This window comes from Tetrao urogallus, assembly GCF_951394365.1.
Source record: "Tetrao urogallus genome assembly, chromosome: 13".
Lineage (NCBI taxonomy): Eukaryota > Metazoa > Chordata > Aves > Galliformes > Phasianidae > Tetrao > Tetrao urogallus.
In genome coordinates, this window is record NC_136826.1 from 7,106,798 (window position 1) to 7,166,704 (window position 59,907).

The 59,907-nt window shown below is 45.5% G+C and overlaps 2 protein-coding genes across 2 annotated transcripts; one reads left to right on the top strand and one right to left on the bottom strand.

Annotated features, from left to right (window-relative positions):
- Nucleotides 1-12,535: 12,535 nt before the first annotated feature.
- LOC306951298 (ligand of Numb protein X 2-like) lies at nucleotides 12,536-28,338 on the top strand (the record flags this gene model as incomplete). The annotated part of the gene is made up of 9 exons (XM_079541778.1): nucleotides 12,536-12,927; nucleotides 15,427-15,671; nucleotides 17,028-17,224; nucleotides 18,554-18,922; nucleotides 20,939-21,118; nucleotides 22,414-22,588; nucleotides 22,754-22,964; nucleotides 26,962-27,120; nucleotides 28,203-28,338. Exons 1-9 carry the CDS (start codon nucleotides 12,539-12,541, stop codon nucleotides 28,336-28,338), a joined length of 2,061 nt encoding a protein of 686 aa, XP_079397904.1. The 5' UTR covers nucleotides 12,536-12,538.
- A 4,954-nt stretch (nucleotides 28,339-33,292) lies between these two features.
- Nucleotides 33,293-56,595, bottom strand: LOC306951500 (uncharacterized protein; the record flags this gene model as incomplete). The annotated part of the gene is made up of 16 exons (XM_079542005.1): nucleotides 33,293-33,425; nucleotides 35,321-35,479; nucleotides 37,077-37,263; nucleotides 38,387-38,442; nucleotides 39,019-39,076; nucleotides 41,486-41,512; nucleotides 42,152-42,350; nucleotides 43,695-43,800; nucleotides 45,801-45,925; nucleotides 47,268-47,398; nucleotides 49,802-49,912; nucleotides 50,702-50,760; nucleotides 51,791-51,897; nucleotides 53,166-53,250; nucleotides 55,956-55,995; nucleotides 56,502-56,595. The coding sequence occupies 16 exons, from the start codon at nucleotides 56,593-56,595 to the stop codon at nucleotides 33,293-33,295; spliced, it is 1,677 nt and encodes a 558-aa protein (XP_079398131.1).
- Nucleotides 56,596-59,907: the final 3,312 nt, after the last annotated feature.

Sequence of the window (59,907 nt, forward strand, 5' to 3'; positions counted from 1 at the left end):
TTTTCATTTTTGGTGAGTCTTTTACAATCTCACCTCTGCAAAAAGAAAATCCTCTCACGTGGTAATGCTGCTCAGCCCCTCACTGAAACACCACAAGAAGAGACAACGGATTTACTGAGTTACAAAATGAAAAAGGTAACAAATTTAACATGGAATTAGGAAATGGAGCCCAGTAAGTCCATGTTTAAAATAAAGAGCCATCTTCTTCCTCTGGACCAGTACTGAACAGGCTGCCCAGAGAGCTGTGAGTGCCCCCTCCCTGGAGGTGCCTGAGGCCAGGCAGGACAGGGCAGCCAGCTCACAGCAGGGCTTAGGACTGGGTGGGCTTCAACTCCCTTCCAACCCTTCTATTACTCTGTGATTTCATGATTACTCAGACAGTTTTGCCTAAATGCCACAAAACTCCAGCCCCTACAGAAACAGAGATGCGTTCAGGGCCCTGAAAGCGCTCACTCTTTTTATTCAGGTTTACTTAGCTGTGGGGCATGCCGGAACGATTGAACGGAGACTGGCATGCACCGCTTCCACCTGCGCTGCCCATTGCGTTTGTTGATGTACAAAGGTTTCCTCGCTAATAAAACCTCCAGTAAGGCGACAGTTTGGTGTTCTTTACCGGCTGAGTGCCTGTGGAAGCAGCTCTCTTGCTGCGTTACCGCACTGCCCTCTGCTACGCACTACACCGCTCCCAGGGCCGCGCACCTGTCCGCCTCAGGGCGGGGGGAGCCGCCGCCGCCCGCCGAGGTGAGGCGGGAAAGCGGCGCGGAGAGCGGGCGGCGGGGGCAGGGCTGTGGGCGGCCCGGCCCGGCAGGAGGAGGGCAGCACGGCGGAGGGAGGGAAGGGCCGCGCCGGGCCGCACCGCGCCGGGCGGGAGCACCTGGGCGGGCTGGGTTGCCTCCTCCTCGCGTACGTTTCGACTTTCTTCCCCGCCCGGAAACTTGGTTCGGCAGCCGCGCCGGCCGCCGCCGCAGGCCGAGTCGGCGCCGGCTTCCCTGTCCTCTTCCCGCCCTGTCCCTTCTTCTCCAGGTGAGCGGCGGACGGGAACGGGGTTGGGTCGGGCGGAGGTCCGGGCCGGCGGGGGCGGCGTTTCCCGGGGACGCGGCGGCCGCGAGGGGCTGAGGGAGGGCGCTGCGGCCGGGGCTCCCGCGGGCGGTGTGGGGACGGCGCCCGCCACGAGGAGCCCTCGCTGGGCCCGGCCGTGCTGGGCGGCGCTGGGAGCGGCCCCCGGTCCGGCTGTGCGAGGAAGAAGTGCGCTGGCGGGGCCCGGTGCGAAGGGAGGCTGCGGGGCTGCGTTCCTCCGAGCGATGCGCTAAGTCGACACGTTCCTGATGCTGCGCTGGTAAGTAATGCAGAAAAGTCTAACAAATAGCAATGGTGATAAAGGGCAGAGGAGAGCAACGTGACGGCGTGGACGTTTTGGAAATGCCTTGGAGGTAATAAATACATGAAGTGCTGCAGATGAGGTAATGCTTTGGAAGGGTTTTGGGAGGCTCGCTGTGTGAGGGGTACGGTAGGACTGGAATGCTTTTATTTCAGCTGATGGTACCAAGTTTTTCATGAGGATTTTCAGACTGAGTGTCAAAACAAGGGGCAGTCCCAGGGTGCTCCATAGAATCGTTTGAGTTGGAAGGGAGCCTTGAAGGTCATCTAGTCCAGCTTTCTGCAGTGAGCAGGGACACCTACAGCTCCATCAGGTGCTAAGAGCCCCGTCCGGCCTCACCTTGGCTGTCTCCAGGGATGGGGCTTTGTGAAACTTGCTCCAGTGCCTTGCTGCTCTTATTGTAGAAAACAGCTTCTTTTATTTTGAAACCATTTCCCTATGTCCTGTCACAGCAGACCCTGCTAAAGAATGTCTTCTTTTCTATAGCCCCCCCCAGATACTGAAAGGCTACTTCAGGATTGTCCTGTGGGTGTACTGGGGGCTATCTGCTGGGCCTGGAAGCACACTGTCATCCCATCTGCTAGTTTGTGGTCCCACTTACCACTTGGGATGCAAAATGAGTGCTTTTCTGTTGCTACCAAACCTTCAAATGAGTAATGCTGTAATTTCATTTTCTGATCCTATTTTACAGCCAAGGACCAGAACTGTGTAAAGGCTCCTCAGGAAACGCTATTCCAGCCCAAGGCAGATAGAAGTGTTGTGAGAGGTCTCTGCTGTGTCAACTGTATGTTGGTGCAGGGTGACGGCATACAAGTCAGCCCAGGGAGATTCATGTCACTGTCACAAGGCCCCAGAGGTGTCTAGTCCAGTCCTTTGGCTTCTGGAGACTCCGGAGGAGCCCTGGGTTTGAGTAGTACAATGCGGTGTACAGGACAGTAGTTACCCTGTAGCAGCAGTGCCAGCTGTGTGCTGCGCCTCTAAGGGACAGTGCTGACGTTTGTCCTTGGTGCTTGAAGGCCAGAGTTCTTTGGCAGTTCTCCAATAAAAGAAAGCAGATTGTGCACATGGCTCCTCCAAAACAAAACTTTTAAGTTGCAAGCTGAAACTTCTAATGCTTGAACTGTTACAATACAGCTAAGCAGATGTAGAATGTCTTCTGCTGGAAGGGGGTGTCAGTGTTCACATTTATTGCCTTCTCCAATGAAGTCTGCTGCCTAAAGAAGTTCATGAAGTCACGACAGCACTAATGCTCGTGTAGAGGAAAAACGAAGGGGTTCTTTGGCTGAGGATGGAGCAAGGAAATACCAGATGATCTTTTTGTGGAGTTAGCTGTTGGAATACAGCTCTGCTGGAAAACCTTACCTCCCTCACTGTGTCTATGCTTGTATGCAAGCATGATGCATATGTAACTCATTTAAATAACGGAGATTCACTGGCATAAAACCTTAGTGAAATGGAATGGAGAGAGGGACCACTGGTTGCAGCAAAGAGGAAGTTTCTCTGTTGAAAAACAGACTTCTTTTGAAGTTTCTTACCAAAAGAATGAGGAAAGTGAGAGCTCAGTAACAAATCCTCCAGTAACTCCAACCTCCTGTGTGAGGAATGAGAGCTGTAAAAGGTGAAAGAAACAGTTCCAGAAGGAATCCAGTGGCTCAATGACCTTCTGCTCTAGAAAACCTAGAGGGTCAGAGATGCCAGATGGAACAAGTTGAGGATTGTTCTGCATAACATGAGTGCCAGCTGAATGGAGATCCCAGTAACATCAGTTAGCACTTGTAATTAATGGTTTCATAAGCAATGATAGTTCTGTACTTCCCAAAGCATAGTGACTGGATGAATTTACCTGTTAGTGAAATTGTAGAGTCCTAGGCATAATGGTAGGTGACCAGAATAAAGTACCTGTTGCTCACGAGGCATCCCCTGCTGTACTTTTAACTCTTCAGTGTGCATTGCCATATCATTTTTTTTTTTTTTTTTTTTTTTAATTCTCATTTAAAGCAAAGCAGAGGTAAAAAATCTGCTGAAATTGCGATACCAACTTCATTTAGAAAATTGAGCTGTATCATCTCATTCCAACTGTATTTCTTGCAAGAGTGGTTGCAGCTGTTGTCTGATGGGCTGGAGTATGTTTTGCTGATACGTTACAAACCCCTCTTGTTTGGCTTTTCCTTCTCAGCTTACTTTAGTGGTGCTGCTCATACAGTTGTTAGGAATCATGTTTGACAGTCTCTCACCGGTTTATATGCCCTGATTTATAGCACGCAAAGTGTTGCCGTAGGCTGAAACTTGCCTTGGAAGTTTCTTGAATGAATTGAGTTTTAAACCTTTGGATACTTTGGATGAGAAATTGTCCACGAGCCAGTATGCTGTGCACCATTGGAAGTGTCCGAGGGGGATTTAGATGACCACAAGTAGTGGGAATTACTGCACTGCTCCAGGAAAAAACTGCAGGCTGAAAGGAGGGAAATGCAGTCAAGCTGGAGGAATTTGGAGAGACAATCAGCAGCTTGCACATGGGGTTGGTTTTATGTATAGGGCTGCTCCAGGGGTCTTGTGCAGCAGACTTTTTTGATGACTATACTGTTCCTTATTTGGAATTGTCTGTGGAAGGGAAGTACTGGAATGGACTTGTTTAAAAAAAGTGTTGTCTACCATTGTCTGCTCTTTGCCTGGGCCTTAAATTGTGCAAGCTTTGCAAACAGCTGCAGCAGGCTTTCTCATTAAGAGCTGACCACGTGGCAGATAAGACAGGTTGAGTTGAAACGTAACCTTCTTCTTTGAGAACTTTTGCTCGTCTCTGCCATCGTTCCTTTTGTGATTGGTGGAAGTCAAGTACCTCTTGATCAGCCCTATTTGTAAAGTCCTCAGACTTATTAACCTCCGCCCCAGACTAATAAATAACAGATACGTTCTTCTCATCTAATAAGCCCTTCTACAGTCTGTAAATAGAAGGGGAAAAAGAAAAAAGTCAGCCACCAACCACTGCCTTGGGTCTGTGTGATATCCTTTGTTAAACGATCTCGTTTGAAGTGGACAAGAACTGCTGTATGATTATTTCAAGTAGGATGCGTAAAAGTAAATAATGGTCTTCTGGGCCTTTTTGTATTTATGACTTAGGAAAAGAGTTCTCCTGTGAGGTTAGCACCTGGCTGAGCAGGGGAGGCTGTCCCCCATTCCTGCCCAGTGCTCCACCTGAGGTCGTGCTGGGCGGCTGCCTGCTGACGAAGAAGGGATGGCTGCTTTCCTTGTGGGTAGTGGGAGGACTTTGGTCAGCAGGGCTGTTCCAGCTCTTGCAACTGCTGAGAAGGCCACGCCAATTTTTTTACATTATTTTTAGAGCAATGGAACATAGATAACGATTTACTCATACTGTAAATATGTACCTTAAAAAGTTAAGATAACAATGGTTCTTAAAGACCTATTTCTGGTACCAGCTTACTGGCAGCTTAGAATCAGGTTAAGACTTGAAAAGAAAAAAGTCTCTTTCTGGTTTATTCCCCCCCAAGCTGTGAGGGGTGTTTGTTTTAAGTCTGAAGGCAACTAGATATACCAAGAGAAATTATATGGTGAGAATGCATCTTAAATTACACGTGCAACCATGCTTAAGCTTGTGAACCCATAAGACAGAAATCCTAAGCAATAGAATGTGTGCTTAAAATGAGCCATAAAGTTGTTCTTTAAGTCTTTAGGAGAAAGTAGTCCTTAATGGAAAGAGGCTTTATTTTTTTTTCCCCACTTTCCTGTAGTGCTTTTGTGCCGTATGTGGGGAAGGCTGTTTGGGTACTGGTTGCATCCTGCCTGCCCGTGGGCTGGCGGGAGTTTAAACTGCTTTCAAACCTCCCTGCACACCCTGAGGAACTGCAGTGAGATCTTGTGGTCTGGGGAATTAGTTAGCTTTTTTTTTTTTTTTTTTTTTTTTTTTTTTTTTTTTTTTTAGATGAAGATAACTTGTTTTCTTTCCCCTTTAGCATGATCTGATGGGATGTAAAGGGAGCTACAAACTTAATTATCTTTTAATTCAGCTTTTTAGTCAGTTGGAACATGCTTGGGCTAGATGGTACTTTGCACTCCTTTTGATGAAATGCCCTGTTACCTTGTGAAGGGAAGTCTGCACTGTTGTGTGCTGGGCAGGGTGAAACACCCTGCTGGTATCAAGGGATGCTTTCATTGACTGTGTCATACTTCTAAGTGTACTGTAAAAAAAAAAAAAAAAAAAATAAAAACCAACGCAACACAAAAGCGCTGGTGTAACTGAGACCCAAATTTGCCTTGGTGCAGGTAGCTAAAAGTTCTGTTCTTTTATCCTGCAATAAAGCCCTACTCAGATGTTTCCAATGGTAACAACTGCAAGTGTGACAGGATGAATGCTTTGCTTTCTCGCAAGACAGGTGAGGCCTAGAACTACAGAAATGCCGTATGTCTACCCAAGGCAATCTCACTCCTCACACTGTTTATGATCATATACGCTAATGGCTGCCCTAGTAAGGATATTTAAACACAGACTTAAAAAGCACGCAGTTATATAATGCATGGTCTGCTTCTTCCCTTATGGACTTTATCATAGAAAACATCCACTCCTTTTCTGACCTGTATTCTATGACACCCAGACACAAGTAGACAATAACATACAGCGTGCCGTTGGGTGACTGCAAGAGCAGTAGCTATCAGGGTTGGCTGCTTACCGAGGCTTGTACCTGAGACAAGCTTCTGCATGTTACGTACTTATTTCATATTCTGTAAACCCTGGTGCTGTTTTCTTTCCATAAACAAGGATGTGTCAGGTAGACACAATGGTGTGTGATGGCATAGGGGTGCCTGTGTTTGTATGACGTAGGATCTTTACCTCTTGTCCTCAGAACCCAGCTCTTAGGAAAGTGTGTGTTGCACCAGATATTTAGATGAACCTAAATCTCAACATCAAATCTGCTCCTTTGATTTGGCTTGTGGCTTTTTGCTTCAAGTGCAGGAGAGGTTTTGGTTATTGCAGGTTAGGTCCCTTATCCTTAAATCATAGTAATGGATTCCCCCTTTCTTAGTGGAAAACCTTATTCACAAATGTCTAACTGATCTTTAGGGATGGAGTTGCAGGTAGTTGCCCAATTCAAAGTGTAGGTGAGATGGGGGCGGAGGTAGGGGTATTTAACTTCCTAGAGAGAGATTATTAGATGCAATAAGAAAAACGAAGCGTACAAAGAAAATATGCGTATGCTGCCGGCAATGAAGATCTCACAGAAGTCTGTGTGTTGTATTCTGCAAAGAAGCAAATTGATTGAACTGGTAAAACAGAACAATCTGCATAAGCTTTATGTTCCTGTGCCCATAAAGCAGGCAGATTGCATGTTTGTGGGGAAGAATGGGTGTGGAAAGGAGGATGGATGCAGCGGAAGCATTTAGCAAAGGTGAGAAAGCATCAGAAATGTAAATAAAACAGCTTCTTCTGCAGCATTTATCTTCACTTCCGTGGGTTGGCATTGAAGTTATCCATTTTTCAGAGCAGCGTGTTAAAATAGTAATTGTTCAATCTCCTTGGAGGAACAGTGCAGGTGGAAAACATTTTATACCTCTCTGTTTAATCCCTCGTTAAAAACAGAGGAGAGGGGAAATTTACAGGTGCTTATTACCCAGGTGTTATTAACTGAATAACACCAGAATCTCCTGCTCTGTACAGAGGATTGTTGGGATCACACTGTGCTGTCCTGCTGCTCTAGAGCCAGCTGGGTTCCTGGTGAGATGGTTACAGTTCTGTGGCCTTGCTGTGGCACTGCTAATTGAGTTGAGAAACAAATGTATGGTACTGAGAGAAGTGGAGCAGAGGAATTTTTGTGTAGCTTTCTCATAAAATCAGGTACATGTTTGCAATTCGCGCTATTCATTTCTAGCAAGATTTTAAAAATCAGTAATACAAATCAAAAAACTTCTCTTCATATTTTCCAATATTACTGAAACCACCTGAAAATGAAAACCCGTGAGCCGTACTGAGAGCTGATGCTGCAGCAGCTGCTCAGGAGAAAATTCCTTGGGACAGGCTCACTGACATCAAGCAGACCTTGGAGCACATCCCTCCGAATCGGGTTTTCTAGACCAGCATGTATTTTCTAGTGACAGCGATTCTGTTCCAGGAAAATACAGTTGAGAAAACAGATGCTTGCCCAGAAATTCAAGTGAGTTAAATACCAAGTTGTCCAATAAGCACAAAAATGCAAGGCTTCAGAATAAAACTTGTTTTCAGGTTTATGGTTAAGGAATGAGCAGAAATGATGGGGACAATGGGAGCTTTTAAACTGGCAGTCTCTGTTGAGATGGAGTGCGGCAAAGCAGCCTGGATGTGCAGCTCCTCAATTGAAGCATTCAGGTAAGTGCTGAGCAGTTCCTCCCTGAGTGCCTCATTAGGAACTCTTGGCTTGAAGGCAAGGTTAATCACTGAAGGGGTTACTTCTTGTACAGCCAGACAAACCTCTTGTTTACAGAAGCCTTGGCTTCATACTTTTACTTTCAGTGGCCTAATCTTCAGCAGTATCAGAAAGTGAAAAGGAAAGGCAGTAGGGCTCTGTGTTATCACCTGTAAAGTATTCTGGTGTTTGGTACTGTGCCTTTTGGAAAAAGCAGCCTGCTGTAAGTATTGCCTACGAAGATCTGGTGGTTCAACACTATTTTCTGGTGACTAATATAAACTAAGGATGGCTTGTTCATAGTTGTGAAAGACTGTAGCAGCAGTTGGAAGTGTTTGGGCAGGATGCTGGTGTCATGGAAAACCTGCTGCTTTTCATGCTGGTGAAATCCTCCTTCAAGTGGAGCTGAGATTCAGCTAAAGAAAAACAAGCCCAACAGTTACAGAACACTTTGCAACCTCTTTCTCACTTAGGGGGGAAAAAAATAAATATATATATTCCTATTTAGAGAAGCGCAAGGCTTGTGAGCCAGTTGAAAACTGAAGAAAGTTTTGCAGTTTTTGGGGTCCGTTTTTCTTATGGCTTATTGTTAGAGCACTGGGTTTGCTGTGTTAGGATCCATCATGAATTTGCTGCCTTGTTTTATGTGATTAAACTGCCTTTGGTTGGTGCCCTCCTGGTGTGTGCCCTCAGTTGTCTTAATCCAGGATGTGCTGCCTTTGTTTTGTCCACCCCTTGAAATTAATTGTGTTGCCTTTACGTGGAATGTTGTATTTCCAGTCTCCCAGGGGAATGCAGTCATAAATATAATAGCTGGTGCAATTATCACAGACAGCTGTCACACGGCCGTGTACGTGGGGATGCGCCCTGTCGTCCCAAAGCCAGCTCTTATAGCCGGGCTGTTGGTAACGCCTGCAGCATCAACATGTGTTAACATGGAACACCTTTGTGTTTCCAGCATGCCTTCCATGCCACAAATGTATTTTTTTAATATTAAGAATTAGATTTTTTAATGGTTAATTTTTTAGCGGAGATGTTCCTCCTGTCATCCTGATCTGTGAGGAGGAACCTTTACGCTTCTGCCGCGTCCTCGCCTTGCTGTCTGTAGGCTGACTGCATCCTTCTTTGTTTGGCAATGAGAAATGTGCTCCTCAGGGCCACTCAGAGAGGGGGTGGAATAGCATTTTTGGTTCACAGGTTTGGGTTGGTATTCTTTCCTTGGATTTTCCTGTGTGATGGCTGTAAGTTGCTTACAGTCAGATTCAGAGTCGCATAAGAGTATTACATTCCTGCATGTAGTGGCTCTGGGTCTGTAGTTGAGCATCTTGTGATGTGAGCTCAGTCTGTCAATGGGAATGGCAGTGAAGTCATACCCCAAGGAGGTGGCACTGGGGTGTTGGTGACTGAAAGCAACCTGTATCGAGGCTGCAGCTGTGTGAGCAGGCAGGCTGGGACAGAATTGTGTCTGTGCCCCACAGTAAAGTAGGGAAGAGAGAAGTTCCTTACAGAGTGAGAGTGGTGCCTAGCAGTGCTGAGAGCTGAAGTGTTGAGGTTGGCAGCAGGGATGTTGCTTTTCAGTGGTGCTCGACCCAACTTTCTTCTTCAGTTATTTTAGTACAGGTGGAGGCAAAACAGTGGGAAGGTTTCCTGGAGTACTTGCTCGCTCTGAAACAACTTTCTAAGCAGCCACAGAAGCAGCCTGTCAGTTCTGCTCTGAGTTGGGGTGCTCTGGAGGCCAGCCCTGAGCCAGGCGCTGACTGGGGGCTCCCAATGCTTGGAGGCAGAGGGGCTGTGCCCACAGAGTGAGAACAGGAGGCACGGAGCTGCTGCTGCCAGGAGCAAGCTTGCTTTGGTGGGGGAAAAGATCAGACAACCTGATAAGCCTTCCTTCAAAAAAATTCTGTTCTTTGAGTCGAGGTTACAGCACAAGGAATCCTGCTTTTTAAAAAAAATCCACCACCGCTGCTTTTGTTCTTCTTATGCAGTGAAGATAAAGGTGAGCCCAGAGAAATCTTTTCTCTCGCCCACACAGGGTAAGAAACAAGAGGACTGTGCAGGTTTATTTTCTTCAGTTCTTTGTCACGTATGGGAGGGCTGTGTTACTCCTGGGGTCACTCAGACTCAGATGTTTTTGTTGTGTTTTTAAAACAGCATTAGATGAGCACTATATACACGTGTCAGGCTTTGACATTTTCATAAACAACAAAAAGCAGCACGAGAATGGCAGGGGTTGCTGGGGTGCTCTGGCCTTCAGAGGCCGGAATGTGCAGCAGAAACTGCAACAGATGGAGTGGGTTTTCAGCTTCACTAAACAGCTGCAGCCCTGGGAGCTGGCTGCAGGACACTGGAGCTGGGCTCCACCTGAGCAGCCGGCAGCTGTGCCTGTTGTGTTCAAACACTGCATTTTCTAGACACCTAAGGTCTGTCTTGTTGCACAGTAGTCATCTTTGCTGAATAAGATGTTAGCAATTTTCCTCATGCTGAACATCTGCTTTCTGGCTGAATCACTGAGCAGGCGGCAGGCTTGTTTGAGCCTGCTGCCCTCCCAAAGCTGCTGGTTGCCTCTGCCTCGCCGAAGGCTGTGTGGGATGGGTTTGCTTCGTGGCTGAGGTGCCAGGCCCTGGTTCCTTGGTGGCTGCAGGAGGGTCCTTCTCATGGAAAGGATGGTGGGACAAAAGGAAAAGGTTCTTTGGCACTTTGGAATGAACCTTCACACCTGGCTTTCAAGGGTCTGGGCTTGCAAGAACAAAACGGAGAAGAAAAATGCAGTAAGGCTGTGGTGATGCTTTTATCTTCCACGAGTTTTGAAGTGACTCATAAATGAGATCATCACACAACTTTAGGCACAGAAGGCAGAGTGTGAATTTGGTAAATAATGTGGTGCCCCCTTCCCCCCCATTAAGAAGTTGTTTATCAGCAAAATTACCATAGAGTTTGTTTTCACTGAGACAGGAGAGCTGTTTAATCACTTGCCAAAATCTTATGCAAATACTACAACCCGAAGCACAAGTATTTTGTGTTGGTAGATGTTAGCCTTGGAAGCTTCCTTAACTGATCTGAACGGATTGATCAGCATTGGTAGGTGATTGATGCTGAAATGTTTTCTTTTCACGTGCGGGATGCCTTCAGATCAAATGCGAGCTTTCAGTCAGAAAAACAGCAGAGGTGTCTGAGTCTGGTTCAGACAGGTAAGTAGCGAAGATCAGTGGCATTTCTGGAAGGGCAGAGCACATCTACTCCTGTTTGTGGGTAAGAGCTAAGGAGTGAGTGCACGAAAAGAGCAGGGGCTGTACGCCCTGTGTAAGCCCCTTCCTGCAGGGGAAGAAGCTTTCTGGTGCTGCAGCAGAGCAGCTTGGTGTTTGCTTCCCCCCCTACAGCTGCCACCACCTCTGCAGCTACGTAAAAATTTGCCCGGGAAGTCACTTGATTGTGCCGGTGATATATTATCCCTTTAATTAAATAGATGACTTATGCTTGACAATTAGTTGAGGTGGAATGATGTATGCTTTTTATTAGAAACCCATGACTAATTTTTTCTGGCTGTTCTTGCTATCTTATTGTTCTTGCCTACCCTCCTGCAGTGTCGCTGCTGCGTGCCAGCAGTGTCCTCCAGGCACTGGTGCAGACCGGTGTTCACTCTTGCTCAGGCTATTACCTGTTCCAGACAAAGCAACTATTTTCAAATGTTTTCCATGTCGTCACTGTTGTGCTTTTATTTTTAAACTGGGATTTTTAAAGTGGTCTTAAAAAAACCCGGTCGTATGACTTCATCTAGTACCGCATCCCCAGGTTAGGAGTAAGCCTTCCTGCAGCAGTGATCTGCATGTGATCTGCAGCAAACTCAGGTGAATGTTGTATTTAATTACAGTGGGCAAGGTTCAAAAGGGGTGTGACTGGAGACAGTGTTACTAACATCAGTACAGCAGCAGCTGCAAAGAGCTCAGTTTGTCCCTTACCTCCTGTCCTGTAAGAAGGTGAAGCTCAAGCCTTTGTCTTACAGTACAGCCATCTATGACATGTGCTGTACTTATGGCTTTTCCCTCCCTTAGAAAACTTGAGTCTTTTCATAGAAAATATGTTTCCGCGGATAAATTTAGGCATGGATGAGAAGGGAACAATGCATTCTTTGTTAACACTAATGTTTTGTGGTGGGAGTGAGCTTAAGAGGAAGGAAATATGGCTCAGATTTTTTTTGTTTCTTTTGAAATTTCTTCCTCTTCTTCTTCCTCATCCTCAGACTATTCTCCCAAAAAAAGACCAAAAATCCAGACAAGTAGAAATCCTCAAACTGATCTTTCACCATACGTGTCTTATAAATGGATAACATTCAGTATCCTTGGAAAGCTCTAGAGAAAAATGGTCCATGTGAAAATTATTCTCTCAAGAATGTGCAGTGTTTGTCTGAGCTCTTCCAATTTGTACACTTAGTGGGGTTTTACACACCCTATGTCACCGTGGCATGTAAAGTAATTTCAGCTTCAGTTCATCCACTTAAAAATTTTGCTGGATTGTGTGCTTTTGATCTCTCATCCTTGGGTTGATCATTCACAGGATCTCTCTGGAAGGAAGAACTCTTAAGGGGTTGGTAGGGTTGAGAATGCCAGGGGAAACTAAAGGTGGGAATGCAATTTAATTTTTAATTGGCTACGTTGTGAGCTGGCACTTAGCTGGAAATTACTCTTTCTCTTCTTTTCAGCAGAGGACTCTGTCAGACAGCTGCTACCGGACACATTTCCTTCCTGCTGCCCTGGGAGTGCACTTCCTGGCCACCATGGCTGATCCTGCAGCAGAAGAGCAGGCACACCACGGTGGTGAGCTGTGCTGTGAATGCGGTCAGTTCCACCTCTTGCCGGACAATCATCTCTACAACTTCCAGAATGAAGTGGACGATGAACTCATTTGCCACATCTGCCTTCAGCCTCTGCTCCAGCCTATGGACACCCCCTGTGGGCATACGTACTGTTTCAAGTGCCTTGAAAACTTCATGCAGGAGTATAACTTCTGTCCTATGGATCGGAAGAAGCTCTCTCTCCAGCAGTGCCACAAGTCCAGCCTTCTAGTCCGAAACCTGTTGGATAAGCTGGTTGTCATCTGTCCATTCAAGGCAGAGTGTCAGCAGACAATGCAGCGGTGTGAACTAGAAGCTCACCTGCAGAACAGGTGCTTTCCCGTTTACCTTGCGTTATCGCGCTGCATGTAGTGCCATCTGTCTCTTGTGCTTCTGAGCAGAAAGCTTTTTAGATTGGGACAAAATGGGACAGCAGAGGTGAGGTGACAGCAGGTGAGGCCAGAAAGGTGGGTGTGTGAAGACAGCATAATTGTGAGTTAGGGAAGTGAGCTCCCATGTGCTGCAGGGCAAAGGTTGAAGTCTTTCCTTGCCTTCTTGCAGGCAAGTTGTCTGTGGACACAACCACTCAAATGTATATAAATCGTGTGCCCTGATCTGGGGAGTCTGTCTCTTTGTAAACAATTCCAAAGATGTATATTCCTTCTTTCACTTGTGTGGAAAAGAAAGACAGACACTAAGTCAATACTCTGGAGGCAAGGGATCGTGCAGTGTTACCAGTTTAATTGGTCCAATTAAGATGTGCAATATATGTCTTTGATCCAAATAGTGTAAGTCCCTCCAAGCTGTGCATTATGCAGTTGCTGAATCACCTACTTATAATTCCATTATCCTCTCTCATTCTTCTGCTGAGAAAACGAAGCACATGAAATATATGTTTTTCCTTTTGTGTAGAGGAAGAGCTTTTTTTTTTTTCCTTGCACTTCAGCAGAGATGTGTTTAGGTACTTCCGTTGTTGGCTAAGCTGGTAGCAGGCAAAGTTCTGAAGTGCCAGTGACAGAGGTCTCAGCGTGGTATGGAATGACATCTGTTCCTAGTTAATGATTGCAGGAAAGGGAGCTAAGTGCAGGCTGCTTGCTAAGTGCAGGCAGAAGCAGGCCTTCGTTGGTGAGGTGTACTTTTCTCAGTTGGTATTGAGAAGCGCAGCTTGTTTCCCTTCAGCTGTGTTGTAGCTTTTTGAGTCAGAGCCATGTGTTATAAATAGGTCACCCAGCACTTGGGATACTCTCACAGTTCCAGCCAAGCTCATACCCTTGCTGTTTAGCCTGTCTTTGTTACCACAAGCTGAGAGCTCCTGTTAGAGTCGGGGCAGTGGTGGAAGATGCCCTGAGAAAGCTTACAGCATCCTTGAACTGACTCTGTACTGTTTTCTCATTGCCATCAGGACTGAATGCTGGTGCTGCAGAAAGGACTGCCCACGTAGCTGTGGTGCTGCACGGGCATGGCCAGAGTGGGGCTGGGTACAGAGCTGAGGGGTCAGAACCTTCCTCTGAGCTTCTTAAGTCTGCCTTGGTACCAGTACACTTCTGTCACTTGCTAATCCCTCTGATGCATGAGTTACACTTCAGAGAGGGAGGCATTCTTCAATGTTGATGACACTGACCTGAGTGGAAACTATATCCTTCCCATACAGTTCTGAGCATCTCCAGTGGGGATGGAGTATTCTAAAAATCACGACTTTGGGTTGTGAGCGTTTTAAGATTGAAAAGTGGAAAAAAGGAGGAAAAAAAAGAAGTTACACTGGGGTTTGGGTGTGTGGTTTTTTTTTTTTTTAACTGTAAGCGAGATTAAATTATAGTAGGATACCTAAGGGAATAAGTAGCAACTAGCAGCTTGTTTCTTGGGGGATTCTGTTGCCCTTAGCAGAATTCATTTATTTCTCCACGTCTTAAGAGGGTTGTGCCCAAGTGGGTCAGCTAGCTTCTGCCTGTAACTTCTAGGGTCATTCTGTTGGCTCCAAGCGAAAGATGACCAGGGATACACCAGATAATACCTGGGTAAGGCTTGTTTATCCAGAATGTAAATAGAGTTTAATTTGAAAAGTGACTCTGGTAAACACCCAGTTCTACTCATGTCTCTGAAAGTGACGCTTTTGCATTCATCACTCTCCTTACCTGCTACTTTTCTGTAAGTGCTTTTGATAAAAGACCTTGTTTTTCCTCGCTCGTTTTTGCTGAGATAGCTACGGTGTAACTGCATACAGAGCACATTTTTTGAATGCAGAGTTACTCCTGGAACCTCCAGGTGGGGAGTGGTCAGTGGGAGTAAAGCTTCTGTGAATTGCTCCCATTCATCTTCAGCACGGATTGGAGGCCAGGAGCTGCCCGAGGGTCAGGCCGCGTTCAGGGGAAAGAGAATCAAGCTCTGCTCACTGCTCTCCCATGTTACCAGCTCGTTAAAAACAAAGCTTGATTCAGAGCTGAGCTTGAAATTCGAGTCACTTCCTTTGCATAAAGTTACAGTTCATCATCAGCTCTAAAAGCACAGAGCTAAGTGTTTGCTTATGTTTTAAAAGAGGTATTGTCTTCACTGAGAGTTTGCCATGTAAATATTTAGCAAGTGTAAGTCCTCTTCCCATTCCATTTTCCTTTTAAAAGTATTGAGCTTAATAATTTTGAAAGTAAGAGAGTAAGTAGTCCGCTCTTCTACTTACGAAAGTAGAAGCTGAAAGTAGAATGAGAGCAACTTGAAGCATCTGTGATACAAGCTCAGCAGCTGCTGAGGTCCTGAACGTCCTTCTCTGCCTGCTTTCCTCACTCAGAGCCTACGTGTGCTGCGTCAGCCACTTACGGTCACTGACAATCTCTCTCCAGGTGTCCTGGTTTCAAGAAATACAAATGTGAACTACAGCGGAAAAGGAACCCTGCTTCCAAAGGGAAGGAAGAGCCCCTCACCAAGGTGGAGACAAGTGCTCCCAGGGATCCAGAGGTGCCCAGGGATCCAGAGGGACCCAGTGGAGGATCCCCGCTTGTAGCAGAAAGCTCCGCAGCTGCTGTGGTGTCCCTAGGGACCGCAGAGCCTGGACTGGTTAACCCAGCTTTTGAGGAGACTGAAGAAGGTGAGATTTTGATAAACAGATGTAATTATGTAATTACCTTTTATAATATAAAAATGAGGTAATTATTTCAGACGCTTCTCCAGTATTGTTAGATATCCTCTCTTTCCTCATCTTGTTCTTGAGGAGAGGGAAGATACATTCATCAGATGTGCGTTGCATGTGGGAAGATCTGCTCAGAAGCACAGAACTGCTGGCACAAAACAACTCTGAGATCTCAGGCTGCAGTGAATGTTGTATTTATGGTTTTCTTTGCAGAAATTAATGCAGTTTCTCTCAATGGGAACGTGCAGCACTAAAAGCACTTATAGAAGCCAAATAATTAGTAATTAGGAAATGCTCCAACTTCTTAATCTTGTTCAGAAAGTTAAATATACAGTTGATTTCCTGGAGTGGTCAGCACCTCCCTAACGCTACAAAGCAAGAGTGTTTTTATAGCCTAGCCTGGTTTTGGATTAGTAGTTACTTATGAAACCCTTGCAGATAGAAGTAACCATCTGCACTGCAGCCTAGAACCTCTCGTGTCAATCCCTGCCAGAAGGAAGGAGCATGGAAATCTCAGTGCCTTCTTTGAGAGTGTCTCAGTTTCCAGATGTGCAGAGACTGGAGCTGGGTACTCCTCTGTGATGTGCCGTTGCACAGCTCAGCTTAGTTCTCGCTTGGCTTTTACTCTGAGTACACTTGGAGCAGATCTTGCATCTTTTGTATGAGACCTGCAGTTCACCTTTGCAGTCAGGCTCCTTGGCTTCATTAGAGTGCTGGGCTTGCCTAAATGCTGCAGTGCTGGTAGCTTTAAAATGACTTGCTAACAACTACTTTTATCTTCAAAGTGTCTGAGAAGCATTGCTTAGGCTTCAGGAGGCTGTGAAATAGGTAAACATTACTTCTGTGTTATAGGAGAGATGGAAGAAGAGGAGGAAAGGAAATTAGAGGAGGGAAGTTGTAGTGAACTGCCTGTGGTAGAATCGCCTCATGACAGACCAGTAATTATAGTGCGGCAGTTCCCTTCTCTAATGGGTGCTGTGGAATTTGGGATTAGTGCATGTGTGCTTCCAGGAGTCCAGCTGTCACAGCAGAAAACTAAATGTCTAAGTGAAACACACTGAATGAATACCCTGCAGTAAAACACAAAAAATAGCAGTGAGAGAGTTTAAAATTTGCCACAAGTTAGGGCAAGATGTTCTGGAGAAACTACAGAAATAAGGCCTTTATAGCTTTCAGTTTGACCGAGCTTTTTCTCTCGATAGCTGTTTTCCTTTCCCTCTAGATGCTACTTTAACAGTGTTAAAAATCTTGTGGGGCTGTGGGGGAAGATTCCATTTATGTGTTGGTTTTTTTCTCTTTGATTTCCACCAGCAGATGTTCCTCAGAGAGCCAGCCCTGTGGCTGAAACGAGCACAATTGAAATTCACAGAGAAGATCCAGAGGAAGAGCTTGGGATGAGAATAGTGGGGGGTAAGGACACCCCACTAGGAAACATTGTTGTTCAGGAAGTCTTGCGGGATTCTGTCATTGCTGCAGATGGAAGAATAGCACCTGGGGACCACATTCTTGAGGTATGCAACCCTCCTGTCTCATTGCTTGTCTTAACTAAAGGGATAAACAGGCAAAGTCGCCTAGAAGAACCAGGAAACCTCTACAGAGAAGGCTTTTTTTTTTTTTTTTTTTTTTTTTTTTTTTTTTTTTTTTTTAAAAAGCACTGATCAGACATGTCTGTCAATAGCATCATCTGTCTCCTGGAATTGAGAAGTAGATTTGAGGACCCTTCTGATCCCTCCAGATTTTTGAATTCGTACCATTTTGTGTGAAGCAAAAAGATCTTTATGTGATAAATTGCACCCAGTAGCACCATTTCTCTCCAGTGGATTGTGCTCTAGCTTGGAGGTCGTAGTTGCTTGCTTTACTATGTTGCTTAAGCTGCATTTCCTTAATGGGCAGGTAGGAAGCTTTAGACCTTACAACTTGAAGTCAACATCACATATATAATGTGAGTAATAAGGAGCACCAGCCTTGTACCATGCTGACCCACGGCCAGACTTGGTTTCCAGATGAATCTGACAAGCCGTTACGCCTCTTGCAGTGTGCTGACCGAGGTGACAGAGCCTTGTCCAAGGCACTGAAACCTACATGCAGGAAAACTGTTAGCACCTTCCGGCTATGGCTGCCCAATCATCTGACAAGCCATAAAGACCTAATTATCCTGTTGGGCTGTGGACATCAGTCATGAGTGGCAGCCTTGTGCACAAGTGGCCGATTGAATCTCCAAGTTGGTTTCTCATGCAGACCAACAACACAACTTCTGCTTTATCCAAACTGTGCGCCTTTCGATCTTGACTGGACTGTAATTAGAGTAGGTTCCCACACTCAGTAGCCCTGCTGCCATCCTGAAAGAAGGACACTACAGTATCTCACGTGGCAAAGTGAAAATCAGCTTCTCAGAGTTACTTTGGTAAAAGCGTGATTAGGGCGACAATTCCAGAAGTTCTGTAGGCTGTGCACTGCTCTCCCAAGTGAGGGGTGGGTAGTCTCCAGTTCAGCTCTTCTCCTCCAAGTGCATAATGAATGCTGGAAGTCAGTGGAAAGCAGTTCTGCAGTGTCACGATTTAACATCCTGCACTGTCGGGCTTGTTAGCCACGTGAGGGGTCCTATCTCCTCCATGTACTTAGCTACTCACCATCACCGATGGCCTTGATTCATCTGCTTTCTTCTGCATTGCTTTTATAGAAAACTCTGCTCTCTAATGTGCATGAGGAACAGCTGCTTCAGTCACGGCATTGAATAGGGATTGTGCATCCTGTCTCCAGCTTTGTGATGTTCTGCATTGTAGACAGTGCCTAAATTACATAGGTTCTGATTAGGGACTCTGGTTTGTTTGTTTTTCTAGGTGAATGGTGTCAACATCAGCAGTGTGACTCACTGCCAAGCTGTGTCCTTCCTGCGCCACCCAGGTCCTGTTCTCCACCTCATTGTCCTCCAAGAGAAAGGCTTTTCCAATAGGACTGCACAGCAGGACTCCACTTCTGCTACGAATCAGGAAGTGATCCATGTCACCTTGATAAAGAGAGACCGATCCGAACCCTTGGGAATCAAACTGATCAGGAAGACGGATGAGGCAGGGATTTTTATTCTGGATCTGCTCGAGGGAGGTCTGGCAGCCAAAAATGGGAAACTGAGTCGAAATGACAGAGTCCTGTCTATAAATGGCCAGGATTTGAGGCAAGGAACACCTGAGACTGCCGCACAGATCATCCAGGTAATTTATAATGCGGAGAAATTGTCTGGCTAATGATACTGCAGCTTCCTGCATTGATGGCAGGGCTCCTGCTCTGACCCAGGGGCTAACAGAACATGCTGCAGCAAACTGCCTTCCCTGAAATCTCTTTTTGGGAAAGTAACTGCTCTGCAGATGTGTGGGAAATGCTGCTTCCAAACAAAGATAAACATGAAGAGTGGGAATACATCATGAGTCATCTGACAAGTCTGAAGTGAGGCAGTTGCTAGTGGCACGTCAGCTTAGCCAAGGCAATTGGAATTTCTTTGTGGTGTGGCAGTGTGGAGAGTTTCTTGCAGAATTAGTATTTGTATGCTCTGTGTAGATGCACACATTACAGAAACCAGAACAGATTAGGACAGCTTCTTGTGCTTCGAGCAGTTGAACTGAAGGTGTTTTCCAGACTCCCTCCACACCTCTCCATGCAAACAGCATCTCAGACTAAGAACTTTTTTAAATGCTAAAAAGGGTAGGAGAAGGGTGGCTTTTCATTCACAATAGGGATTTGTTCTTATTGCAGCATGCCAAATGTGTTGGTGAACAGAGCAGGCTAGGAGTATTGATTGAGGAACAGGGATTGCTGTGTGTGCAGTAGGTGTCACGAAGATCAGTTTTTAAATTGTTTATTTTCCTAGGCAGTGACCTCCAGTTTCCATCTGAAGATCCTGACACAATACATCTGATCACATATTGTTTATATCCTGGAAAGGATCCGAGGTCAGCAGAGTGAGGGAGAGCCAGTTCTCTTCCTGCTAATTAGCAAAGGAGAGCACAGTGCAGTGGGAGAACAGAATAGTAACAGCAGGATTCCAGCACTGATATCTTTCCTTCTACTGTATGTGTGATTCCATACTATGGCCTGTTAGAATTGGTTTTCATTCTTGCTGTTGTATTTCTGTAGTAGCGTGCAAGTGTAACTTCTGTATGAGGAACTTCATCCCACTAAGATCAGTAAGTCTCAGAACTGGCTTCAGTTGCTTTGGGAATTAATTCCTTTTGAAGTGACATTCTGTAGAACTGACATTTTCCCAAATGTTCTTTTCTTCTGAGAGCTTCTTGGTTAAACTTTGTTCTAATTTTGATTGCAAACTGTTTGGAGAAAAGTATTGTGAAGGACCATTTGCACCTATACTGTATATGCACACCCATTTACACTGTACGTAGTGCCCTACTCGGGGATGAAGGGGAAGGCAAATTCCCAAAGCAGGATGCAATATTTACAATATATTTTGTGAAGACACAGATATGTGCAAAATTGCTTTGAGGAGAAAAATTGCATCCTGAAGTGATTTTGGAGATGAGAGACTTAAAGCTTCTGTTTTGTGAAAACCCTGTCCTTTGGTAGTTTAAAAACACACACGGACCAACCAGCTGACTAAATACAACAGAAGCAAAGCAGTTGATGCAGTCCCTCTTCCCAGGCCATGGAATTCACTGCTGCTTGGTGCTGTGGGGAACTTCCAGTAGTGAGGACTTCTGGACAGCTGTACTTCTCTCATCTGTTGCAGGAAAATGCAGGAAATGCCCCAAGCAAGCACAGACGCCTTACGCCAATAGAGTCCTTCACAATAAGGTTTTGTTGGATTAATTCAGTTTCTTTCAGATAGAAGAGCAGTAACAATAGTGAATGCTTTTCCTGTACTTCTGCCAAGGCCAGATATACAGCTGGTTGAGTTTTTAACTGGCAGCAATCTTGGGCAAAAGGTCAGGTCTTCAGGTATTTGGGGGGAAAAACAGATGGAAGAAATGCTTAACAGCAGTTGTGGCATATGGGCTGGGAGGAAAGGAGCTATAACAAGTTTCTTTACAGCAGAAGAAAAAGCATTTACTGCTTTTATGACGGTTGTCCATTGTGTGGATCAGTCGTTCTGGCTGTTCGTTTTGTATTGCGATACGCTGCTCTTGTTGCACGTACCAAAGCAGAGGAAGCAATCATCCTGTTTTGCCCTCCTTTGCTTGACTTCTAACGGTTTCAGATGTTCTTTTTGCTCCTGGCAGACCAGTGAATCCAGAGTAAACTTCGTAGTCCTGAGGCAGCCAGGTGTGCAGCTGTTGGACCCAGGGGAAGATGGCAGCACGTCAAACAACAGCAGCAGCAGCAGTGGGGGAGGAAGCCCCGTGCACCACCGGAGAAGGCTAGAGCAGAGTCACTACAGACGGAAGTCCAACTACCAGAAGGTAAGCTTGGAAATAACAGCAAAAACACTGGTTACCCTGGTCTGATAGCTCTATTATGTTAGCTCTGTGACAGTTATTTGTTACATATAACTGATTGAGTAGCTCCTTTTCTTCTTGAGCTGTTGACAAGCAGCATGTTGGTGGCTGTTGGCACTAGAAAACTGCATTTGTCATTTACTGGAAAAAACATATCAATTTCCTCATTTGTCTCTAGTTCTGATGCAGAATCAGTGTTTAATCCCTCCTTGTTTGGAATGGGCCATGAGAAATTCACAGTCCATGAGACACCAGCAGGGCCAGTGGTGGACTTCTTGACATTCATAAAGCACAGTGTGTTCAGGGTGTCGTGCAGTGATGCTTCTGGTTTGGAGACACAGCCCTGTGACACAGAAGTAGAAGCTACACAGATCACACTGCTGTGACTCGAGTGTTGTATCTGCCATCCATTGAATGTTACAAGAATATCCTGTAAGAGGAGAATTGCCAGTCTTCTGTACCAGTGGAGGTTTGCTCCGTGCTTAGAGCTGCCAGCTGTGGGAGCAAACATTCTAAAACTGCCTAGACTTCTGTGTCTAAATGCCTCTGAAGATTAGTAAGGAACCTACTTCTACCTCCACAGTTTGTTACATCTGCAATTATTTGCAAATTAACAGGGAAATAATAAACTCTGGTATTTAAACTTTAAGTAATACTCATACAGTCATTAGACACATTCATTTTCTAGGGATGCTGGCCATCTTTGTCAGCATCTCCAAGCTTGATTTTTCTTTTATATACAGTATCTCAAACAACTCCTACTTGTCTGTTTTATCCATTTATGTTATTGGCTTGAGGAGCAGAAATCAGGATGAGGGGTGATTATAATACAAACAGAGCAAATGTCAAGTTTCCATATGTCTTTTAAGTCATGAGAAGCAAAATAATTCAGCAGTTACTGATCCCAGTTTAGTAGTAGTCAGAAAGGAGTTGATTGCTTGATATGAGCGGCCTTGTTCCTTGGTGCAGAACTGTTCTCAGAGTGAGCATCTCTTTACAGCACAAGGAAGCAGGATTGTTGGGAGAGCAGCTGTTTTCCAGACAGCTGTTCCTCAGTCACAGCAGCGTCACACTGGAAATACAGAGTAGTATTTTCACCCATAGCGAGTACAAGAAACTGACTTTGCCATCTAGCAGTATCTAGCATCTAGCCAAATGTTCTGAGTTAAAGAAACATAATGCCTATTTTGTTCTGACTCTGAGCTTTTCGTGTTAATTGCATTAATGAATCTGTGTATTGTATTGTCATTTTATTGTAGGAATTACCTCCAGGGTATGTAAGTCATGAAAAGACAGTTGCAATAAAGAAGGAACCAAAGGAATCCCTAGGAATAACAATTGGAGGTGGACGAGATAACAAAAACAAGCTCCCTATATATGTAACAAGTGTACAGCCCATCGGGTGCCTCTTCAGGGATGGCAGAATCAAGCGAGGTAAGGAGACTCTCAGATCCTTTACAGGTTGGGAACTGTTTTTAAGCAGAATTTGGATTTAGATAGTAAAGTGAAATTGGAAGCAGGGTTCCACATGAGACCTTGAGGCAGGAACGTGCTTCAGAGCACAAGTTTTGCAATAATCCCATTTTATTTAATCAACAGGAGATGTACTTTTGAGTATAAATGGCATTGATTTGACTCATCTGAACTACTATGAAGCTGTCTCAGCACTGAAATCTAATGCAGCTTCCCACTCGGTCATACTGAAAGCCTTGGAAATCCTTTTAACAGACCCCACAGATCCCTTTCTAGACATCAAGGAGCGAGGATTCAGCTGGTCTCCCCTCTGGATCACATGGCTTGGATTGCCCAGGTACATTTGTTTAGTGATCTCAGTCACTGAGCTGACTTAACACTAGAAATGAATTTTGTGGGTTGACTTGCCAGTATCCTTGTTAGCTTTAAGGCACAGGAAAGCCTCATCTGCCAGGGAGATCACAGCACAATGAATGCATAATGAAGTTCAGCTGTTTATTACAGTGTTACCCCTTGTTTTTCCACTTCTTTTGCACAGTAACCATGTTTCAGAAGTTTCTGAAATTTTTATTTTTATTTTTTTCCCTTCTCTAAGAGAAGTGACACAGAAAATGAAGAGCATACATTTTGGAATTTGAGGCACTGACTTGAAATTTATTCAGCATAGAACCAGTCCCTTCTGAAATGTCACTAGCTGAAATCACTGTGTCTCTTTCTGGATGGCATTACAGAGGCCAGCAGGTATCTGCTGCTTTACAATCCCGATTCTGATCATCTCATTTGGAGGAACTCTTTCACTCTAATTCTTTCTGGCTATTTTAACTGTGTGATCTCTAATGTGAAGCACAAACCATTCTGAATTGCTGAGTTTCCCTGCTGCAAAGCTTTGGATCATTAACTTAGCAAAGATTTTAGCAGCAGCATGTTACGTTCCATGTTACAGAGCTGAGATGTCAAAACCTTATTTTCTGTCTCCTTTCTGGTGAGATGAACCTCTTGTTTGCTCACTATTGTGGTTTCATGGAAGTATACTCAGCCAGAAAGGACAGAATCTGTTGTCATTTCAGGTAACTGGAGAGGGATCGTGCAGAAGACGAATGTAGAACAGTAAAGCCAAACCCTTTTGTGGGAAGCTCAGATTATTTATAGCCTTGTTTCTTGAGGCATCTGAAAGAAGAAAGACTAACAAGCCTCTTGTTACGTTACCCTTGTGTTACTTAGCAGCCTGGAAGCGCTCAACAAAACAGCCCAAGGAAGGTGGCTTTGTGTCTCAGGTGACTAACTTGGCTTGTGCTCAGCACAGTCCTCTAGTTTCCTCCTCCCTCCCTCAGAATCAACTCGTCCGTTCTGTGCAGGCCTGCTGTGAACCAGTTCAAGCTGTACCTGGATGGCCCAAACCTGGGTTCACATTCTCAGCTGCTAGCAGGTGCTTGTTCCTCTTGGGTGCTCCAGGGGCGAAGTACAGCCAGGAAGAACTGGCCATGCCTTCTCCCTTCTTCCTTTCTCCAATTCCTTTGCATGTGTACTGGTTCCCAGCATCACCACCCTTCCTGCTGCAGGGACTGGTGTCCACTCTTTAGTCACTGAGAACTTGCCTTCATTTCAAGCGTAGGCTGACATTACTAGCCATGTAATGCATTGCTTGAAATCCTTTTGTGCTGGTAATAACGTTTGCTCCCCCTTCCTTTGCCTGTTAGAAGGTCTCACTCCTGACGCAGGGAGCAGTGATTTCAGATGCCCTTTCTGCTCTTCAGGCTTCCTTTCTTGCACTGACCTTAAGGAGTCAACAAAATTTTTCTTTTTCCAGTAGTAAAAATGGCTCCAATTCTTTCTCCCCTGCTTTCCCACCTGCTTGTAGTAAGACCTGGTAGCAGTCAGTGTGGAAGCTTTAAGCTTAGTGTTGATGGCATGTGGAATTTCGGTTATGCTCAGCATTTTTTTACAGCTACTACTCTGATATAGAAGTCCTTAAATCCTTCTCAGTCGAAGCTTTCATGCTGAAAGACTGGAGTCAAAGTCTAGCTCAGGGCTAGAGAAATGTACTCTGTTGTTGCAACGCTTGAGCCTACAGTGTTTAATTCCAGCCTTGGTTCTTGTGTCTGTGGGTTATTTTCTTTACATCAAATGCTGTCAGGCTGGCATTGAGTGACATGCAGGCTCTGAGCTGTGCAGCCCCTGGAGCCCATCCTGTAGAACTTGGGCTACGTGCCAGGCTACAAGTGCTCAACAGTTTCAGGAGATCACAGCCCTGGTCTTGTATCTTTTTTGGGATGCCAGGTGACAGAATAACAGGAGCATCTTGGTCATAGTCCTCTGAAAGGAAACGCTCCATGCTCATAAGGTCGCTTGGATACCACAACATTTGGTGTGTAAGCTTAGGTCAGAGTTTCCACCCTTGCCTCTGGCCATGTGTGCCTGATGAAGATGCAGACATCTGTGCTGCTGGAGGGATGAGGTGGGAACACTCTTCTCTCCAGCCTCAGGCAACAGAGCCTGGTGCCTGACATTCTGGCTTTTTTCTCTTGTAATACCACTGTGGGAAACCCTGCTGTCCCCATAGACTTCTACTCTCTCCATTGTTTTGCTAGTAATCTGGTGGTGGGGAGTGTTTCAAGTTAATTATATACTACTAATTACTGCTGTTAGAATGATTATCATGATCACTGTATGTGTCACAGAAGATAGCTTAGGAGCTTCATTTCTTCATAGGATTGTTAAAGACCAGTTACTCATAGTGTGAATCTCAAAACATGGTGTTGGGGATTTAATTCATTGCTCTTTGAATCCTGGAGATTGAGTTACTCTCTCTTGCTCTGTATCAGCTTTTGACTCCTGAAACAGCCCCGTGCCACACTAGGCCTGGCTGTTAGTACTCAGGGGTGGAAAAGCAGCATCCCTCTTGCTTTGAGATCTATCTGCAGCCAGTCCACTAAGCTTGAGAATTCTGCAGTAACCTTGAGGTGCTCCCTGCTGTGGCCCCACCGGAGCAGCACATTCCACAAACTCTGAGGGGGATGCAGATCTAGCAGGGAGCCTCCCAGAATAAAATTTGCACCTTTACTTTCTGTGACGTCCAAAATACTTTTCTCATGGTCATTTTCCATTACAGTGAACTAATGTTTCTCTTCCTAAAAGCTCCTTTTCATATGGAAATAGATTTCTAGTAAAGAGCTTTTTTCAATTCTTGGAGAAAGTTTTCAGTGCTCACTTATGTTTTACGCTGAAGTAGCACTCCTGTTCTCTGGGCTGTTTATCTGCACCAGATGCCATAATGTTTGTCATAGCTCTGTTTGGTTTTTTTATTTGTAACTAGCAGAAGAAAACTGGAGGCACCAGTAAGCTGCAGCTGGGTCTCCCAACGTTAATGTGTGAGGAAGTGGTACGGAAGTAAACTTCTGTTTGAAAGCAGATAATTGGATCTCTGTCTCAGTGAGAAGTTAACTGAGAAGGCTTTTGAACTCTGAAACTCATCTGCAAACTGCTCAAGCAAAGCTCTTGAGGCAAAAACTTTGTAAAGGAGAAGTTCAGCTGCAGGAATAGCTCAGGGGGTGATCAGCAGCAATTCCACGCAGCCTGCTGTTGCCAGAACATTACCTGACTGCCGGCCCATGCTTCTGCCATGCCTCTTCAGACGCCTTGCAAGGGCCTGGTGCGTGCTTGTGCTGCAAGCTCAGAGCACAAGTCCTGTTAGCACTCCATTACTGTGTTCTCCCTTGCCGTGTGCCTCAGGCTCCCTGGGAGGGCACTGCACTGAGTGGGGCCAGCACTCAAGCGATCTGCTGTCTGCTATCTCACTGTACACAGCAGCCCTGGGTTAGCAATCCCTTCCTGCAGGAAAGGCACCTCGTGCTCCCATGTGGTATGCAGAAGGAATGCTGCCTCACCTCAGTGCTCACTTGCCATCAGTGAGACGTGGCTGCTGAATGCCTTCGTTGGACCAAGCTGAATAAAAATCTCAATTCCCATTGACTGCATGGGGTTTAGCAGTGCTGTTTAGAGTTGATGTGGTTTTTGTTCCTTTGCTAGGTAAAATCATTAAGTAATTCTGAAGTGAATTCATGAATTTTTCAGTTCACAAGCCCTTTGAGAGCAGTCATTTTAAAACTCTTTGACTACCACTGACAATGTAAGACTTCTAAGAGGCTGTTGTCTTCAGATTTGGTAATTGTCCCGTAACGCACCTTGCACAGAGGGTTGCCTTCAGCCCATAAAATAAGAAAGATGAGGCTGTTGCATAGCTGCACTTCCCCCAAAGGAAAATGTAAACTTCTGGTCAGTTGGCTTTCCTTGAAGCATGTTTACAAACAATGTTTTTGGCTGTGCCTTCTCTGCAGCTACCTTCACTGCTGTCAAGATATTGTCCTTAGCAAAGGCAACCAGGAAAGCTGGGGCTTCAGCATTGTAGGAGGCTTTGAGGAGAGCAAAGGAAACCAGCCCTTCTTCATCAAAACCATCGTGCCTGGGACGCCCGCCTGCCGCAACGCAAGGCTGAAGTGAGTGTGAGCCCTTCTGTGGGCTCGAGGCAGAAGCGTCGTTTCCCTGGAGAGCTTTTACCCTTTTGACTGGCTGAGCTTAAGTTAAGGACTTCTAATCCATAGCTGCACACTTAGGCAGTTAATAGCGTTACAAAACCCTGTATTAATGAGTGCTTTTTCTATAAAAGCGTAACCGCCTACTAAAGGGAATTAAATGTGGTATTTTAAAAGGCTGTAAAGGCTTTAATTGAGTAATTAAGAAGAACTAGAAAGGGGATGTTCCAGATTAACCATAGAGGCTTCTGAGTTAAAAACAAAACAAAACAAACAAATAAAAAACTCCTGAATTATGAAGACTGTCTCAGTGCAAGTAGGAAAAGCCCTCCTGTAGAGAAAATGGAAGGTAGCCTTGCTGCCCGCTGCATTACTGACAGGGCAAAGTGGTGAGTAGTCTGCATTACCTCAGGATCCACCAGAACCAGCTCTTCCACAGGCGTGCAGCAGGCTGCAAGTGCAATACTGTTACAGGCTGCTCTCTGGCAGGGGGGCAGTTTCAGTGCAGTGAGTCAGGCTTTGCTACCCTGGGAAGCATGAAAGAACAGAGCTGGTCTGAGCCCTGGTGGGGGCCTGGGGCCAGCTGGGCATCCTGTTTTAGTGCCTGGGGAGCCCTGTAAGATTGAGGGAAGGACAGGGGCTTGCTCTGGCATCCCATCCCACTGCAGCTGAGCTGTACAGCCACATGGAGGGTATCTGGGTGTGCTGTGGCTGGATGATGCAGGCAGCCTGAGAAACCTATTGGATCAAGCTACAGAGAGAGAGAATGCCTCAGCCTGTGAGCATTTCTCTTGGCCCAGCCCTCTACTGCCAAGCCAGCCAGTTACACTCCTGCGCACAGCACTGTCTTCCTCCCCCTGCCCTCAGGTTCAGGACAGCACTCATTTCTCTGTTTGCGTCTGTTCTCTTTTTGCCCTTTATCTAAGAGTCATTTCAGTAAAGAATTTATGATCCTGGTATGGGGTGGAGTAGGTGATCTTGGTGTCCAAGGTTACAATGTGAATGAATTTACTTATGATGAGCTCATTTTTTGTCTTTCTGATTAGGTGTGGAGATGAAATAGTGGCAGTAAATGGCGTACCAGCAGTTGGAATGAGCAACTCAGAACTAATCCCAATGCTGAAGGAGCAAAAGAACAAAGTGACACTTACTGTGGTATCCTGGCCAGGGAGCCTTGTGTGAAAGCTGTGACAAATCATGCAGCAGCCTTAAGGATCATCCTTGGTATCAGATATTTGCTGACCACCACGCTGAGCTGAACATGACAAGCTGAGGGAATGCTGAACTCTTGCTGTACAGCACACTGCGTCATGACAATGACTTTCACTTCATTTTTGGAGAAAACATTTCTTTACTGCGTGGAGGTTGCCACCGACTGATTGTTAGATTGAAGATAACGGTGACTCAGAACACTTGTAGCTTCTTGGACTCAATAGAGCTTTTAGTAGTGGTGTTGCAGTGCTTCTCTACGACTCACCCATCTTTGCTTTTTAGTTTTAGAACTCCTCTTTCCATTTAATGTTTTGACCAGGTTAAAACAGATGTGACAGGCCTGTTTCCCCTACTAGTCCATGAATACCACTTGGCTGCTGCTCTCTACCTTACTGCCATACTGGACACTGAATCATTTTATATGTTTATAAAAGCCACTAATAAAACTGTGGGGATGCAGTCCAATTAAGCAGGTCTTGTAGCCCACAGCTTTATGTTCTTAGGCTGCTTCCATCTACTGAATGTTTTTATACATCAAAGAAGTTTGCAGCTGAAGAGCTGCCAACTCAGCACGGCAGGGCTGCATTGACTCCTATGACGGTCCTATCACCAGGTAGCAGAGATGAGGAACTTGGGTAGTTTTTTATCAGTTTCCTCAGCTTGATGTCTCTGGTTTTAAGACCTGATGAGTGACCAGCTTTTCCCAAAGAAGGCAGATGGCTAAGAAAGCAGGTTTGTTGATGAGAAGCTGTTTGTCTTTTAGTTTCCCAGCGTTGAGAGGCAGAGCTGAGGCAGCAGGGACGAGATGTGCTTGCAGTTCTGTCACTGCTGTAAGAAAGTGCAGCGTGCTGTGTTGGGAATCTCCAGGATAGGACACCTCAGTTCCAACACGCTGCGTAGGTTAGAATGAAAGAAATGAAGTCCCAGCAGGTTGGTTTGACCTCCAACCTGTTAAATTCCTACCTGGAAACAAATTCTACTTGAAGCAATTCCATCTTTTTTTTAAGTTGCTAATTAGCAGTATAAGAAACAGATCTTTCTCACATCAGAGATCTCTCTGTGCTGTTTCTGCTGTACCTTTTATGGAACCAGCTCAGACTGTAAGATTAATCAAAGGAGTCTCTTCCGTAAGATGCGACCTAGAATGAATGTTTTAATTCCTTGTAGTAGCAAACAGACTGCAGGTATGTGCCCATCATCCTCAGCAATGCTTTTCTTAGGGCTGGCAATTGGTAATTGGCTCTTAGAGCAGAGTAGACCTGTTTCTTGCTAGATGATTGAGCTGTTTACACACCAAGTGACTTCACTTCCTCTGGCTGTTAGCTGAAGGCAGAATACAGCAGGCCCTTTTATCAGAGCCTGTTGTACAGAAATGGCTTAAGATCCATTTGTCTCAAAAGCTCCCCTGGCACATGGTGTGGCCTCTCCATTTGGCCAATAAATGCAGCTACTGTCTTAAACAGCAGAAAGAATGGGATCAGCTGTTGCTGCTAGCTAACAGTGGGAGTGAAATGATGCTGAAGTCAGAAACGTGCCTGTGGAAAACAAGTCACTTGAGCTGCGTCTGACAGAAAAGAAGGTGAAGCATTTTGGTCTCCTTCCTGTCATGATAGAGAATCTGTGCCCAATATGGAACAGTAAATACTTACATAGGTGGAAAGAGGGCAATTCTTACTGGGTTGTAACAAATGGGGCTTGTATAAAGGATGGTAGGAAAAGGCCATGCAGAGGGTGGTCAGACCGTTAAAATGAAGGGTATGCTGCAGAAGTCAGCATGACTTTTACTATTACTCCATCTCGTTTCAAGGTGCCTTTAACTTCACCAAAATGTCCTCATAATTAAGTACTGATTGCAATATCAGCTTGTTAATAGATGTTGAATTTGTTTTGATGCCTTTATAAATTATTCTAATATTACTGAAAGCCAACATGGATTATGGGTGTTTTTTTCTTTTTTCTTTACCCTCTTGCACATCTTTGCCCTTTTCTTCACCCTCTTGCACATCTCCCAGAACAAGTCATCTCAACATCTCAACCAGCTTAAAGAAGCTGACCTTGCCAGGAGTTCGTGCAGGTGACTTCTGCTTCTCCTGGGAGAGGAGCTGGATTACCCAGAAATGCACTGTGACTGGAGAAAGAAGAACGAAACCAACTCCCACATGCTCTTTTCCCTTAGCTATCTCACTGGTGCTTGTGGGGCTCAGAACTGGATGGACTGAAAAAGCCAGCCTAGGGAATAAAAGCTTTATGCAATGAAGCTTAACTCCCTGATCTCTCGTGAATATTAGAGTCACCATTCATTAGCTCCAGAAAACGTGACATCAAGCTTGCAGCAGTTACTTGGCATAAGCAAAGATTATTTCCATAGCTCCATCTTTATCAATCTCGAATACATCAAAGGCAAACATTTCACCTCTATTTATTGTGCTAGAATAAAACTGTGAGCACCGCTAGCATCAGTGAAAGGCCTGAGTCTGTCTTTAGGAGGACATTCACCGTACACGAGGAAGGAACTGGCAGCAGTAACTCTTCAAAAGAGGATTCTCTACTTTCCTCCCCCCTTTCATGACACCACCGTGAAACCCAGGTGCAGCAGGATGCAGACTGGATGTGATCACTCTTAATTACACCCATTTAAAGGTTGGGCGGCTTCTGCCACCTCCACAAACACAGGAAGAGAGAAGGGGCAGAGATGCAGGGTGGTTTCTGTACACCCCTGGACCTGAGTGCAGAAACGGAGAAGGAACTGGCTGGGGGCTAAACTCTACACTTACCTTAGTGTGAAATTCTACTGACAAGCATTTTCCCCTGATTCAAGAAAGGCAAAAACCAGCTCAGCCAGGTCTGGGGGCCACTGCCTGGCATTTCCCTCAGTGCCCCAGTGATTTCAGAGATCGTGTTCTGGAAAAAAAAATCAGATTTCATAATTACAGAGCACAAGCTCGCTCTGGAGGCACCAGCAAGGATCCCTGGTGCTTCTCCCTCTTCATGCTCCCCAGCAGCACAGGAGCACGTTTGTCACCACAGTGCAACGATGAGGATGCAGACATCTGTCAGCAGCAGGGCTGGCTCCTGCTCTCCGTCGCTCCCATCGCTTTCTTCTACAACAGGCCAGCCACACCAGTGTGCTTGGCAGCTGCAAATTGCACAAAGGACCGGAGTCTGCACAACCACAACCTGTTTTCCTGACAGGATTGCTGTCAGCCAAACCCTCTTGCACAGCACCACACTGTGCTGGCCCAGCACTGGGGGACAAGGCAGAAACGGCTTCAACCAGCCCAAAAAGCAAGCTGAACTGTGGCCTCTGCCAGCACCGAAACACACCCAAGCAATAGGAGACACCAGCACGCTTCCAGACTGCATGCACCCAGCATTCTGCATCCCTCTCAGTTTTATTTCTATCTCCCCTGTGCTCATCCTGCACCCCAGCTGCTCCCCTGGCCCTGCGAGCACTGGGGGCCTTGAAGCCTGATTGCAGCCTTGTTCTGCAGCTGGTTGGTGGCACACACCTCACCCACACATGTACATCCCATGACCTCAAAGCAATATTACAAAACAAACAACAACAAAAAAAAACCCCATACTTTATTCTTCTCCCCATAGGTTTGGTAGTTAATGACCCATCAAATGCACCATCATAGCATATAAACTGTTGCCATAGTGCTGTACTGGCTCAAGTCTCTACAGTTGTAAGCTTCACATGACACTCCAACTTGCAAGATTACGATACAAAAAATAAGTAAAGTTTCAAAACCACATTATTTGGGGGCAGAGATTTAGAACAGTTTGAAATATCAAGTCAAAACAGTGGAAGATACTTAAAATGAGACACATGTGGATTCATGCTAACAGAAGTGCAACATTCTCTTTAAGAACCAGGCATACCAAAACCCTCAAAACCACTTCCCCTGTTTTTCCCACCCAGAAATATGTTTGCACCCTACTGAACCAGTACTAAAGTCCAAACAAAGTCTGGAATTTGACTGAATTTATTTTAAGATTTAAGGGGGGAAGGAATGCATTGCACAGGAGTGTTGGTAATATCCAAATAGAAATAAGCCAACCCCATGAGGGCAAACTGCTAGATGGAACTTTTTGTTACCTACTGTGCTAAATTATTCAGCTCAACCCTTAGTTAAAAAAAAAACAACAGTTAGTCAAAGCTAATTAAAAAGAAACTCATGCTCTTACTATGGGTTGTCCATTGGTTTTCCACTTAGGGGTGTAACGTGGTAGAACTATGTTTATGATGGATTAAAAGAAGCTTTGAAGTCTTTGCATACCCTGTGTGAACACAACAGCTCCCCGAAGGCAGCAGAGCACAGTCAGACAGACCCAGGCCCACCAGCACGAGCTGCTCCTCCTCACAGGCTGTCTGCCTGGCACACAGAAATGGGAATGCGTTTTCATAGCTACACAGAACTGTATCTGGGGGTGAGACTTCAATACTAGGAGCCAGTCTCTAAGCTGGCTCTTGGGATCTAAATCACACTTTTCTTTGGACAATAAATTTCAAGTTGCACTTACTGTCCTGTTTTTCAAAAAAGGAATGATGGACATAAAAAAAATAAACAAAAACTATTACCTAAATGCGTTAGTTTCAGCTGAAGCCATCTTCCATCAGAAACCATAGGATCTGATACGACAAAGTTCTCCCTAAGGATGTTTATGAATAGAGTAGCTCAGTGCTTTATATACTAGTACTGCTGTATTTTGTCTCGTATCAAAAAAGAAAACAACAAAAAAAGGTTTAACTGCACGTGCAGCCTCAACTCAAACCACTGCGATGAGCTTCACTGCTCACCCAGAGCCAGGCCCTCTTCCCTTGGGAAAAAAAACACATGAAGAAAACACAAAATAAAACCAGAATGAAACGTCACCGCTGCCCCGCTGGTTCCACAGGAGCACGTCCCTCCTGGGGCCCTCACTCCTTGCTGTCCTGCTCCTCTCCCTCCTGCGTGCCATCCTCGCTGGCCTCCTTCTCCTCCTTGCTGCGCTTGTTCTTCTTGTGCTTGTGGCGCCGATGGCTCTCCCCTTCCTCGCTCTCGTGCTGTTTGCTGGAGGGGGTGGAGAGAGGAGAGGAAAGGCCTCAGAGCCTGCAGCAGCACAGCTCTGCCACAGCCGAGACCAAACACGCCAACTGTGCAGCACAGGCAGAGCACTGGGATCCAGAGCAAGAGGAGGCAGAGCAGCAATGCGGGGCACTGAGCTGCCGTGGGAAGGTTTTCTGCTCGCTGGGGATGATCTGGCACTGTGTGCAGCTGCACCTGGGCTCCAGGCAGCTGTGGGATGCCCCACACTGCGGCAGCACCCCAGCTGGGCAGGCAGTGCACTGTTGGGAATGCTGTCAGGGTTACTGGGGTAGTGATCTATTTGTTTATAATAAACAATTATATGTAGTCTGTGTCCATCCCACTCCTGAGGGAACTCCGATAGCCTTGCCATATCACCAGTTTTGATATAAAGCACTGAGGCTGCTGAGAAAAGGAAGAGTCCTAAATCTGAGAGATGCTGGGAAACTTCTGCTCTTCTGAATGAGATGCTGGGGAAAGCCCTAGGCCAGAAGCAAGAGGTGGGTCGATGAAGCTGAGAGACCCAGGTTTCCCAATGGGAGGGTAGGTCTGCTTTTGTTTTCTCACAAATGACCCAGCACTTCACCAGCTATGTGCTTTAAAGCTCCTCTATCTCCTCCACCAGAGCTGGTTTCCAGATGCATTGCTGGGGGCACTGACCCAGGATCCCTGGCACAGGGCAGCAACCCCAGCCCAAGTGGCTGATGGGGTGGTGAAGGGGACCTGTGAGCCCCACACTGCTCCTGCAGCACCTGGCAAGCCCTGTGTTCTCTCTCTGCGTTCTGTTACTGGCAGGTAACAATATGGCAGTGGTTTGTGCCACACTGGTGGTTTAACCACCTGCAAGTAATTTCCTTGATGCCCAGTAAACTGGAAACTACAGCAAAGCTCTTCCATCCATCCGCAAATGCCTTGACCAGGCCCAAAGCACAGCCAGGTGGCTCAGGAGGGTCTCTGATGGCACACTAGGAGTGGCCTCATACAGAAAGCATTCCTTCATTTGCTTTGGAAAAGATACTTTTCATTCTGCCACTTGAGCAACAGAGAGTGCATCTGTGTGTGGTTAGCAATCAGAGAAGTCACCTCATTTCCAACTGGTGGAGCAGCCCAGTTCTCCAAATCAAGCCCTCTGATTTGGACACCAATTTGGTGAATTCCAGTCTGAGTACAGGAAGCTGAGAAATAGCCTTTAAAGCTATTGGCCTGTTAGGCCAGTATCAGCTCAGCTTCCATTTGTTTTCTGTTTCATGTGGATTATGCTCTTAGCCTTTCTTTCCATCCTTTCGTTTCCAAACCTTCAGAAATCTGTCCCCTTTCGGAAACCTAAGGATGAGAACCTTAAGGACGAGAACAGCCTTTTGCCCGCAGTCACTATATAGGAGTTTTTCTGACACTACATTCAAGAAAGGGGAATTACTTACAGAGCTGCCATGAATTTCTTCCAAAAGAAAGCACCAAAAAAGAGGGAGCAAGTCTGCTCAAGTCATTACCAGGGTGTAAAGTGATGCAGCAACTGAGATTGTCTCAGACTGGAGACCAGACCCGCTCTGCACAGGAACACACAATTCCGAAATCAGATGCTTTTCCCATGGATTTGCACTATGCATACGTCTCATCTCTGGGACTCACGCAGCTCTGATGCGGTATCTGGTGCAGGCCGACTTCTCCTTTCTGAGACAACGCTGCAGTCCTGTAGCACCGACCGACATCCTGCCCTACTGCAAGCAGCAAGGCTGCTCCCTGCCCAGGCACATCTCAGGGCTGGAGCAGATCACAGGAAGCCGGCATGACCAAAATACACCCTCGGAGCACTTGGCATTTTGTCCAGAGCGCAGGTGAGCTCCTACCGGCAGCCCAGTTCAGCCCCAGGGGGCCCTTACCGCCTCGAGGACTTGTGCTTGCTGCTCTCCTCCTTGTCGCGGTGCCTGCGCTCCCGGTGTCGGTCCTCCCGCTCCCGGCTGCGGTCCCGGCTGCGCCGATAGTCCCGCTCAAAGTCGTAGCTGCGCTCCCGGCCGTAGTAGCGGTACCGCTCGTCCTCGCTGGGAACAGAGTGGGAAGCGAGGTGTGGATGCGATGCTCGTGGGCTCCAAAGCCTGGAGACGTGCTCACAGGACTGAAGAACCCCTCCCCATCAAAGTTTGTCACTCCCTGCTACCACCAGGCAGAGGTACTCGTGGTGCTCCTGAAAGCCCGAGCTGCCTTGCTCCAAATCAATGGAAACGTATTACTTTGGTCATTCTGCCTCCCCAGGTGCTAGACTATCTCACTGCACTACCGCTCCACAGTCTAACTCACAGGAAAGAATTACAAGTTAGGAGACTGTTTTCTTCGTCGTGACTTTAAAAACTCAGATTGCCCACACTGCAATTGTGAGACAATGACAGGCTCTTTCTGCCTGCACCCAGGCGTTCAAGGCACCTCATCCAACCTACACACAAGGGTGGGCACAATGTACCCAAACTCAGACTCATCCACAGTCTCTTCTCTACTTTTGAAAGCTGATGTCTAGGGGGTTAATAGGAGCCGCTGTGGGAAACAATATTCAGCCTCAGAGAGAAATGAAGTCTGAAACAGCATTGTATGACTCGTGGAAACAAGCCAGACAAATAAATGTGCATTATCAATCATCTGAGAGTGCTCTAAAGGATTCCATTGAGCATAGCCACTTGCCCTGCTTGGCAAGCATGATCCTGGAGGTCAGCGTGCTTGAAAGCACACAAAAATGCCAACGATATTCTCAGGACCTGGCTGTGGCAAGAACCCCTCAGGAAGTGCAGGAGCCTGGGCTCCTCGCACTGCGGTACATTGGTCTTTGGCTCAGTTCTGCCTCAGTTTCTCCTGCAGTGCCCATAAACTTGAAAGAAAAAAGTCCAGGAAATTCTGCCCAGTTTACTCCGTACAGGGGCCTGAGAGCTCCCAGAGCTGGCAGCGCTGCCCTGCCAGAGTGAACATTCTGGTCACATTCCGAATGACCGATGGCACTTCTGACCCTGAAGACTGCACAACACTGATGCTCCCTGGGACAGAAGTACCACAGGCACCTGGAGCAGAGCACATAAGGAATGGGTTCAGAAGGAGTCACTGCAGCTGAGCCTTCACGAGACCTAGATCAACACTGGGAAGACGAAGCTCCCTCTCCCATGTGCTCCCAGCACTGCTGCCACCTGCTCCCATCAGCTCTCAGCTAGATGACTGTTTCAGCACTGCCCAGGAGCATCCGGGGTCTCCTGAAGGGTTCCTCTTTCCTGGCTGGCTCCTGATGACTGGCACTCATGCCCTGAAGCCTCTGCAAGGACAGCTGAGCAAGGCACAGCTTTTACCTTTGAAGTGACAGTTTCATTCACAAGACAAGAAGAGGCAGTTTTTATGGCTGCTGTTTCACACTAAGCTGTAAAACACAAAGTAAATAGACAGGGGCTATTCCATTCACTGGCCTCACATTACAAGTGGGAGAGCAAGCAGAACTGGTCCTGCTGGATTAAACAAAAAGAAAAGAGCCAGTGACACTGGCTCCTATTCACCCAAAGTACGCTTTGCCAGAAAATGTAACTGGTCCAGGGCAAACCTCTCTGCACCCAGGACAGGCCGAGCCCGCACAGCTGGCTGCAGCAGGACCCCGCCGGCCCCAGCACTCACTTGTTGTACTCGCTGGTGGTGGGCGTGCGGTCCCTGTCCCGTTCCCGCTCCCGTTCCCGCTCCCGTTCGCGCCGTGAGCCCGAATACTCCCAGTGACTGCTGCCAGAGCCGCTCGCGCCTTTGTCCACCGTGGTCACCCAGGGCGTGTGGGACGTGGAGATGGGTGGGTAGCTGATGAAACCCGAGTCTGCAGCAAGACAGCAGCAATCCTGTTTGCCTGGAGCAGTATCAGCATCCTTCCCACCCATCCATCCCCGCAGCCGTGCCCAGCCAAACAGCTGGACCTAAAGGTGATGCCCCGCTCTTGCAGACAACAAAGGCCCAACTCCCCACAGTGCCCACATCTCTCTCTTCACCTTTATCAGTTTGCTAAGAACAAGTGAACACCTTTTCCGTGAGGAAGACACAATCAAGACCGCATATTTACTGGTGTTGCAAAACCACCCCTGTCCTTTATGCCATGGCTATGCAATGCCACAGCTCTCTGCTGGTCCTCCTATGCAGGAGGCACTATGGGGTCCCCACCAGAAAAATTTCCAGACATCCTGGCTTAGATGGCAAAGGGGCCTAGAGAGCTGGGCATCCTCCTGCTGCCAAGTCAGCCAAAATCAGTCAGCCATTACAAGGCTCCACTTCTGGGGTGTAAGGTAGCAGCAGGGACAGCAGCTGTGACTCAAGGATGCCACCTGATATGCCCAGAGCCACCAGTAGGTTCCAACCCAGGCAGTGGCCTGCAGGACCTGCCCAGTTGGATCAGGTCATGGCTCCATGCCACTGGTCACTGACGAAAGGGGAGAGGACGGAAGCACCGCATGCAGGGCTGCAACAGAAGAAAATCTAAAGTTCTGGCACTGCCTCTGCCACCAGAGAACCAAAGGAGTCAGATACCCGCATGTGCCTGCAGGCAAGGAACATGATAAAGTGTAGGAAGAGGGCACTCGAAAGCTCATGGAGAAGATGTAAAGCTGATGGCTGTGCTTGTCCCTGAAGGGTGTGGGAAAAGGAAGAGCCAGTATGCATGCAAACAAGCATAAGAAAATGCTGATGAGGCACACAGGAAGATTCTCTGTAGCTAGATACCTACACTGAAAGCAGTGAGCTTAGGCTTAGGACTCAACTATGAAACTGTTTGTCACTGCTGCTGTATGGGCCACATTCATCTTTCTGAGCACCTTATGGAACAGTCATATCCAGTGTTTCCCACAGTCAAAGAAAGCGTGATGTCTGTAAGACTACGAAAAGCCTGAACAACCAAACACCAAAAAGAAGAGATGCGAGCAGTCTGACTGTTCCTTGTCCTCAGTACTCACCCGCAGAGTTGTAGCCAAACGGAGGGGGCTGTCTGTTGTTGTAGCTGGCTGGCTGCCTTTGGAGACAGAGAATGGAATGCAGGTTACTCACTTCAGCAGCCCTTGGCTAAACCACCTGTAGGAATGTCTGTGCTGCACATTTAACCCACGTTTTATGAAGATATCCTCACAGGAAACCCCTGGTTCCAGTGACCGTGTTTAACTTTGCATTGTAAATTCTTAGCAATGCCCACAGGAGCAGTTGCTTTGTCGCACCTTTTGAAACTGTTTTACCTCAACTGCTTGCCTTGCTTTACCCCTCCCTGGTGTAACTCAGGCACGGAAGGCTTCCTGGGAAATAACCCATGCTTACAAAGCACCTGGAGACTCACAGGGAACCTGGATGAACATAGCACGCTATCAACTGCTCAGTATTAAAGTGCAACCCTAAAACTTACTGACTCTTTCCTATGCCATTAGCAAACAAGGCAAACCAGTGCAATCAATCAGCACTTTGCAAACAGAATTCTATCTGGAATCTTCTCCCATCTCCCACCCCGGACAAAACCTAGACTAGCAACCACTGGTGCTGAATTCAGGAGGACCCTGCATCACTCCTGCCTATGGAGAGTCCACCCCAGGCACAGCCTTACCCATCCAGCGTTGGGATGAGGAGAGCTGGTGGCGGGGCCAGAGGCGGCGGGAAGAGCCCTAAACACAGAATGGAAGTCATCACACAGAGACCACAGTCGTACTTGAGGGGAACAAGACTTCATTGCTGCTTACAGGTAAATGCAGTTAAAGTTTAAAATAAAATAAAACGTTTGAACAAAGACCTGTTTGGAATGCAGTATTTTTCCTTTAGGGTTACATCTCCAACCAAAATTAAAACTAGCTGTGCTAGTTTTGTAGGGCTACTGAAAGAAAAATAAAGGAAGCGCTACCTTATATTTTGGCTTGTTCATCATAAATGTAAGATTAATTATGGCATAAACATTAATCTTTACAGTCCTGTGGAAGACAGAAAAGCATGGGTTTTGAGATGCAGATAAGTTGCAACTATGGTAAAGGTTTTATTGCTCCGCTGATTAAGGTGAGTAAAAGAAAGTTACAAGGAACTTGTCGTCCATCACTGTTCTTAAAGGAAGCCAATTTTCTGAGCACATATTCATATGACTAAAAACAATAAGAAGACATGGCACCAACAAGGCAGAGATCATAGGCTAAAAAAAAAAGTCCATTTCTAACAAAGGACCACAAGCCACTACCTTCAGAAAGGAGAATTCAGCAGTACACAACGGTGACCTGCAGAAGTGACATAAGCCTTTAAAGCTAACTCTTCAACCTTAACTAATGTGAAGTGAGAAGGACATGCCAATTGCTCCTAAGAGAACTTCTTAAATTTCTTTTCTAACTGCAAGCAACCATTATTTCCTATAGCAGTTACTGACATCCATTGGTTTGATTTTGCATAAAAATTCATATGTTTACCATTTAACATCAAAAAAGAGCACACTGCTGATTAAAAAGATAGGAGCCATCTGCCCAACTGCAGCTGTTCGTGTTAAAGCCAGCAGCTCCAGGCTCCTCTTCAAGACCATGGAGATAGAGCCAGCTCAGCTGATGAAACCTGGGACAATTCATCACCTCCTCCAGTAAGCATCTAAAGTAGGTCAGCAGAACCCCTCCCAAGAAGGGGGTCTCGCTGCAACAGAACCTGCCTGAAGTCTCTAACTCACCCAGCGGAGACCTGTGCTGCAAACAAGTTGAAGGACAGTCTCACCCTTAGATGCTTGTTTTTTCTTTTCTTTAAAGAAAGATCTTCCAATAAAATACAATGCCCAGAGCATTTCAATCACATTTGCTCACTTGCTCAAGCCCAAGTACTTCAAAGTGCTACTGTTATGAACACCTAGCTATAATGGTGGTGGATCACCTTCATTACCATAATTAGCAGGTAGTATTCTCCTTCATCTCCCTTTTCAAACTTGTTACCTGAATTGTAAGTTCCTTGTACCAGCCAGGTCATTTCTTCTACCTTACTCCTCCCAAACAACTTAAATCTAAATGCACTTGACTAGCACCTGACTGCTGCAGTGTCTAGAATCAAGACCAGCATTTGTATCCAGTTTCACTACAATAAAGCTTTCTAAATCCAAGTTTATTATGAGTCCTTAAAGGTTTCTTTAAGTACTACAAGGAGAACCAGCTCTGCAATATTAATGTACACTGAGAGGAGTATGAATAGTGATGTTTTAACAAACAGAAATTATCTGAGTCTCAGAGATAGCCCAGCTGGTAGAGGTTTTCTGCATTCCTATTTGGGAAGCTCTGGGCATACCATGAACACAAAAGCACAAACAAGAAAGCTGTGCAACAAGTTCAGCATGTCTGACACACAGTGAGGATAAGCACATTAGGTCCAAGAAAATGCTTTGAGTGCAGACCTGCAAGGAGATGCATCAACTGTGCAGTAAAACACAGAGGCAGCGGCCTGACTGCACGTTTCTGGTGGCCACCAGCCTTGGACTTGCAGATGTATGGCATCTGGTCAGAAATACTGCTACACGTTTTTTTTTTTTTCCCTGGACTAGGCAAAATGTATAGTAGAAAAAATAGTTACAATTAAAGGAAACTCAGTTTTGTGGTAGATTTGAGCTAGTGAGGTTCATAGTTTATGCTAAAGATTGGTTGTTACATCTCTTTATTAGCATTCACTAGCTCTAAGGCACACTACGATGCAAAGGGCTTCTGATGGAAATGGCATTTCTTTGGTACTTCTTGCATTCCTTCTGCTCAGTCTCACACCAAATTCCTATACAAATCATCAGTTTGCCACTCAAAGATCTGCTGTGTAAGATAAGAACTAAACTATTTCAAATCTAACTGGCCTTTGCTGGATTGTTCTTAAGAAAAGAAAGTCAGAAAGACAGAAAGAATTAAGAACTCTTACTAATTGTTAATAAGCAGCTAGAGTTCAGTGCTGCACTGGAGTTTATTAACCTTAGATTAGTTGTGCTCTAAAATGGGGCCGGTGTCATCCTCTTTCAAGTTACTTAATCCGAATGCTCAATAGGGCCATCTGTGCATGCTGTTGTTATGACACAAGTTAACACCTACCTGGAATTGGACCGGGTGGTGGCAGACCTACGGAAACAAACACACAACGAAAACAGATGAGGACAAAAGGAAAAGCACATCATCCTCTGCACCTCAACCTAAAGCTTTTGAATAAAGTTTCACACATTTGAATAATCAAGCCAGTGGAAAAAAAAAAAGCGCTCTTAAACAGTAACTGGCTTACAAAAAATTGTTTTCCCAAATTATGATGTTTACCTTTGTATGATAATATTAAATTCTGCTGCCTTCTCATACTACAGTTCAAGCATCATTCTTGAAGCACCTGCAGTGAGTCAGAACCAAGCAGGTGCTGTACTAAACAGCCTGATGATCTGATACAGGTCAGCAATTCTTGTTCTTTTCTTCTTCCACTGTTAATCAGAAACCCACTTCCCAACATTTAGCAATAAAGCAAAAGGATCCACAACACCTAAAGACCCTTTCATCAAAACAAAACCTCGAGTTTTTTCTTCAAGGAACAGACCTATTTTAAAAATATTTAAGGACAAATGTTGAAATGGTTGAAGGAGACGTTGAACAACGATTGGTTAAGCCTAAGTACCTGCCGTCTGACCGCACGCAGCAATTACTGGCCAAACCTCTGATTTGCCCAGCCTGGGATGCCCCAGCCTGCAGCACGGGCTGCCTGCTCTGCTCAGCACCCACCTGGAGGGTGCAGTGGCGGTGGCACAGAAGTGACAGGAGGAGGGGGATGCAGGAAATGCGGCGGCGGCGGTCCGGCGAGTGGGGGTGGCGGAGGACCGGCTGGGGGAGCAAAGGGCTGCTGCTGGGGGGGCTGCTGCGGCTGCGCCGGCTGCTGGGGCTGCTGCGGGGGCTGGGGCTTGCTTCCATGATCCCCGAGAACCTTGGGAGGGAGAGGAAAAGGAAAACTGTTTTTAGTCTTATTCATTCCTCCAGAAAGGACCTCAATGCAGCAGCGTAAAGGAAGCGTATCACCAAAACGGGCTCTGAGACACCTGAAAAGATTAGGCCGTGCTGGGCCTGGGCACAGCACCCTTTGGGAAGGAAGAAAGTTATCAAAGCAAACAATATTCTTACAAACACACTTTCTCTTAAGCAGAATAGCAGCAAGACCAGATTCAAGCAGGATGCAGAGCTGTGCAAGACAGCTGAACATTTCGGTGTTACAAACACTGTCTGCTCCACTGCTGAGAGGCTGAATTCAGCCTCCAATAGAATTGTCACCTGCAGAGGCTTCCAATAAAAACCAGCCACCCTCAAGGGTGACGCTGCTCTGCTTTCTATTTGTCATCTTTTAGCCTTTTTTAAATCCAGTTCGTCTTTCACAAAGACAACAAGAGGCCAATTCTGCTCTAGATTGTGACCATGTAGGCCAGAGGATTCACATCTCCAACAAAAGTAGGTTAAACACACACTACTGCTGAAGGAATTATCAATATGCAGGGAGACCAGAATGACTTGGAAATACAGGGTATCAAAGCTTCTAAGTGGGAGGAAAAACAACCATGACCCAGCAAATTTTCTCTTAACAAATTCTTTTTTTGGCCTCAGTTGGTAAAAGCTGGAAACTGACCACTAAAGAGTAAACAGACCATGAGAACACATGTAAAAACACAAACCAAAAATTGTGCCCAGAAAGGGTAAAGTTGTCCTTTTGTTTTGTGAATTAACGGTGGTTAGTAAGAGAAAGGTAGTAGGAGATGTGTTCTTGCCATGTAAGTCTACCAGAAATTGATGGACATAGATCTGAACTGGATCCAGCTTGAAGCTGCAGGCTATGCAGGCCATGTCCTGTGATGCTTAGTCTAAATGTTACTTTGAAGAAATGCAAGCCCTACACAGGAGTTCTCCACTACAAGACTGGAAATTCCAACCTAACAGTAAAGAGAAAGGGAATAATCCACATCGGAGCCCCCCAACTCAGCAATCTGAGAATACCTTGAAGAGCCAATGACAAAGGGAAACTGAGCATTCCCACCCAGATGGGAAGGCTGGTGTTTGACAGGACAATCTCCAGCTCCTAGCAAGGAGCTTTTAGCACAGAAGTTAATTCAACCTGCAAAAGAGAGTGATGCATACACACACTTTAGGAGGAGTGATACACTGCTCACTACTCTGTAGATGGGAACAGTTATACGGCAAGTCAGGAAAGCACAGACTTTCATCTGGGTTCACAGAGAATGCAGTAAAAATCAGAAAATTCTTTAAGACAGCTCAAAACATTTACCTGAATGGGATTTTCTTCAGAGGCATGCTTATCACGTCGTCTTCCTTCCACTCTCCTAATTGTGCCAGCCTGGCCGCCGATCACATCAATTGTCCCACCCAGCTTCCTGGTACAAAGCAGATGCATCTTTTTAGGCTCAAAGACATTAAAAGGAGCAGTTCCCCCCTCCCCCAGCAGATACACCTCTCTCATGCACAGCAACATAAAGCAAAATGGCTAAGTTCTTTCTCTTCCAGGAAGGACACAACTCTGCAGGCAGCACTAGCAGGTTAAGAGGCAAATGAGATGGGAGATGAATGAGATGGCATTTTTTTTACATTTGGACAATTTGAGCTCTGCTTATAGGGATGAATTAGGTCTCTCTGAACACTCAGAAAGAAAGAACCACCACATATGGGTGAAAAATCATGGATTTTAGACACAGCTTCAGAACTAAATCCTTTGCCATCTCCCTGGATTTGAGTAATAATTCCAGGATCATGCTGAATGAAAAAGAATATTTAATCAAGAGAAGCCTTTAGCATGATCAGTCTGGACAGAAACTAAGAGAAGTGCAATCTTCCAACCAAAAATACTTACAAATGAGACTGTTAGATACTTTCCATCCCACCTCCCAACACTACTCTGTCAGTCAAAGAAGTTTTGCCATTGTCTTTAGCAAAATCAACACTAAGCCAAGGAACAAAAGCATACTCATGTAGCCCAGACACAGTGCTGTCTGTGCTTTAGTGAAGCCAGTCACTGCATTCTGCTTTGTTCTTCTACGTCATACCCACATCGTGCTCAGGGCAAGACCATCTGTATAGGAGCTTATTGTAACATCATTACAAGTTTGAGAGAGAGAGGGGTGTCCACAAGTGAAGTCTAATAATCCCTCATCCTATGATCACAAAGCAATAGATTTCTGTAAATTTGGCCTTAGACTTGTTTTCCAGCAGTTATAGAAAAAAACATGGCAACTTTTCCCACTTTAGCAGAATTTTCTAACTCTGCAGGCAGTTTAAACAGGGTGAACAAAAACCATGTCAGCTCGCTGGTAAGACAAAAAATTTCCTCAGTGAAACCTGCTTACTTTGTCTAAGCAAAAAAAAGAAATCTCAGTGATAATCCCAGGATTTTGGAGATGCTGTGATGCATCCTGGGAGGATATTCCTCCTGGTCCTGAACAAAAGCTCCATTAACCTGTATCAGTACTTTCAAAATGGACAAAACTGCAGCATCGTTAAAACAGCACCACTTCTCTTCTCTTACAGCTCTTACAGGGCTGTAGATTTTTCAAAGTTTAGGAGGAATGCATAACATCTGGAAAAAGCAGGACCAATCTGATGACACTATGAACAGTGACAGAAATGCTAGCACATGCAAACATTGCTCACATGCAAACAGACCAAGAAGTGTTTTATAAGCTTATACTTGAAGTATTTGATTGATTCTTTCTCAGACAAAGCTTTATTTGGAAAAAGGAAAGCTGGGATGTAAGACTGATTCCTGCAAGATAGAACTCCAAGTCCCTGACCTTTCTAGTTCCTTACAGCTTTATTTTTCTGAAGCTTTTGATTAAAAAACCCTACTACCTTATGAAGTCAAAGCAATTTTCCCCACAGTGGCTGTCAATCAAAATAACTCAATTGTTTTGCTTAGTCCAGCCTTGTGAATTCTCTTGTGGCAGGAAGATACAAATTAGTGCTCATCTACCAGCGTAGCACACATGTTCAGAAACCAATAGCTCCTCTCATCAGTTGCCAAAAATGTAATTCATCCTCATTTAAAGGCAAAGATTAACATCAAGGGAATGAGAATAAGCCAAGTAAGCATAAGCCATCAGCAAGGTGTGCTCTCAAAGCTGAGGGATTTCCCTTGTTTTTCCCACCCTCAGAACCGTCCCCCTTTGGCCAGAATACAGGAACCCATAAATGAGGAGGCAGGGGCTGCACAACCCTAAGCAAAGCACTGCTGCAGACGACACTAGGGAATGAATGACCAAAGCAGCTTCCTGCCAAATGAAATCTTCCTTCAGTTTCCAGTTTGAGGAGATTCAGATATAGCCCAGGTGTACCTTAACTATGTCAGAGTGCACACAAGCTTTATATCTGCATCATCTCTTACCTATTGGGAGGAGGCCCAGCTTTCATGCGCCCTCCGACAAGAGCCAAGAAGTCTGTTTTGAATTCTGTTTTGATGATATTGTTTTCCACTTCTTTTTCAGCATTTCCTGTTCTTCCTTGCTGGACCTAAGGAAGGCAATATGTAACACACAAGTTTAATGCATATACTTATAAATCACTGACGCATCAGAGATAAGACTCCACTCTAAGTCTCCACTGAGAAACAATCACAGTGCTCCTGCAAACAACCTATTCTACAGTCAAGGAGGCTGACATTTCTGTAGACTAGTTGGCTACTCCAAACTGTTGTCCACATTTTTCCCCATTAGGAGTCCAAAAGTTTAATAATCGCACATTCGGTTTCATGTAGCCCTCAAAACAAAACTGAAGATAGTAATATTTGTTCTTGACTCACTGGTTCGAGTTCAGATTAACAGCTGTCAGCCACCTAATGAAATTCTACAAAGGTTCATATCCAAAGCAATCACTAAAAACAAAATGCAGCTACACAATTGCAACAAGAACAAGCAGCAACCTTAACAGCCATCGATACCCAGCTTCACTCAGATCAATCCTGAAATCGGTAGTTCCATCAATCATACTCCTATCCACAGGATCTACTAATCAGACACCCCAAAACCTGGACAGCCTCAAAATCAACCAGACACTCACTCAGGTCTTGATGCTCGAGCGGTTCAAACTTGCCAGGCTGCCATAGAATCGTAGAATAACAAGGTTGGAAACGACCTATAAGATCACCTTGTCCAACCATCACCTCATCACCATTGCCACCACAAGCACTAAACCACATCACACAGCACCTCATCCAGACACCTCTTGAACACTGCCAGGGACGGCGACTCCACCACCTCCCTGGGCAGCCATTCCAGTGCCTGACCACTCTCTGAGACAAAAAGTTCTTCCTTATGTCCAACCTAAACCTCCTCTGATACAACTTGCGGCCATTGCCCCGTGTCCTGCTCGTTGCCTGGGAGAAGAGGCCAAATCCCTCTTCACCACAACCTCCCCCCTTCAGGAAGTTGTAGAGTGCAGTGAGGTCTCCCCTGAGCCTCCTCTTCTCCAGGCTGAACAATCCCAGCTCCCTCAGCCACTCCTCGTAAGACTTGCGCTCCAGACCCCTCACCAGTTTCGTTGCCCTTCCCTGGACACGCTCCAGGGCCTCAACATCTTTCCTGTAGCGAGGGGCCCAAAACTGAACACAGCACTCGAGGTGTGGCCTCACCAGTGCTGAGTACAGGGGGATGCCAGAGCTGTTTGTTCCACAGAGACAAGATTTTTAGCAGCGAGATTTAATTTTTGAAGGCATTTTTGTATTTCTCATCACTGGAAGGAATAGGGAACAGCTCAGAAGTAAGTGACCACGTACCTTTATACTATCATCTCCATGACTACAAAAAACAAGTCCTAGTTTTACTGTACACACACGCAAGGATTACACGACACCTACTGTGATTTTATTTTCAGTGCTGATGGGAGGAGCAGGATCCAGCCCAAGCTGAAGCCGTCGCTGCTTTTCACAATAAGCTTTCCACGTCTCTTCATTGAATCCATAATTAAAGTAATCAGAAAGATCAGCACCTGATAAAGAGAGTAGAGGTTAACACTGGGATTCTGGTAGGCCTGCATTCTCCAACCGTCCTCCAACAGCTTAAACAAAGTTAAGAGAACAGCTCATTTCATCCTGTCAGAAATCTGTTGTGTGCCACAGCTAAGACTGCTGCAACTGGACTGCAGCCTAACCAGCAGTGGGACTGCTTGGGCAGTAGAGTACAGTATGTATGCAGGCTATAAAAAGAGATGCTTCCAAACAGTTATTCAGCAACTGGATTTTTTTTTCAGACTGATTTCCCACAGCTGTTCAAAAGAGCTGAGAACTGGGGAAAGCACCACCAGTAAACAGAGCGGTGCCATAGAACCTTTTGTTAGCAAAGCTCAGGCAGCATCACAGCCTTTGCTCTTCTGAGCAGAAACTGTGGGGCTCAGCCATTTGATGAAACAGCACTAAAGTTTTCTTTTCTTTTTTTATTGATACGACTCATACTACATTATTACATCTTAGACACAATCCTAACTGTGGTCATCCAGGATGTTATCTTACTTTGATATTCACTCTTCTGTAAAATGTTCAATTTTCACATGAACACTTCTGAGTAAGAGAGAAGGCCTCAAACTGCAGAGATTGAATGCAGATGCACAGTGACAAATGCAGCAGCTCTGCAAGGCACACCTGGCATCAGGAAGCATCTTAGGGCATCCTGCACCTTGCTAAGCGTCCCTTACAAGCCCTTGCAAGGGCAATCCCAGCCAGACGGTTCCAAAGCAAGCAGCAGATACACAAGGACTTGTCAGGCTAAGCTTGGATCTACAAAGCGAGGTTTAAGTTCATCTCCAAGGTAAGCCACTCCTCCTGCTGTACCTCTCAAATACACAGATGTCAGCAAGGCAGATTCAGAAACATTTACTTATCTCTTTGATTGGCCTATATTTCAGCCTTCTATTATTTTTTCCACACTGTATTTCTTCATCCTCTCTCTCAAACAGATACCAACCAGCTGAACAATTACCTGTAAAGGACATAAACCTGAAAGGCTGCTGAGTAAGCTACCTGCTTGCCATCTCAAATTAACTTATGGGCCACACCTCTGCAGACACCTTCCTTCTCTATTCATACTCCAATGCTGTTTTTCAGGGCTAGTCGGCACTGTTTTGGTTTAGGGATGTCAGCACGACCAGGCTGATCTCCATGCACTGACTCTGAACTTCACTTGTTTTCCTTTCAACTTCTTCTCTTCTCAGCCCTCTCATTCTCACACCACAATCAATTGGAACACTCCTATATATGAAAAGCTACAAATTTTATACTATTATTAATCACAGGGTGCTTAGTGCTGGTTTGATACCACAATACATCAACAGTTACTTGCACTGCTATACTCTGATGCCCTTCATTTCATGCAGACAAGAAATATCAAGAATATGCCACAGATAACCTTACAGAAGTACTACTTCTAAGCACACTAAAGCTTCTGAAAGATGGATAATATACAGGGCCTACTGGGACAATAATTATTTCTGAAAAGAGACAAATGGACTTCACACTTCAGCTAATATTTTGTTAAATATTTTATCACATTAGCACAGCAAATACTTGGATCTCTTTGGCTTTTCCATTTACTTCTGTTTTTTTCTGTCTTAATTTGATACAAGAGTTCATTTGCAGTATCTCACAGCTGTGGCTTCCAAGGAGAAATTTCCCTAATAAAAATGATGAAGACAGAAGAGGCTGTGCATATACAAAGATCTGCTGTGCAAAGTTCTGCCTACGTAACACGGTCTTGAAGCAGTAAGTGGGGACTTCCTCAGCCATACACCTAGGGGCAGAACCTGGCTAAGAATCAGGCAATGCTGTTTTTCTAAAAGAAAAATCCCACCGTATCAGAGTAGGAAGCATTTTGCTCTCCTTTAGTCAACTATCTGCAGCAGCAGAATTTAAGAAAAAAATGCTTTCCTGTTAGAATACGTTGCAACATGGCAATTCTCACCACCACTGCCCTGAAGAGGGGATATTTCAGCCAGGGCCCACATGAGAAAGCTGCACGGGGTGGCTGGGAGCACGGCCACCACAGGATGGAAGTGAGCTGGGGCACACGAAGAGCAGAGCATGTGTCACCACTGCCAAACAACTGTACTGTACTGCTCTCAGTGCAACGTTTACTAACTAGTGAATTAACTGTGTTTTTAAGAGTGTTCCCTTTAGGAAAATTATATAAATAGAGTAAGTGCAACCCAATTTTAGGTAAAAGCATGGTTTGATCAATCAAAACACTGTAAACCAGTTGTCTAGAAGCACATCAGAGGCTGAGTAAAATAAGTTCTTCGGGCATCCCCCTGCCATGGCAGCAATAAAAGGACAGGAAGTACACGTGAAATAAAAAAGACAACTGCAAAAAATATTTACCACAAGAAACTGTGAGGCCCCACCTGGTTTCCTCCATGGTTTGTCTTCAAACGAATCTAAATCCACTTCTATAACAGGCAATCCGTTTATATTCCCTGCGGCATCTAAATCAATACCTTTGGGCTGCAACTTGGCTTTGGAGAAAGAGAAAACGTTACTACCTTTAATGCAAGGCCTTTAATCCACTAATTTACAGAGCAAATTGCTCCAGTTAAAAAGTGCTACTCTGAATTTAGTGCTGGCTTTACAGCACAGAGGAAACCACAATCAGCTTCTAAATAAAAAAATAGTTTAGTTACTCTGTAAATTGCCAGAGCACACTGCAGTTGCAGTTGAACAGCAGAGAAGCAAATTCAACACAGACTGATATTGGAGTGAATGATTACAGCATGTATGAAATTCATCCCAAACAAAGAAAAGAACTTTTCTCCCCAGGCAAAACACTAACTTCTCCCTCCCCAAACATGCAATTTTTCTTAAAACAAAAGACTTTTTCAGGATATATTTTGAACAGACAATGTACTGACCGGAATCAGAAAAACCTCACTGGGTACAGAACCCCCAAAGGAAATTTGTGCTCATCTTCTCAATCAGAGGGTAAGTTGTTGTTTGCATACAGAAATTACTGAAGCATGCAAAGGCCATGAAAACACAGCCTCACGTATGAGGAAGGACAGAATACAAGTCTCAGTATACTACATACATCAAATTGAACAGTGAGGAAAAATTGATCTGCAGAAGTATGTGCAGATAATACTCTAGGCCAGACTTTTTTTCTTTATTTCTCCATTTATTGTTCTGACTTTAAATCAGATTCATTAATTTATTTTCCTCCAAACAGAGAAGATTTGCAGCTGCTTTAGCTGCCTTTGCCAGAAAAGTGAAATATTACAAAATGTGAAGGATGAAAGTAACAGCAATACCTGAAGCTGATGCCCCATAGCCTCTACCCGTTTTTAAGTTCAGATTCATAGGAGTTCCCCTATATGGAAAAGAATGACTAGATTGGTTGGTATTCAGACAAATTATTTGGAATTTTTCTACAAAAAGTACAGTCAAACCCTGACATCCTTCACAAGACACTTAGCTCGCTTTGGTTTACTCACACCTCTCTACAATTTTTGATCCAAGCTGGATCACCTTAGAAGTGAAATTCACTTAGCACAGTTTTCCCTAACCCTGTGGAAACGCAGGAAACAATCTGGCCAACTGGCCAACAACATTAATATGAGGGAGCTGTCTTAATGGAGAACACAAAGGTATTTCAAAGAGTTCTTGGTGGCTAGAATGGGTATGATTATTTAAATGGAACTGAACAACATGGAAATTAAAGCTGCACCTGTATCACACACTGAGGAGAGAGGCAAAGAAGGATCAGATTTCTAAAAGGATGTCTACAAAATCTAGTGAGCTGCTGACAAAAAGGATGGAGCACTGCTTTGCAAAGCAATCCCCCAGACTCAAACTACCTCTGTGACTGGAGATGTGAAAAACACATGAAGTAAAAAAATTAGAATGTGCTACAAAGTACGTGCAAGTTATTTCCTTCAAAGGAAGGCTGATAAAAGCAAAAATACTCCTTATTATTTTTATTAAGCCAATTCAGGTATTATTTTAATTCAGTGACGCTACTTCCTAGCTCACAATCAGCCTCACTGTGAATCACAAGAAACCAGATAGCTGAAACTAGTCAGCTCACAGCTTTCGTAAATTCTTAACAATACAGATCTTTCTTCTTGAAGCTTTCAGATGATGAATTAAATGCAGCTTCCCAACTTCAGTTTTACTCAATCAAGCAATAATAAATATTTGGTTAATTTTCCAGCAGCAGATCCATGAAACATCATACCTATTTTAACAATGGATTTCAACAAGGAATTCCATTCCTGCTGTCTGGCCATTGCTCCCATGTCTCCCAGAATGCAGACCAACCCTTATCCCTGCTTCCAATCCCAATTAATGCACCAGTTCCACCTCAGATCAAACCCTGTCATCACCCCAGCAATACATACATGTACGATGGTGCTCCAGTTTTAATATTGCCAATAGTAACTTTCACGTCGTCATCATCGCTGTCACTATCACTGTCTTCTTCATCATCTTCTCCACTTGGAAGGGCCTTACAAAAATAAAACACACGGGAGTTTACTAACAAATAAAATTGAGAAGTTCCTCTGGACAGTAATTCTAATTTTATCAATCTTGTATGAGGAAGGACTGTTATAAAGAATGACCTGATATAAAGATAATGTGTTCTATTGCACTCCAAAGCTGTACAAAGTTGCCCATGGAGACAAAAAAAAAAAAACAACCATGGATGCCTTCAACACAGAGGGCTGTGAAGAAACTGCTGTGCCCTTTGAAAAAAATGACTCTAGACAAGAATCAAAGCAAGACTTCTCAAGGTGGGACTGATTGACCCCAGTTCAAAGAATTGGGACACATTTCTCAGATCCAACTCTTCCACTGTCTTTGAGACAGGTGGGAGAGCCTGACATTCCTTTACTGCTCCACAGTCATGGTATAAAATCACAAATAAAGTCACCAAAATATTCACCAGCCTCCTCGTAAGGCCCTTGAAATAAATATTCTCTCATACCACAGTCTTCACAGCTGCTGAACAGTTCTCTTCAGCTCATTTCTCACAATAAGTTTGTTGACTTCACACATTCATTCTGCAGTTGCCGATTTGCCTTTGGTGCAGCACCCACTGTGATCAAGAACACATCTCTGCTGCTCATGTACAAGAGAGCAGGAAACCTCTAAGATATTCAGCAGGTGCAGCTTTAAAAGACGCATGAGCTGAATTAACACTTCACCACTACAAAACAGCACGGGGAAGCTGCTCCCAGTGCTCCCTCCCTTTCCACAGCAAGCAGGTTTGACAGAACTCTCCAGGAACACTATTAACATACCACAGTGGCAGAAAATAACCTCACTGAAAAGACTGGAGGACAGACAGGGCAGAAGCAAGCCTCTTCCCACCACTCAGCATTGAGATGAGGTCTGAGGAAGAATCAAAAAGAGACCCCCAGCAATCTCAGTGCTTTGGGCCTTCTACTGCAGCATTCCCTGTATTTTACTGATACCCAAATAACATTATATAAAGAGCTGATGGCAATACCATGCTTTTCCTTTCAGCCTGTGGCTTCAGAGGCCTTCCCTCGCCATCCCAGTGGGCATAAGCAATGTTCAGACCACAGCTCAATCCCCCCTACACAAGACCAAGATGAGAATCCTGTTGCTGTCACCAGCAGCAACAGGACTCCACAATAGTACAAATGTTTCTGAGAGCAGGACCAGCACCTTCACAAACAGATCGTTTTATATATGAACATTTACGAGCACGAAACCAGATATGTCTACCAGTTGCAGTGGAACACATACATGCTGTGACACCTCTCTGTCTTCACTGCCGACGGGCCGGTTCTCCTGAGGAGCATCTTGCAGAGGATGAGAAGATTCTGCATGTCTAGTAAATGCAACAGGCAAAAATAAGTAAAAATCCAACCCAGAGGTTCACCTACAAACATCTCTAAAGCATTTGCCCAGGTGACTTTCATACAGAGGTTCTATTCATGAAGTGCGCTTTTGCTGCTGGCAGTTACCTCAGATGTGGGACAAATTGTTAACCATCCTTGCTTGGCTTTGCCTTTGTTGGGAAGAGCAAGGTTAGAGATTCCAAAGAACACCTGACAGACAGCAAAGCCAAGCATCAGTCAGCTGTTTATGCTTGTGGCTGCTGCAAGAGCTTTCAGTTTTGGTTTGACACAATCACCGCTGATAGAAGAAACCATAATTCAACGTCCTCAGAATAATAAAAGTTACCTTGTCCTGTAGACTGCTAATAATATGTGTATATAGTAAACAACAGGGACGTTTAACCAGTAGAAATCAAGGAGAAAGTGATTTTAGTCTTCCCACAAATTGCTTACATTAAACTTTAGCTACTTATTGATGAAGAAGAGACAGAGAAGTATCTACCCCATCTTACCGTTCATTACAGATTAGTCCTAATGCGACAATGGTCAGTTTCAGATTTATCTCCCATGAAACAGTTGGTACATTGCTAAAATTGCCTACTGCATTCACCAAGCAAGGAAGTCAAACTGGCACACATAAGCTAGAAAAGAGTATACTGAGTGTTACAGATCTGGCAGGTGAAGAGAGGCCATTCTTCTCTAATGGCACAGTTAAAAACCCAGCAGAACTTCAAAACAATTTTGGCTTTAATAACGCACTGCTGGAGTAGCCCAAGCCAGTTTTGCCACCAGTACTTCGTGGGGAAAAAAAAAACCAACAACTCTGCAATTAATTTAAAACATCACATCTGATAATAAACACACACAAAGTTATCTTCAAAAAGAAACACACGTAACACCCAACAGAATCCAAACACTGGTCAGATTAAAACCACTGAGAAGGCTGCACAAAAGGACACACCAAACAGATAAGCCACAGATCATATTAACACAACTCAGCAGCTAGGGAGGAAAAAGAACAACAAAATCAGACAGGAATAATTTGAGCAGTCACTGAAGCTCTAATCTTGCAAAATCCCCCCATATACAGAGAACTTCAGTCAAGTCAAGACCAAAGAGATGGACACTTCAGCAGCTGAAGTGATGTTTGTGAGGTGATGGCTGAAGACACTTTGTTATACAAATTAGCAGAGGTGTCTAAGTGAAAAATCAGCCTCTGGAAGTACATCAAAGTCACAGACGTGGCCTGTTACACGAGAACCAGAAGATGCATCACTACAGCAAACTTCAAAGATGGCTCCAAAAACTTTGACAGAGGTTTGCCATATCCAGGCAACCTGTAACATTGATCTCAATCCTGCAGCTTTCTTAAGAATCAAAGATGGCCGAATAAAGTAAGAGTGACAAGTATTACCTCCAGCTTTCAGTCACACAAAGTATCTGTGGGTGTGCATTAAAATGTATGAACTGGAGTTCAAATAAACACTAGCTAAGTAACAGTCAATCCCTAACCTGTCTGCTCTGTGGGAATGAACCACCTGTCAGGACCACAGCCATCATGTGCAGGCCAAGAAATGTTCTATTTCCCTGGAAAGCCAAAGTAACCCCACACACTGTGTGCGGATGGTGCAGCATCCTGCACAGACTGCAGGCATCCAACATGTCCCTTATGCTAGGAAATGACAGCGGGCCCTGTGTCCTGCACCATGCTTTGTGGATAGAGGCAAACATTACAGCCAAGCCAGCACCACATCCCTGGGTAACTGCTAACAGAGGCCACAGAGAGACAACGTCACAGAACGCACCACAGCTCTGAATTCAGGAGGATACTCACTGTCAATAAGGATGCTGTCACACATATCGCAGCTAAAACTTCTGTTTTGTTGTTTTGTTTTGGTCAGTTTGTCCTATTCCCTAGGCACAGGGCATGTACTGCAGCAGTAGGATAGTATATATGTAGTAGGTGATTGTAACAATCACCAAAGTACCAGATTCCAGATCTACAATGACTTTAGGGAACAGTGAATGCAACCAAGAACGTGTGATGGCTCTGAGCACAGCACAGCTTAGTGAGCTCTGGAGCCTTCTGACACCATCGTGCATATAAAATGGCAATAGAGAGCAACTGCTGAGAAAAAGTCCTGCTGGTGCAGAACACACTGTGCAACTGTGGAGGAGTTACTGTCAAGAGCAGGCAATGATTTCATGCACAAAAATCAATACTGATCACTGGGTTGCTTCCACAGCTTTCGCTTGACAGTCTTACCTGAACCACATAGTTCACAAATCACACAAAAAAATTTTGACTTGATCATATTAAGGTTTTAACTTAGGCTCAAGGATTTTAGCTTTTCCAGGCTATATGCCACAGTATTAACACCAGACCAACATCAAATCATACCCCCAGGCCATTTTATTTTCCCTGGATATTAAACTGGAGAATACACCCGATTTAAAATTTATTTGAGGGGAAAAAAAGGAAGAAAGAGTTTTAAATTGAATGGGCTGACTGACCCAGTTCACCTTACGCACATACAAACACTGTGGGCCCAGTCTGACGGCAGCGGCCCCGTGTGATGGGGAGGATGGGAGGCACCTGGCAGCAGCACTGGTCCATGGCATTCCTCAGGCTGTGCTCAGCACACCTTGACCACTGCAGCACAGTCTTAGAATGAACAAACAGCCTCCGACTTACCCAGAAGTTGGTCCGTCTTCTTGCTTACCAGTGGTGTCATCTGGAAAAATGGTAACAATGAAATTATTCAAGTGAAGGCACAGCAGATAAATTTAAGTACAAAATGTGCACAGCGAGAGAAATACCCAGTTGTGACATGGCAAACGTAACCTCAGGGCAGCCTAAATTTCAACTAGAAACGATAGAACCAAGAAAACAACCCACAACCGACCAAAACACGCCCAACAGCAGCCGCCTGCAGAAGGCTCCCAGCAGGCACAGACTTCAACACCCGCACCCACAGGGCAGAACAGCCGCCTCAAGGCACGCGCTGCGTGGGGAGCCGGCGGCAGCCGCGGGGCTCCGTGCGGCTCCAACACATCTGCGGAGCCGTGCGGCCGGGAGGCGTGAGAAGACGGCGGGGGCTCAAGCAATCCCGGCTCGGCCTGAGCCGGACCAACACCGGAGACGCCGGGCCCCGTCCCCATCCCCAGCACACAGCCGCACCCCGGCCCCGCTCCCCCAGCCCGTCCCCCGGCCCCACGCCCAGCCCACGCCGGCCCGTACCGCCGTACAGCCAGTGCTCCTCATCCTCCTCCGCCTCCAGTGGCGCCCCGCCCGACACGGCCCCGGCCGCCGGCGGCTCCAGCTCGGTGGCCATGGCCGAGAGGAGGAGGAGGAGGAGAAGCGGCGTCCGCGGCCTCCCGGGCCCCGCTCGGCTCCCGCCGCGGCCTGAGGCGAGGCGCGCGCCCGCAGCGCTCGGCACGGGGCGGGGAGGGCCGCAGCCGCCGGGCCGGGCCGCGCCGAGGACGCCCGGCTAGCGAGCCGCCATCGCTCTTTCTTTGCCTCCCGCGGGAGGTGGGGACAGGGACGGGACGGGACGGGACAGGACCGGACCCCCGGCGGGAGCGGAGGCGGCCCCGAACCCCAGCGCCACCCGCTCCCGCCGCCACAAAGGCGCCGCGCAGCGGGACGGACAGCACGCATGCGCCGGTGCGGGAGCGCATGCGCCGAGGGAGCCGGGGGAGCGGCCGAGCCGCGGCTTCGCGCCTCGCCGGGCCCAGCTGAGGGCGGGGCGGCGCCGATTTCTGCTCTCGGGCGGGAAGAACGCGAGCGGGCGGCGAGCGTCGGGGCTGACGGCCGCCCGGGCTGCCAGCGAACAAGCAAGCGAGCCGCCTTCGGCAGTCGCGGTTGCGCAAACGGTTCAGTCCTTCGCAAAGGCATCCGCGCGGCCCGGCCGTATCTCCGTGTGAATGACGGCAGCGCCTTCGGGGCGGGATCTGTGATCCGCTCCCGGCGGTGCGGAGCAAGGCGCCCGCTGCAGCGCTACGGAACGGCGGCCGGAACGGAGCTCGCCCCGCTCTGCGCTGAGGAAGGCGGGAAGCTGCCTGAGAAGCGTTCTTTGCCATGGAGAGGTGGAAGCGACTAAAGAGAAAGGCGCGGATTTGTACGCGGATTGGCTACGAAGCAGAAATACAATACGGCCATTACGGAGACAAATGGGATCCTTTAATGAGTCGCGTTATTCTAACGAAGAGGGAACCATCTGCGTCGTTGTACGTGGTGTAATGCTAGAGATGAGCTGCCCTTATCACCAATCCCAGCTTGTTTCTACTTACCCGTATTGAAGGAAAATTAATTCAAACGCAGTACGAGCAAACATAAAGCAAACAGGGTGATCCGAAAGAGAAAAATTTGCTTGTGAGAGAAGGATAATATTTAGTCTAGCAAATGAAGATTTAAATCTATAAAATTTAAATCTATAAAAACTAAAAAAAAAAAAAAAAAAAACCTCAGCTGGAACACTTCAACTGCATATGATACAATACTTACAGCTGATACAAAAGCTGATACAAAAGATGTATAAAATTATCAATATGTTGGCACATATGTTTTGGCAAGCTTCATTACTGAAAAGTCCAAGAGTAGAATAAGGGGCAAAATCCCAAATGTTCTTAAAATGGACCTTTGCAGTAGCCTAGGCAATCACATCTCATGACCCTTCATGGATTAATATCGCAGCTCAGCCAAACGTTCCTATATGTGGCATAATAACAAAGGAACATTCTCTACGTTTCTCAAATAATAATCAGCAGCAGTTGCATGCCTAAACAGCACGTCAACCCAGGTGCTTGTCCAAAACAACTGAGGACATCAGTTTTCAACAAAAAATACTGCACGTGCCTATTTTGGGAATGTGATGTTTGCCCCCCAGGGATGAACCGAAGGCTTTAATTTTGAGCCTTGCTTTCACAGCTACAAAGTACTGCTAACACACACAAAAGGCTGCATTGTCCTCTGGTCACAGTGCACTACACGAGCCAATGATTTATTTCATGAACACATTATCCATGCTCAGGTTAGGCTCCCTCTGCAGTGCTACTGCAATAAAATAGGAAAACCTCTGCTATTCTCCACTCTCAGAACTCTGCATCACTGCACTCCAGTAATGACAGAGCATCTGTGATGAAAAGTAAGGCTGCAGCAAAATTCCACAAAAACTCTGCTTAAAGAGGGTCTGCGCACCAGCTGAGATAGGTTACATGGAAGACTAAATGTGATGTTCATTCTAGAATTTTGTTTTTGGGAAAGCCTTGCTAAGTTTTCCAAGAGTTGTCCTTTCAACCAGCCAAACCGTGCTGGGAGTCCCACTGCTCTGTGTTAGAAATGTGTCTCACGTAAAGGAAACCACTGACTGCCATTGCGCTCACACAGTGCTGCAGGGAGACACAACCACTTCGTTTCCAGAAACACACGGCACTGTTCAGAGGTTTTCATCTTTAAATTTAATTAAAGAAAAATGTCTTATAGTGATTACGCATGTCTGACTTCCAACTTCTTTAAACAGCACAAGCCTATGCAGTCAAATGTAGAAATAGAGCTCAGAATTTTATTTTAAAAAGAAAAAAAAAAGTTTCAAAGTGTGAGGTCCTATTAAAAAAGTGTCTGCTCACTTGTAAATGGAATAAAAATGTTAAGAAGACGATTTAAAAAGTTTCACACACCTTAAACAAAACCACTTTCTGTAAGCCATACAAGTAACATTACAGCATCATAAGAATAAGAACAGCAAGAGCAGAAGAAAATGGCAGAGGAATCACACAACATGACTTACTGAAGTAACAACTTATTTACAGTGAATTTTAATAGCTTGACATTTTTATTGCTCTGATGGTAGTATGTTGACAAGTAAACATAGTAAACTGTCATAGTGGGACACTAATATGTGTGTATTTACAGTTTTGCATACAGTGGTTTTTTGTATCTATCAAGAAAAGTACAGGGAATTTTCTTCCCTAGTCAACACCACTCTAGATTTTAGCAAAAAAGTTCTCTGTTTTTCAAGTTACTCATCTACAACTGTCCACACTTCTTAGACTTGCCTGTGCACGTTCTAAAATACATCTTTCCTCCTCTGATGGTGAAAGAACTTCACAAAAAGCATGTGGGGAATTGGAGGTAAGAGCTCATCATCTTTAATGCTCCTCACATACAAAAACTTTCTAATTAGAAAAACAAACAAACAGGCATTTCATACATAAAGTTAAAAAGGAAAGCGTCAACATGTTTATTTGAGAAACTGAACGCTGATTAGACAGATGATATTCCTGTAAGAGCTTTATAAAAATTGCTGCAAACTCTCACTACATATTTCTACTAGTTCCCTTTTCTCCTTTCTTGCTACACGTTTTCATTTTGTTGAAACCAGTCAAGGCACTGTCTTCACCATTTCTATTACACTTTGCTCACATCAATCTGTTACATTACTACACGTGCTTCCTCCAATTAACAAGTATCCTCTATAAACAGGCTTACCATTTCGTGCTCATTTTTTACTGTCGAAAATGAGTTCTCCATCTTATGAGATATAAACTATCTGTCGGATGTTTTTATATTAAAGCAAAGAATAGCCTAGGCAAAAGAGAACCTGTAGACAGACAAGTTCACAGCAGCATTTACAGTTGCTTTCATG